This window comes from Telopea speciosissima, chromosome 6 (genome assembly GCF_018873765.1).
Source record: "Telopea speciosissima isolate NSW1024214 ecotype Mountain lineage chromosome 6, Tspe_v1, whole genome shotgun sequence".
Classification (NCBI taxonomy): domain Eukaryota; kingdom Viridiplantae; phylum Streptophyta; class Magnoliopsida; order Proteales; family Proteaceae; genus Telopea; species Telopea speciosissima.
In genome coordinates, this window is record NC_057921.1 from 65,173,360 (window position 1) to 65,235,021 (window position 61,662).

Below are 61,662 nucleotides of genomic sequence, written 5' to 3' on the forward strand. Positions count from 1 at the left end.
CAGGGGGCATCCAAGGGCTGGACTGTGCTGCACACATTTTGGCATGTGCCCAATCAGCCATTGGGATGTGTGCAGTACAACCCAACGGTTGGTGGCTTGGTGCCCCCTAGGCACTCCCTGGGCGCTGGCCTCCCTAGAGAGGAGCTCAATCCATGAATTAAAAAAAAAAATAATGGGAAGGCGATATTTCTTGGGCAAGAGTTCTCTTTGGATTGCATGGCCCCTGTGTGGAAACTCGTGTGACGACATCAATAGGGTGGTCATTTCACCCCCCCTCTTTACAGGGGTATTGTTACAGTAATAGAGTGGGGGTGTGTAGTTTGGGTTTTAAACTGGTCAGATTCGGTATGAGTTCTATTTCAAATTCCAATTGATTTCATGAAAATAGTCAACAAATAGATTTTTGGTCAAGAAATTGAAATTGTTTTAGTTGCATCAATCTGAAATAGTTCAGAGTAAGAAATTCATTTGGTATTTCAAATTCTCTATATTTCTTTGGAGAAGGTTGCAACATTGGCATAGTCGTGATGAGACCATCAATAGAAAAGAATGGATAATGTTTTATTTTTAATTGGCAAGACACCAACCAACCGACTAAGCGATTGTTTGCAACATAACATTTGTACACGCGGCAAAAATCGTGATTATATTGAGACTAACTATTTGTGGATGGAATAAGACTAAAAAAAATCAGCTATATGATAGTGGTATGATACTAGGGAATCAATTTTCTATCCAGGAGTGCTGGCATAGATCCGGGAGTGTGGCCTATGCCAACACTCCCATGTGTCTAACTCTCTCCTCCTTAAAACAAGGAGGCAGAGCTGTCTTTTCATATGGGGAGGAGAGAGATAGACTCATGGGAGTGCTGACGTAGGCCACACTCCCGGACAGAGTTCTTGTTCCCATGATACTATTACACTTTTTAGTTATGATGTGTAATAACATTCTGCAACCTACAATGCAAAGAAATTGGCTCCTTACATATATGAAGTAGAGTAATTCTGTTTTGTTATTGTCCAATGTAAACGATCATGGTTAATTACACAAGATACTTCTTTTTAATAAATTTAAAAAGGGAAAAAGAATGCTACCTGGTCGCATGGCTAGCGTGGCTCTTGCACCTAGATACAATACCACTGTCCTCATGAAAAGTACCGCCCTGCCCCCATGGAAATGAGAATATCGATGCTTGCGCGTGCACTCTCATTGGCCAGTATACACGTGTAGGCTCTAGAGACCTCGTAAGCGAACTCTCGCCCATATAAAAATGATAAAACTTAAAGTTTTGATGAGGAGGGAAACAATAAACTTTACACAAATTTTACCATCTATACCTTAATCAAATCCTTCAAGCCAAATGAAAACATTTAGTGAACATTTATAAGTTTGAGTAAATGAATACAGCTTGCTCACTATCCTGATTTTATGCGACTTAAGGTCATGTGGGATGCTTTTGGAAAATCCTGATTTCGTTTTGAGTAATTTTGTAAGAAATCAATTATAATTTTTTTTTTAAAACTTGTTGGATATGTCTAAGCGTTAATTCTATAATCCTAATTTTATGTGATTTTTAATATTAAAAAAAAAAGTAAATGGTATATATTTACCATTTACAATATATATATATATTTTTGGTAGAATACCATTTACAATATTATGGTGATTGTTTACATCTAATTTGTTCCTTTAGTTATTTTTTTGAGCTCTGACTAGTTCATATGGTTAGGTCTTCAGGGGAAACACTCCAAGGTTTTATATAAATTGAAATTTCAAAATTATGATCTTGGGAGCCCAAATGCAAAAAAAAAAAGTTACCTGAAAATTTCATCATTTACTTTTTATATTTAATTTAAATGAAATTTCAATATAGAATTTTGGAATGTATATTGACAATTAGGTGCTTTATTTATTTATTTTTGTGCATTTTAATTTATTATCTCCACGTAACTTGATGCCATGACTATTAGTTTTTATTTTTATTTTTTATTCAATGGATATAAAAATAGATAAAAAAATATATAAAAATATTGTGATTTAATAAGGCTTATAATAAAACTTTGGGAGAGTGTTTTGTATTTAGAAGCATAGCCCACACCAATATATAGGAAACACTCAATACGTGCCCTCGGAAAGGAATCATTTCAAGAGACAAAGAGGCCATTTCAAGGGAAGGGAGGAGAGAGATAAATAAAGGATAAAAACATTTTCCTTTAAACTTTTTATGTTATATATTTTAAGTATTGGAATAGCTCTTAGATATGAAAGAGAGACTAAAAATCTTAGGAGCACTTTTCATCAAAACAATAAATCAGAAAGTTAAAGAGAAAAAGATCCCCGATAGTATGGGGATGCTTTCCCCGTCATCTCACATTCTATTCATGTGGATCCCTTTGTCTTCTCTCGTATTATGTGATCCCTTTATTGGATGAAATCATTTCTCACATCGTAAAAGATGGGCACGCCATTAGGCTACCCAACGTACATATATCATCTTCTCTCCTCTCTTTTGGAAAAGACTTCCTTGCCTTCTTGGGTCTAACTTATCGAAAGCTGATGACATACCCAACCTTCTCCCATATGTTAAATTCTATGATAAAAATAGGAAAAAGTTCTCTAAGCATTATGCTACCACACGCGTGGACAAGCAATATTCCCTTTTGGTCTCTCTCTCATCTCTTGGTATAAATGATTACATTATGGATCTTTTATGTATGGCATGAGCAGTACCATTTTACTCCTTCCATTTACTCTCGAGGACATATTTGGATACCTAAGCTTTAGAAGGAAAGTGATTATTAAACCCCTATAATGACCCTTTGTTAGTTGGTGGGCCAATGAATAAAAAAACCTTGAGCCCATGCCTTTCCCCATACCCTTTTAACTTTCCTTGGAAACATATTTGTAGATACAAAATCCATTCATTTTGGATGGATTATACAGCTTTCCCTATTCGTTGTCCCCATCACCATTGGTCAGATCTAACTAATCTAAGCACGGTTCTAAGTAGCAGTATTGGTATCGGCCGGAACCGTTATCGATACCTTACTGATATGGATCAGTGGTTATGGTACAAATATTGTTTGTTTGTTTTTTAATGAAAATGTGTTTTAATTTGATATGATCGATCTATATTGATATGAATACTGTTATCGATACCATGAACTAAAACCTTAGTTCACAATTAATATTTTCACATTGGGAGAAAGAATGTCAAGTGCAATCGCTGCGCTCTGACACAGGGGCATGCAAATTGATCATCATATCCCCCTCAAATCCCGAAAATAACTAAGGGTGCCGCAGCCCAGAGAGCGGGGGTTGCATGATTCATTTTATTGCATTATCTCCTTTATTCGTGTTTACACTTTACAGACAGAACCAATTTCACTCTGTTTTGAACCAAATCAGAAAATTTTGATAAATTATGAAAAAAAATAAATTACTGTTCATTATATATACAAAATTGAGACTAGATCAATCGATAACTATTTGTTTTGGTTCTCTTTTATGGACCGAACACCTTATGGGTCTGGTTTTGATTTGACTCGATATACATGAGAAAATGTTTTTTGTGGAGGCGCAGTCCATGTCTAAACATAATGTCGGGGCGGGGGGGGGGAGGGGAATGATCGTCCCACCCCCAAGATGCCAGTGCATCCACTCTCATTGACTGTTGTGTATGCATGGCCTCTGTGCTCCCCCACAGAGAACACTCCCCATATATATCCATGGGAACCCACAATATATCAATTGTTTGGATCATTGTTTCTCAATTGCACTCATCAGGGCCTTTTTTTAGCTAGAAGGTCAGCAAGTACGTATTAATTGAAGGAAAAAAGTACAAGAGATTACTCAAGCATAGGTACTGATACAATAGGCCCTAGCCTCACAAATCGTTAACTTTGAGAGTTCCTTTTCTATGAGAATCTCTTCGAAATTGTAAGTATGGTTTTTGTCATATGAGGCTTAATAAAAATTTTCCTCTCGTGAGTTTGCACATAAAGAAAAGCAAAAAAGAGAGGATGTGCTCATTGTTAGTATTCCCCTATTATCAAACTAGGGGTTTCAAGTGGTCAGGCTAATTGGTCCCCACCAATTTAAGGTTTCATGTCATTTTCACCCGTTTAGGTAATCAAGCCTTGTAGGTTAGGATACGAATAAATTTCTTTTCAGTTGGTTGGCTTTTGGTTCATAATCAAATTCAAGGTAATTTTTTTTCGGTAATAACTTCAAGGTAATCTGGATAATTGAAATTTAATGGACTAATGATTAATTAGACTATAAATGTTAAATAAATTATAATTGATCATTTAATTGGACTATAAACGGCTGGTTACCGGTTAATCACAAGTAGTCAGTGATCTTGGTTAGGTGAACATTGAGCTACCTCCTTGCACTGGGGTTGTCCAATTATTAATCGATCAGTGTTTGAGCCTGACATGTTTAGTAATCGATTGAGCCATTCTCCGACTTCAACAGGTTTGTTCAAGTCGGGCCCACCATCGCAGGCCAACATTCCAAAGTCCAAACCCGTCTGACCCGAAGAGACCTGGTTTGGTAATGTCCAACTTGATGACTTGGCCATGAGCCATATGCGTAAGCCGTAAACCATCGGCTTCAGGATTTCGGCGCATTTTGACGGTTTTTGCAGTTTCATAATGAGTCTTATCTTATTATGTACAAGGAAAAACATTTATTTTTTTTTTATTTCAAAAAAGAAAAAATAAAAAAAAAGCCGTCAATAAGAAACGTCAAAGTGTCAAATACCGTCAACGTCATGACACGTAGCCACTGCAAAATTTGCCCATAGATCCTCAGAAAACTCCGATATTTTTTTTGGTAGAGAAAACTCCAATATTGAAGGCCTGGAAAAGCGGGAAAACCGACTGCACTGCACCTCATATCTCAGGCCCTATAAGGCTATAACAGCCCCTCCTCCTCCTATGTTCTAACACGAAATGTGATTTTCCCGGTCGCCGGAAAGTCAAAAGAGAAAAAGCTCCCGAAAATTTCTCTTTTCTGCAGCGTTTCTTTTCTTTTCTCTTTTCTTGGAGACTTTGAGATCCCCTTACCTCGGTGGTTATAAATAGGTCGGGAGAGCGATCATAGGAGAACACAGGAGATTTAACAGACAAATATAGCGAGAGAGGGAGGAGAAACGGTCAGCGCAAGGTTTTCTTGTCCGAATTTCGAAGAAACTAACCTGTTCGGTCAGAACTTAAAATTAGATTTCTTTTTCTTTCATGTTTTTTTAGAAAATTTCGATAGTTGAAGAGATCGACTTTCTGATTCTGTCTTCGAATATTCAATTTCTGATTCGAGTCATCTCTGTAGTATAAACCTTTTGAGATGATTCATGAATTTAAACTGGATCACGTCGCCTTTTCACTTGTTAACTTCAGGAATTGGATTCTGAAGGTTCTGAATATCTATTACAAACATTTTAATATAGAAAAAGCAATTGAAGTTTTCGGTGTATCTTATATGTTTCGGGCTCTTAAGTTTGGCTGGTTTTTCGATTTTTTTAGATTATGATTTCTGGATGCTTTAAATTCGTAACTTTAGAAATTTGTCGTAAATCTCTTGTGTGTGACTGGATCTCTTGTTTTTCTGTCTAAACAGGGGCTTGATTGCAGAGAACTGAAGAATGATTGAGATTTGAGAGTTGAAAGTTTTGCTCGCGCTTCTGCTTAAGAAGAGGTTATTGCTTTCTGTTACTATTTCAGGCGTGCTCTTTCTATTTGAAGGTTTGGACGAGGGAAGGTGAAGTTCCGACGAAGTGGCCTGGAGAGTTTATAGGAGTGCGAAGGCAATGGAGCAAAAACATTTTCTCATGTCCGCATTGGGCGTGGGAGTAGGTGTCGGAGTCGGGCTTGGTTTGGCTTCTGGGCAGACTGTGGGTAGATGGACGGGAGCCAATTATTCTTCAAATGTCATTACAGGAGAGCGGATCGAGCAGGAGTTGCTGCGACAAGTTGTCGACGGCAAACTAAGCAACGTCACCTTCGATGAGTTTCCTTATTACCTCAGGTAAGGGACGACATACATTTTATCCTGCGCACCCTTCTCTCTCTTACTAATCTTTTTAGGAAAATAATATCGTAAACCCTGCGTAATTGTGTAATTTATGGAATACACCATCTCTTTTTTTAATTATTCTATCGTTCGTTGGATTTTGGACATGTTAATAAATATCGTTTTCAAGGCCTGCGGAAGTTCAGATTACATCATCATTTTGCAGAGGTGCAGAGTGCATTATGGTTGGGTGATATTCCTCTGTCAATTCCTTCACGGATTTCGAAATTATTGGGTTTCTCACCCGCTTGTGATCTCTTCCTGTTATTACCAAATTTTGATCGACAGAGGAGTTCTAGTGTTACCCGGCTCAGTAAGTCGGGGCGCACTCCTTGACAACATTGAATCCACTGTATCAGACGGTGGAACCGACAGTCGTAAATTACAGAGTCATGGTGCTAGCAATTTTGGGATCTTTTTAGGTTTACTTTCAATAATTTGTAGTTTGACTCTACTATACCCCGAATATGAAAGCTTCATATAGGTACCAAGTTCCAAATTTATTAATTTTAACAAAGAATTTCACTGTGCTACGTTATACCAATAATTACTGATATTCCGCTGTACAATACTTTTGCTCACTTGTACCAAATTCCCAAACACAACACTTTTCCCTGCTCTTTTTAATATTTCAACCTTGTCCTTAAAATCATAAAAAATGATCTGTCATTTTTTTATGATTTTGTTTTAATAGTTTAATGTAATAACAAATTTCAAAAAATACATTGATGATCATGGTGAAATTTGAATTGTGGGTCCCCCACAATAATAATAATAATATCATTGTGTTAGATATGGAAATTAATTCTTCCCAAGTAATAACCGTAAGTGCCTATTGATTTGAGTGGTAGTTACTTGCTGCCCTAATTTTAAAGAAATTTGACCAGGTCAATGTGCACTTGGTGGGGTAAGAGTATGAGTGGATGGGTAGATCCCATCTTGGGTTGTCTTTAAATTAGTTCATTTTAGCCCATTGCTTGAAGAGGGGCAATGTTGAAATTTTAAATAAAGGGGGAGAAAATTGTTTTGTAAGTATTTAGGTTCAATGTGCAAAATTATTTCATAGGGGAGTATCAGTAATTAATTAATTATAGAAATACTTTAAGGGAGATACTGAAAATTTCCGTTAATTTAATATGCTAAAACCAGTAATATCTTATCCTAATAAACTAACTCTTCCATGGCTTCAGAACCTCATGATATATCTAAAAAAGAAAAACGAAGAAACAAAAACAAAAAATCTAATAAACTAGACATATTTTTTTTCAAAACCAGAAAAAGCTACTATGCCTATCTTATAAATTGCCCAAAAAACTTGCTCTTTAAAACCCCCTTGTGAGGATCAAGTTGGCAAAAACCACCATCTGCATGGTCCTAAGCACACATCTATCATTTTAGCCAAAATAAAGATGCTCATGATTTTGTATTATTCTACACCAATTCAAGGTTCTACAGAGCTACCAAATGATTTAGCATTCTTCTTTTGGATGTCAGTTCCGCACTCATTCAATGTTCTAAGCAACCACATGATTGTACAATGTAGAAGAATACCTTTACAAATATAAATACAGACCAGCTTTCTTCTTTTTCCTCCTCGTCTCGGCTTATTGTCCTTTTGCAAATTTGAATTTATTATTAAGAAAGCAAGCAAATGAATCGGCAATTCAGGAACATGGTCAAGAATTGTTATTTTGCTGATCACTAATAAGGTGCTGTTGCATCCCTAATGAGTTTTGTCCCCCCCCCCCCCCCACCAAAAAAAAAAGGAGAGTTGAACTCATGACCTCTTAATGAGGTTTTGTTGATCTTTAAAATGGTTGCGCCTACTCTGTTTTCCAAAATAAAATGGAAATTTTATTTAACTCCATGTTAGTACATGGTATTCCAAGATCAGTCTACGTATTTGTCCATGCTGCCCTTTTCCATGTGGCTTTAGCCTAGTAGCTCACTGCTGCATGGTGGAAAGGATAGTTGTTCTTCACCTCTTAATGAGTTGACTCACACCTGTGTGTGTGTGCAGACACTTAGTTATTTGCATATGTGTCCGTGTCGTGTGATGTACACTGGTGGTGAATCTGCATAACTGTCTCGAAATTATTGTCCAAAGGTCTGGACAACTTAATTGTAGTGTTCTCAGATTTTGTAAAAAATAGTTCTAAATTGCTTTGAGTGTTATTCAGGTACTTTTTCTGACCAACTTATCCATGTTTTTTGTAGAGCTGTCTTTTTTGCATTTTGTAGGAGAAACTCTGCATAACTCTTATTACTAAAATACTCTTTATGGGGGATTTGATCCAATAAAGTAGTAGTTGGGAATAATGTAGACCGAAGGATGAACAAATTCATGTTCTTCCTGCTGTCTTCCTGTTGAGAATATAAGCTCCAGATTATTAGTTTATATGTCAGGTTAATATGAGGATAGGCTCAGACTGCTTGACATATGGGCTACTAGGAATAGGTTGATATTTTTCATTACCGGGATGACAGGATATGAAGTGCTTATTTTACTCATGGATACTAGACAGTTTCCATGGTTTATTTATGGTTGTCTATCTAAATTTGCCTTAGACAGTTTCCTTGGTTTATTTACAGTTGTATATCTTAATTTGCCTTTTTGCTTTTATGTATGCCTCTTTCATTGGTTTATTCGAGTCTAATGTCATTTTATTGTTGATCTTCTCAATTACAGTGAGCAAACACGGGTGTTACTGACAAGTGCTGCCTATGTCCATCTGAAGCAAGCAGAATTTTCTAAGCATACTCGGAACCTCTCCCCTGCAAGTCGGGCCATTTTGCTGTCTGGACCTGCTGGTAATTTAATTGTGTCTATCCTTTCCTGTTTGGCCTAAAGATATTTATGATTCCATTTGCATTTACAATGAAGTCTGATTACAATTTTTTTATATTCTGAAGAGCTTTACCAGCAAATGCTTGCCAAGGCATTGGCCCATTACTTCGAAGCCAAGTTGCTCTTGTTAGATGTAACAGATTTTTCTCTAAAGGTAAGTAGTTATTTGCAACTTTTATTTCCTTTCTATTTTCCTTGTCGTTTTTCCAAGGGGAGTGGGGGAGCTGGGTGGTACCAGATTATCAGATATGAGAGAAAAGATGGGTCTTGTCCCAGGTCGGCATCTCTTTGGTTTTCATAGTTCCTAATGTTTTTTTCTTATCAATCAATGGACAAAGATGATGATAATGACATTAGTCATTGTGTCCTGGTACAGATGCTGAGCAAATATGGCAGTAATAGCAACAAAGAACCCGTAAGTAGAAAGACTCAGCTGTTTCTCTTACATTAGATCAATTGGGTCATTCAGTTTCCAAGTGTTGTCAATCAAATATAGCAGAATTTTTGAGAATGTTGATAACTAATTTTGGTTGTGCTGGGTTCGTGTAACCTTTATTTCATTTATTTCCAGTACATGTATAAGTCATCATATTTTGTGATGCTTCAATTGGAGAGATAAGTTAGCCAATTATGTTATGCTTCTATGAGATAGATGAATTAGGCAACTATTTTCCAATTATCTCCTCATATACTTGTAATTTTTTTTTCTGTAGTCCTTCAAGAGATCCATTTCAGAGATGACAATGGAGCGGATGTCCAATTTACTTGGTTCCTTTTCAATGCTTCCTCCTAGAGAGGAAACCAAAGGTAATAAAGACCATTTTGCATTTTATTCTTTTTGCAGCAGATGTACTTAGTTTTGAGTGTGATTTAAAAGGTTTCTAACATGTTTCAATTGTTGCTCTTCGAACACTTTCTGCTTTGATGTTTCCACATTACACAACTTACCTGTTTCTGTGTCCATGTCTATGCCATATCTGGAGAATCACCATAGTGCAACAACAAGAAGAATGTAATTCTTAATGAAATGAACGATTGACTGCAAATCTGTGTTATAGAATGAGAGGGTGCTATTGTTTTAACCTTCCATTTTTAGCTAGAGCCATCATTTATTTATTTAGTTGTGATTATGTACTATTTTCTTGATAGTCATTATTAGGCTGGCAATGCTGATCACTAGGAGCTATATAATAAGGACAGAGGCGTTACTGTTCGACATGGATATGGGGTGTCTGCTTGACAGAATTTTGAAAAATGAAATATCCATCTATGTAAACTGGGGATGAGATCCAGACACCCACTTGTTTATTAATCAGGTTGGAAAATCCGACCTTAATTCAATCCAGTGAGAAAGAACGCCACCCAGTTGCGCAGCACACGCTGCCCCTGCTCCCAGACACGGGTGTGCGCGTAATGACCACCGCACCCCCCTGGAAAGATGGAAATGACCAGGGTTGCGGCGGTCATTTCGCGCAACCCTGTGGGCGCAGGGGCGGCGTGCACTGCGTGACCGGGTGGCATTCTCTTTCCCTTCAATCCATTACAGAACCTTCCTGTCTATATAAAACTGGGTTTTGAAGTTAATATCATGCCTTTATGTTTTTTTGGCTAATAAAAGTTTTGCAAATTTAGCCATGACTATGATATGTTAAAATTTATTTTCAAAATTCTATGTTTTGAGGACATCTTTGAGTTTATATTATTTGACATAGCAACAACATAGTATCTCCAACCCCATCCCACCCCCACCCCCCACCCCACCCCACCCAAAAAAAGAGAGAGAGAGAGAGAGAGAAACAACCTTCTGTATTGAGTGGTTGCACCGTACCACCAAAAAGTGTGCAACTTAAGACTTTGTGTATACATGTAGAGGGAAATTTACAGTTGAGGCACTTATGAGCAATGTGCAGAATGTAAAAGTGAGGCACTTGAGAGGTATACATTCAACTTCATACTGCTGTCTGGGTTTTACAGTACCTTTTCCCAGTTGTATTGTAAATGACAATGAGCAGAGCTTGGCTGTGCTAAATCAGAAAGGCCTGTGAGTCTTATCTGGAAGACACTGAATCAAAAGTAAAAAAAAAATGAAGAAAAAGGTGATATCAGTTGGCAGAACCAAACAAGGTACAGAAACTAAAAGTATGTCATTTAGCCGCTCTTTGCAGCTACATGCCTCAGAACTAACACTGAACACTCCTTCCTATGTGGGAAACTAGAGTAAACATGCCAACACAAACCCTGATTTGGTGTAGGTTAATATGCTATTTTAACAAGTTCTTATCTATGTTGCTGTTCAGCCAGCAATTTTAATTGCCAGATTAAGGAAGATTATATTTTCTGAACTTTGAAATTTATTAAACTTCTGCAAGAAAATTTTCTTGCTTTTATAGTATTTTGCATCTATGATTGCATGACCAGCTTCAGATTTTTTAAATAACTGATTAACTTTATAGTTTAGTAATTGTCCTCCCATGTCCTGTTCTTGGCTTTTATGGTGTTCTACTTTTCTCCTTGCTTTCTTCACTGCAGGTACATTGCGGAGGCACAGCAGCGGTGTAGATATCAGGCCAAGGTATGCACATTAGGAGTTCTTGAGAGATCACAGTAAAGAAATTTCAGTTACCTGTCCCATGTTGCATCTAAGTCTGTATCTTCTTTCTCTGTCAGGGAAATTGAATGTTCTAATATTCCTCAGAAGCTTCGTAGAAATGCCTCTGCTGCAGCTGACATCAGTAGCCTTGCTTCACAATCCGCTACCGTTAATTCAGGTTGTTACTCAGCAACTTTTATACTTCAAAAAGACTATATTTTCTTTTGGTGCTACTCTTTAAAACACTATCTGAGCCTATAATCTAGTTTTTCATGAGGAGCAGAACCCATTAGCATTTGTGGATTTAACTTTTTATACTATTTTGTGGCTTTTAACTAATATTAATTATATACATACAGATTGTCACAACATTAGGTTGTTTGTTCCTTTGGATTACTATACTGATGAATGGGAAAAAGGTGGTTGTAACTTTGATGTAATATCAGGGGTTTTTTTTTTTTTTTGGTTTTTGGGTTTTGGGGGCGTGGGGTGTGCAGAAGTCTATCCATATTATATGGTAGGATTCAATTTCTTTACCTTCCTGTTTAGGTCAAGTAAAATGGATACATTCAGTTAATGAACTAGTCTGCGGTTTCAGTATTGCTCAATTTTAGTATCGCCTGAAATATTCTGCGGTTTCATCTTGCGGATGGTACTTTATTCGTACATTCTTTCAGAGTTAAAGAGTACTAAACTCTTTCCTGTTTGTCTTATTGTTACCCTTTTCAAGTTTTCATTTGTCAAAGAATATCTGAAGGTTTTTCCCCCCTTTTTCGACATTACACACCATACTGTATAATATGTAGAAAGCTCCTATGTGCATTGCTCATATGATTTGCTCATCAACTAATTCCCAATAAACAACATAATTCTTACTCTTACAATCTCGTATACTTTCTTCAATTCTTTAGCTCCTCTGAAGCGCACCAGCAGCTGGGCTTTTGAAGAAAAACTTCTTATACAATCACTGTACAAGGTAATGTTGTTATGAACAAGTTGCAATTATTGAAATGTAAAAAAGGTTTCTAAAAGATCCTTCTCCCTGGTTTTCTATTTCAATTTTAATTTTATAAAAAATGATACTTTCACCTCATTTAATAATTAGCTATTCATGTGGCTTCTACAAACCAATTTTGACCTCTCTCTGCAGGTTCTAGTTTCATTGTCAAAAACCAGTCCACTTGTCCTCTATGTCAGGGATGTTGAAAACCTTATCTTCCGATCACAAAGGATATACACATTGTTCCAGAAAATGTTGAATAAACTATCAGGATCTGTTTTGATACTTGGTTCACGGATGTTGGATCCGGGTAATGACTATGGAGAAGTGGATGAGAGGCTTACCCTTCTATTCCCTTATAACATTGTTATTAGGCCACCTGAAGATGAGACACACCTTGTGAACTGGAAATCACAACTGGAAGAGGACATGAAGATGATCCAGTTTCAGGATAACAGAAACCACATTATTGAGGTTCTTGCTTCAAATGATCTTGACTGTGATGATCTGGGCTCAATCTGCCTTGCAGACACAATGGTTCTCGGTAAATACATAGAAGAAATTGTGGTATCAGCAATTTCTTACCATTTGATGAATAACAAGGATCCTGAATACAGAAACGGCAAGCTTGTTATTTCATCCAAGAGGTCAGCCTAGCAGTTTATATGATATAATGTGAGATTTGGTTAGCTTAATCCCAATTCTATCTCTAACTGGTTGGTTGGTTTAACAATGTAACAGTTTGTCCCATGGGCTGAGCATATTCCAGGAAGGTAATTCTGTTGGTGAAGACACTCTAAAACTGGAAGCAAATGCTGAAGCTGCGAAGGTCCATTCTATGTGTCATATTTTCAGTTAAATATTATGAAATTGATGTTGCAAGCCCTAGTATGATTTGATTATGAAATTGATGTTGCAAGCCCTAGTATGATTTGATTATGCTTCTTAATTTTATTGGTTACAGGAACCAGAAGGGGAAGAGACTGCTGGAGTGAAACCTGAATCAAAGGTTGAAGGTCAGACCCCTGAAAGCAAAACTGAAGCAGCAGTTCTTGTGGTGAAGAAGGATGGTGAGAATCAAGCCCCTCCATCAAAAGCGCCTGTAAGTGCAGTGCAGTCAATATCATAATGGATTTCTCTTATGACTAACTTTTGCTTCTGTCGGCAGTCTTTGTGCAAGTTTTATGATTTGTATTGTAAGGACTTCAGCTTTGTAGATGACATAGGTCAACTGTTTCCTCAGGACTTGGTTCTTTCCGGTTCTTAAGTTTCCCTTGACTATGTGTTGGAAGTAATCTAGAATTTTAATTATTTTCCTGACAGGAAGTTCCTCCAGACAATGAATTTGAGAAGCGCATAAGGCCTGAAGTCATCCCTGCAAGTGAGATTGGAGTGACATTTGCAGATATTGGTGCACTAGATGAGATTAAAGAATCTCTTCAGGAGCTGGTCATGCTCCCCCTTCGAAGGCCAGATCTTTTCCAAGGAGGGCTTCTAAAACCTTGCAGAGGAATATTGCTATTTGGGCCTCCTGGTACTGGGAAGACAATGCTGGCCAAGGCCATTGCCAATGAGGCTGGAGCAAGCTTTATTAATGTCTCCATGTCTACCATCACTTCAAAATGGTTCGGGGAAGATGAAAAGAATGTCCGAGCCCTTTTCACCCTTGCAGCAAAGGTCTCTCCTACAATTATTTTTGTGGATGAAGTTGACAGTATGCTTGGGCAAAGGACCAGAGTTGGGGAACATGAGGCCATGAGGAAGATTAAGAATGAGTTTATGGCACATTGGGATGGGCTGTTGACGAAACCCGGTGAACGAATCCTTGTTCTGGCTGCTACAAATAGACCATTTGATCTCGATGAAGCAATTATTAGGCGGTTTGAGCGCCGGTATGTCTGCGTAAAATTTACAATTTCCATTAGTGAAATATGTGTTCACTGGTCTGACTACCCAACATCATTTACATAAAATACAGTGTTGGTGTTCCAAGTTATTTCTAGGAATTGCATGCCATATAGTAATGATTCCAAAAGATAATTGTGTCTATGGGTGAGATGTTTACTCATCTTACATGCTTTGCTGTAATGAACAGAATTATGGTTAGCCTGCCATCTGTGGAGAACAGGGAATCAATCTTGAAAACACTATTGGCAAAAGAGAAGGTTGAAGAAAGACTAGACTTTAAGGAGCTTGCAACCATGACAGAGGGGTACAGTGGGAGTGATCTTAAGGTTTGTATCTTCCTCAAAATCATTCATGAATTGATTTGTGATAAGCTGCAGTTAACAAGGGCAGTAAATGTTGAAAACAGAACTTGTGCACGACAGCTGCTTATCGGCCTGTCAGAGAGCTAATCCAACAAGAGAGACTGAAGGATTTGGTAATACTCTTATTTTTTAAGGTTTCCATCTGTTGTCTCTATTGGTGTTGGTGGTGGCATTATTGGTATATTTTCTTCAGGGCCTTTCAGGCACCCTTTTTGCACCATGGGATGTACGATTTATGATTTTCTAATCGTTTGCTTAACTTCTTGTTGCAGGAGAGAAAGCGGAGAGCTGAGGAAGGACAAAACTCGGAAGACGGTCCAGATACAATAGAAGAACCTAAAGAAGAGAGAGTAATTACCCTCAGACCATTGAATATGGAAGACATGAGACAGGCAAAGAATCAGGTAATATCCAAGTGAAATTTCTTTTTGCCTGTTTTCTTCAACAGCAATGTTGTTCTCATTTATACATGGCCAACTTGTCAATGAACAGTGTTCCATTTTCCATCTGAATGTCCACATCTGCTTGCTATTAAATTTAATGCAGGTAGCAGCCAGTTTTGCAGCCGAGGGATCTATAATGAGTGAGCTGAAGCAGTGGAATGACTTGTATGGGGAAGGAGGTTCAAGGAAGAAGGAGCAATTATCATACTTCCTTTAGAGAGGGAAAAAGAAGGCAATTATATACACCAATTGAACAGATACATTCTCTTCGAAAGAGAGAGAGAAAGCTTTTGAGGAAGGTGTCACTTGAAACTTAAGTGTCTGGACACCTGAATTGCTGAAGAATCAATCAAAACCACTGGCAGCAAAGGTGAATGTAAATCCACTGCAAATGTAGTTTGCTCGAGTTGGCATTTGATGTTCTTCACCTTCAATATATTAGGTTATTGGTGTGGAATTGTAGAGCAAGTTCCTGGTTTCCTTTCTAACATGCTTCACCTGAGAATGCATCGAGGGGACAAAATTAGAGGGACTTGTCTACATCTCTGAGGTTATGGTGATCCATAGGTTATGCTGGCAACCAACTGCCTCCAATTGCTGCTGTGTTGATTGTGGTGTTGTGTTGTGTTGTGTTGTTGTTGTAGTATTTGGAAGTGTTTTATGTTTTTCATATTGTAGGAGAAAGAACAACTAATTCTATTGAGATTATTTAAAATATTTGTGTAAGCAATGAGGAAGTAGCTTGTTTTTATTCTTAACTTGTGATTTCCCTTTGCCATAAATTCAATGAATATGATTCCCTTTTACTTTCTCGCTCAAGCTCACTGAACTGATTGAAGGACTAGTTGTCAGGTGTAATGTGATGGTGTGACATGACTGTCCTGGACTGATGACTAAGAACCTGCTATCATGTGACAATTATAAAGCCTTTTTCCCTTGGGATCCCAACTGGGACAGTAGTCTTTTCCTGGGCTGATCCCCTGGACCTGTAAAAGGGTCAATTTCCTTGGGCTAGGGTAAGGCGGGTTATGTCCCGTTGTAATTTAATCTCATTTTTTATTATCTAATAAAGTTTTGGGGGCTTCTCGGTCTCAGATAATATTCTGGATTTAAAATATAAAAAAAAAACACCCACGACTTACCCCTATGATGAGAAGAATCTACCTTGAAAGCTCCATTAAAGCTTCTCTCAGATGATTTGGTGAACAAGAATCTTTTGGTCCCTTACTCACAAGTCACCAAGCGGCAAATTAAAGTTTTGAAAATCTAGGGTTGCATTTGGTATACATTTTAGGTCGATTTTGCATTCTCGGATGATAAAAAATAGTTCTTTTATGCATTTGAGAATGCAAAATCAACCTAAAATGTATGTCACACACATCATAAGAATGTGGGAGAATGCATGTTACTCATGAGAGTACATGTGTGGTTGAATGTGAGTCTTAAATTGACCAATTATCCTAAATAGTCAGAATCATGACCTCATTTTGCCATGTAGCTGAACTAAAAGTGGTAGTATCGCCGCTGCATAATTTCTTGGGGCCACCCGCCTGAGACTCACTAGGGTCCAAAAGCTCCCGGTTCGTGCGTGGCGCGGGGGTCATGTATGAGCCCGGGGGGATTTAGTCGGCCTAAAATCGGATACCCCTCATGTCTCAAATTAAAAAATAAAAAAATGTGGTAGTATCCCCTCATCTTATATGGCCATACCCACTTTCCCCATCAATATATAGCTTCGATGACTGGAGACCTACCACCAAGCCAAGAGTTGTTGGTTCATGTGGCAATTCAAAAAGGGGTGCATTGGATTATACGGAATGATATGACAATTTAAAAAAGTTTTATCCAAAATAAAGATATGAATGCAATATTGTAAGGAAATTTAAAACACAACTGAGATAATAGAGAAAGAGACAATACGATTTATAATGGTTCATCAAGTTTGCTTACATCCAATTGAAAGTTTTTTTTTCACACTTCGGCTTTTCCACTAAGTGGTCAATTTCCCAATAATATTAATTGAACTTTCTCGCAATTGTTTTTGGGATCACAATAAATCCTTGCAATATAGTTTCTACATGACTCATTACATACCATCGGTTGTTTCTCAGCTCACAACTAACCATGGATATACTCTATTTCCCACAACAACTCTTTGAGAAGTGTTTGATCAAGGACATGATCTGGTCTCCTCCGCTAGTAGCTCAAAAATATTTTCCCCTTATTATTGTTATGGAAAAAAGTTAAATGAGAAAGCGGCATAGGATAAAAATTAATTATAAAATATAAGTTTGACTTTTTTACATTTACTTGGATTGAGCTCTCTCTAGAGAGCCCAGCGCCCAGGGACTGCCCAGGGGGTATTCAGCGGTTGGGCTGTGCCGCACACATCCCACTGGTTGATTGGGTATGCATCAGGATGTGTGCAGCACAACCCACTCCTTGGATGCCCCTTGGGCACTCCCTGGGTGCTGGCTTCCCTGGAAAGGAGCCGAATCCCATTTATTTGTCTTGATTTCTTATTTTTTTTGGGCAAAGGGTTGGGTCGCCAACTTTCGATAAACTAATGGCAAAAGAATGGGGTGGGGGAGAGGGGAGCGGAGGGGAGAAGAAGACATATATGATAGGCAGCCTGGCTGCATGCCCAACCTTTGTGGAGACTCGCTCAGGTTCTCGTACGGGCCTGAGTCACACAGATGGAATCGAAGAGTGGGACCCACCTCTCTTGGATTCTATCTGTGCGGCCCAGGCTGTACAAGAACGAGAACTTGAGTTGCACTCGCCTCACCCCGCCGTCCTTGACTCCCTTCTAAACTAACGGATCTTTATCCTCTCAGGTTTCCTGTCCGGTACAGTTCGTATGGTTCCTCTCATAGGGGTCGAAAATGACCACATTATCGCCTGCCAACAGATCCTTATTGCGCCAGATGCGGCCAAGCTGAAACAGTGGATCACATCCTACTGGATTGCCCTTTCGCAAGGGCAGTTTGGTTCGCTTCTCGCCCCTCTTTTGTTCCTCCATCGGACTCCCCATCAATTGCCAAAGTCAATCAGCACTGGAGTGCCATATCGGTGTCGGACAAGGAAATGGCAACGAGATTTGCGGTTTCAGTGCTTTTCTCTGTTGGAGCATCTGGAAGGCCCGTAATGAGCTGCTTTTCAAAACGAAGACCTGGAGCCCCATTGAGGTGTGTGCCCATGCTGAAGTGAACTTTGAGGAATTCAGTAAGGCCTAAGCACAACAATGTTCCCCCTGCACAAAAATCCCACTCATGGCATTTAGACTAATAGCACGCCAAGCCCATGGCCCCCCCGCCTCACCCTTACTTTGAAGTCAACTCTCATGCAGCCTTGTTGGGGGGGGGGGGGAGGGGAGGAAGATGGGCCTGGGCTGTATCATTATAAATTCTAAGGGCGACGAGCCTATCACAACGTTCTTTGAGCCTTCCCACTTCTCCTCGGTGCTCCAAGGGGAAGCTTTGGCTCTCCGTGCTGGGCTACAACAGTGCAATGCTGAGGGTGTCCAGTTGGTCATGGCGGAATCAAACAGCTTGGACCTAGTGGTGCACCTAATTGGTCGTATCCAAACACCCCCCCCACTGAAGTTTTTTCCATTGGGCAAGACATTAAGGACCTGAGTGCATCCTTTTCCTCTTGTACTTTTTCCTATATTCCAAGAGAGATTAACAGCTTGGCTGACTCCTTGGTTCGGAGGGCCTTGTCCGTTGCGTGGAGGACTCAATGTCCTTACTCCACTCCGTGGTTATCAGATCTTTGTAATTCAGATACCATGTGTCAGTCACATAGACCTCTTTCTACCAAAACACCCCCGCTTTTTTTTTTTTGGGAGCTTTTGGGCCCTAGTGAACTTCAGGCGGGTGCTTCCTGAGGCGGAGTCTCATGTCCCGTCCAAACCAGCTGCGCTAACCCCTTGGGTTCCCCACCTTTTAATAGAACCACTAGGAAACTGTACCTGGCAGGAACTCACAGGAGGGTAATTTTCCTAAACTAACTCTCATAGATTTAAGGGAATCCTAGATTTAGGAAATTGTCCTTTATTATAATTGGCCTCTCATGATTACACGTGGCATGGCACGAACTGACGGTCGATCCGCTTCCCGAACTCACGAATCATGATTCATGATCCTTCTGCTTTTGCAGGAGCGTAAGAAGGAAAGGCGGTGGAACCGTGGAAGGTGGATTTCTGGGGCATTACGTAGAGAAGCTCAGAAGAAAATCAATGAACCTTGAGCATGGAGGTTAACTGACCACCTTTGCCTTGTCGATTGATCTCTAAAAATGGCGGGAGCAATAGAGAGATACCAGAAATTGGGGCTGCGTGAATTGTTATCTCGACTATACGATTACCCTGCTGCCTGTCACGAACTCAGCTTCATCTTGAGAGGAGCTTACAGTAAGGTTCCCAAAAATCTACAGGCCCTTATCTTTCAGGACACCCTTGTCGCCTTCCGCTTTCTTCCTCAGTGAGTTTTCTCCCAACTTCCTCTCTGTTGTTTTGGTCGTATTTTCGATTTATGTTCATCCATGCAATGGAATCTGGAGTTTGAGTTTTGATCACCGGGAAGATCGCATGCACAATTAACTTAGTTTGATTAGGTGGATATCTGCTCTCTCTTTAATGTATTCATTTTTCATTGGGGTGGTTGGGGGGGGGGGGGGGGGTGAGGAATTAGGTTACATTGGAATTGAACTTTGTTTGAACTGCTTACGAAAAAAAAAGAACATTGTTGAAATCGGTAGTCTGTAGTCATCACCATTGAAGCATTCTAGAAGTTCTTTTTTTCTTTTTTCCCATCCAATCCTCACCCAAGAACCTTATGTTGGGGGTGGGAGGGATTTTCCCAAAACTCTTAGAAGGAGAAAGAAGGTATTAGTTTGGGGCACAAGGCTATGCAGAAAGAGTAAATGAGTAATCGTCATCTTCTCTTTTGGCAACAACAAATTGGAAGATTTTTTAAATTAACCCAGGTGTTGGCAGATTCCAACAGTCCGCCATTAAAATCGATCTCTCTTCAAAGAATATTTTTTTTTGGCGGGTTGGGGTGGGTGGGGATAATTCGCCATCACTACATTCGGGGAAGAGGTTTTCCCATGTTTTACTACTGCTTGCCAGTCTACTTATCTACCCACCAAATTTGTTCCTCATAAGCTTTTTAGATTTTGACATTGTTGAACCAGCTTCTGACAATGTCCCCAATATCCTCCACAAGCATCCGACTTGTCCAAGATGGTGAAATCAAACTATTGACAATATTGAGTTATTAGCGGTGATTGAAAAACTCCTCCCAGATATCTGACCAGTCTATCAACACCACTCTTAACGGCTAACATGAAACCATCCCTTGCTGCCTTAGCTTTGCAGCATGCACGATGACTAATTTAAATGGCTTGCTGCACTTGTTATCATTTTCCACGGTCTCCTCTCTCCAAGAGCATCTTAATCCAGCCTCACCTGTTTGAGCCACTGATGGATCAAAGTTTGCTTTGACAATACCTCCATCTTGAGGAACCCAATTAATTATAACCATGGTTCAAAATCTCGCGATATTTCGCCGAAATATCGCTTAATTTCGTATATCTCGAGCTTACCGAGATGCGAAATCAGGTCGAAATGAAAAATACCATATTTCATCGATATCTCGTGAGATATCGTGAGATATCGCGATATCTCGTGAGATATCGACAATATCTCGATATCTCGTGAGATATCGATAAATATGGTATTTTGGCTTAAAGTGTCACGTGAAGGGGGCTTTAATACAATATTTCGCAAATTTCGGTCCATATTTCGACCGAGAGCTGCATTTGCTAAGGAATTTCAGTCTTTTGCCTATTCTTCCACTCTTCCAAGCTCTCATCCAACACTCTAGCCATTGTTCAAGCACATTGTTGTCGAATTTTCGCGGTAAACTCATCGGAGGGTCATCTAAGCTCATCATCCAAGCTTTTTTCCACTATTTAAGGTAAATTCTATTCCTCTAAAACTATTTTTTTGAAAAGACTATGTACAAATTTTGTTGGATGGTGATGATATTAATATATGTTAGACACGGAGGCCGATCTATAGCCTCACAAAGTGTCGAAATTTTTTTCCATATGTATTTTTTTTTTTTTCTGGTTTTAAAAATTCATTTTCCTACAATTAAAATAGGAAATAATTAGGGGTAATATGACTTAGATGGTAATGAATTAAATATATGTTAGACACCAATGGCCGATCTACGGCTTCACGGTGTCGGATTTATTTTTCTCGCTCTTAAATAATTATTTTAATTTTCGCACATACCACTCCATTGGCATCGGATTATGGTGCATCACAACTTTACGATGGATATAGATATGGATCATCATCATCTTTTGTAAATAACATCTTTGCATACCCTAGCGGACCTAACTACCAACCTTACGACCATCACATGCGGCAATGCCATCGCCTCTCTTGGGCGCCAACATCATATCACATGGATCATCTTCTTCACGGATGGATCGATTGGTAACCCTAGTTTATATCCTAGGATAGGTTACCTACAGTATGTTGATGATTCCATTTACGTGACACTTGTGGATGACTACACTCGTTTCTTCTCCGATTCTATACCGTGGTCCACATATGTCCTTCAAACAGAGAGCAATGGACGTCGACTCGGCGAGGCATGAGTGGGATTGATCCAGGAGGCACAAGAACTACTATTAGCGAGTTTAGCACTTGTAATTTGTAACTTAAGTTGTGATTTCATTGATCTATGAACTTGTGAGTTGTGACTTAGTCGAGTCTTGTGACTTACTAACTTTGACACTTAGTGTATTGCCTTTAAGGCTTTAAGCGAGTTATTGAATATTATGGAGTTTATGAGAATCATGGCACTCATCAATGTGTATTGGCTTTAACTTGATATGTGATGAAGTTAAATACTATTATTAAATATTAATGCCTAATCTATGGTATTTAACTATTTATACATTAGGTCGACGTATGTCAATCAAGGGTGCAAGCCCAAAACACCAATTTGAATTCACATTTTTACAATTTTATGGTTTAAATGTGTTTATTAAGTTTAAATAAGGCTGTCCATGAAGTTTTGCCTAGATATGGCCAAAACCCCGAGCAAATATTGCGAAAAATGCAATATTCGTCATATTCGATATCTCGGATATTGATATCTCGTAGGCCGAGATACCGATATATCGCGAGATATAGTACTATGATTATACGAGTCCTTTAGTCATCCATTCCCTAACGAGTCCTTTAGTCATCCATTCCCAACATAGTTGTCAGGCGTCCGGCGCCTTTCTCTCACCTTGTTCGCCTTGTTGGTGTCGCCTTGGTTTTTAGTCCCCTCACTCGCCTTGGTTCACCTAGGCGCCGTAACAAACTAACAACTATGTTTCCCAAGGAAGCATTAGCTTCTTTCATTTATTGTGCTGGAGCCTGGGGGTTTTATTTTCTATTTTTTTCTTTTTTCTTTTTTCTTTTTGGGGTATTAGAAAAATATATTAGTGTATATTAATATAACCCCTCAAGAGGGATGACATCTAAAGAACTACCTGAAAACAATTACAATAGAGCTTGTTGCTGTCGAGCTCTTCCTTCCTCGGTCTGGTCCGATCCTGCACACAATAACCAGAAGGTGGAGAGGGTGAGAGCCACGGATTGGGTTCCGGGGGAGGACTCTCCAATACCTAAGTTAGATCTTAGAGCAATACAGCAGTTAACGGGCTGGAGACGGAAAGTTTGGTTTTAGAGTCTCTGGGTCTCAACCAATAGAACAGTCATAAGGATCGTCCATTCCTCTTTCCTCCACCTCCTTTTATATGATGTTGTCCCTCTCCTCCTTCCTTGAGGTTGCGTATTCTTCAAGTTAGGAGGGGGATCCGAGCGTTAACCGAATTTGTCAGTGTTGTCAATGATTGTGCCTTTGGCCGGCCACGTGTAAAGTTCCTTGTGCATACTTCAGGCGTGAGGCTATGGCTGGGAGTTCGACCGGATTATGGGTCCTTATTCCCTGGACCATTCCTTGTTTAACCCTATAACACGTGTTCTCATGGCATTGGAGGTCAGATTCCATATGTATCAAAACTCATAACTAATGCAGATCAAAGGAGTATCATCTCCAAGACAAAGTCTAGGCCACACCACCCTTTGCGTTGCCAACTCATCAGCGATTTCATTTGCACTTATTGGCAGCTGAATTAGTATATTCAGCTGAGGATCAAGGTTGTCAGATGGGCTTGATTAGATGAGCTCAGTGCCATGGTTTCTGAATGGATTCCTCATTCATCCAATAACAAAGGGGTTTACTCTTATGAGCAACAGTGTAACAAAAGGACAAAAAGAATAACCATTATCGTTGTCGTGTTTTTTTTTTCCCTTCCCCCCTTTATTCACATCTTGGCACAAGGTTGTTTCCTCAACTCAATGCGCTGATGCATGCTTGGATGCGTGGATCCTTCTGTGAACTTGTTCATAATCCATCATCAGTCTGTCAGTTGTTTCTATTCAAGAGAATGCAAAAACACCTTGATGTATATCGAAGCATGAAGAAGAAAAGGATCAAAACACTGTCCACGCTACTGTTCACTTGAACAGTGGTGTGGGCCCCAATGCCAGCTGGCGTTGAAAGAAAGATGCTGCCAAGATCTTTTAAAGTTTGCTTTTTAGTTAGTTTCTATTTTTCTGTTAGCTTAGATTTTATTTGTCTTTAATACTTTTTATTTTGATTAATAGCTAAGTCTCAATGCTTTGTAAGAGAGTTTCTTATTTGCTTTATTTCCTTTCTTGTAATAGCAACTATCATTATATATGTAATGGACCACTGAGAGTCCTCCAGAAAGATTTGAATGAATGAGAAAAACTGGTTTGTTGACCATGAGTGTTGTGAGAGGCAGTAGAGTAGGAGAGAGTCCTATGTGATGTGAGAGACCTTGAGGCAAGACGCCTAGGTTTTAATGAGAGGCTCATACCATTGCTCCTCTTCTTCTCTATTTTCCGTTTTATTGCTTATTTACTGTTAAGAGTTACTGGTATTTATATTGCTGGGAATTGAGGGTATTAAGTGCTGTTGTTAGCATTGAATGGTCCTACTGTGGAATTAGTTCTTAATGATCTAGTTGAGGACTGGTCCTACATTACAACTTGTGCACTGTATTTATCAATACAGGTAGAGCACGTAACCAATATTTTGGCTTCAACATCTTTTAAATTTTTTATTGAATGCCAGGCATGATTAGTATTTCAAATAGCTTTGTATTAGGGGGGAATTTGCCGAAGTGTTCTCTCTCTTTTTGATCTTATTTTCTTCACAAGCTGTTGTACCTTCCCAAATTAAAAGGAACTCAGTTCTATGGACCACATTCGTGGACCCGCTGTACCGATCGTCGATGATGAACCATGCTCCAGCCTAACTGAAACAGTACTTCTTTTATATTGTGTTTATGCTTTATTTGGTTTAAAAAAAAATTATTACATCATTATGAACTGCTTGAACATTACAGGGGGCAAACTCGTCGTGGTATTTCAGCAGCTAATCTCCTCCACCAAGCTGCAGAGGTGGCCCTGCCCAAGCAGAAGAGAGTGTTGGCTGTTGCAGAGTTCAAGCATGCAGTAGTTGCACATAAGAGGCGTTGTAAACCTCAGAAAGTTGAAGGTAGTAATTTTACCTATTACAAAAAAAGGTGGCTGTGTGCAGATCAAGCGTCTTTTAGACTTTAGATTGGGGCCCACAATATACTTGCAATTGTTGAAAAATCCTGCTGGGTGAACCATACCAGTGATGGGGTACTTATTTCACATAAGTAAAAAATTACTGGATACTGGATAGTCGGTCAGCCCAATCAATTGCTTTCTTTTGGCTCAAGAATGAAAATATGCGTAGAGTCCACAAAATATTTTATATGAGCTTGCTTCTCAACATGATATGGGCTTATACGGCAACAAGGAGGTAATCATTCAATGGGTTTATCCTGAATAATGTGCTGTCTTAACTTGTGAGCTAAGACCCTAGAACTGTGACTGCACTGTCCATTTTGTCATCCGCAGAGTTGGAGGCTACAGTTGATTAAATATGTTTGGCTGTTGGCCATTAAGATAAGCATCACATGAGCACACTCCTTAGCGTGTATGCTACAATTACAAGATTCTGGGAGAAAAGCTCTTCTAGTATTCTTGATTGAGGACATCTAATTATATAATACCCGAAAAGGGCCTATAGTAGCAAATGCATTTAGTGTTTTGTTTGACCCTTTGTGCACAATTTTCATATTTTCAGGTTCATCCAAGCTGCCCCAAGATCTGGTTGTTCAAATCTTCAGTTTCCTAGATATGCGCTCATTAGTTGCTGCAGGATTGATTTGCTGGTAATCTTTCTTTCTTTTTGGCCCTGAATGGAATCCATAACGTGTCTGCTGCCAGTTTGGGGCTTATGGGGCCTAGCACCATATCCAGTATGGCCTGCTTGTTGATTCATCCATCTGGATTTTTAATTGATGGGCCACTTGTTTGATATTCCCAATGTATTCCAGCCAGAGGATGGTAACCTAGATATGAAATATGGATAGGAATTTAAAAAATTATGTTAATGGTTGGAGAAAAGTTCCACTAGGAGGGTGGTTAGATAAGATCATTAATGCACCTTATTGGTACAGTTTTTGGTACATGCCCTATGACTTTCCTGGATCAATTCTTTGGCGAACAATAAGTAGACTATTGTGAAAAGTGTGTCTGCATGCCACCTTTGCTATGTGGCAAACATGGGGTGGTCTATGTTATAGATATCCACAGACCCTTCTCCATGGTCAAGTTTCAGCCCCAATCAAATCAGGAAGTGCCTCAAAGAGTTCAGAGTGACAAAAACTACGAAAGTGCCATTAGATTCCATTATAGTGAATGGAATTCTGGTAATCTTGAACTTTTCTTTTAACCACTTTCCATGCTTGTTTCAGCCTGAAATTTGACCAGTGATATTGGCATGGAATCCTTTATCGCATGGGTTCACACATGTCCATTCATATATTCCATGTGGCAAGGAGGCGCAAAAAGTGGTGGCATTTAGATTTCCCATAAAATATTTTAGAATATTTTCAGACATTTGTTCTCATTTTATTCTTGATTTATTTATATCTTATTTTCTCTGATAAAGGTCATGGAATTTAGCAGCAAATGATAACGAGCTATGGCGGTCACAGTATGTTGTCTACTTTGGAAATGAGAATTGTTGTGAACTTAAGGGGCAGATTGGTGAACCAATCCAGGAGAAGATGAATACAGTTCTACATCAGAAGGAAAAGGTCATGGATTCAATGGTCTTCCTTGACTGGAAGGAGGCTTTTAAAGGAGCATATATAGGTATTTTGATCAGCTCTTGTGAAAGATTTTATTATTTGATAGGCTGTATCATATGTAATTGTGCTGCACCACCTTGTCAGTATGATCTTAATTGTTGAGTTGGGTATGGATGATCAGACAAGAACTTGCATCATTTCAACAATCTTAACCATTAAATCTACGGTGACATATGGAGTGGCATTCATCCCCCAATTTTATGAATGTGACATCAGAGCCAATTGATCCTCAGACTGCTATGACCCTTGAACTCATGTTTGGGTGATTATCTTTGAGAATAATATTTTTTTGTAGCGAGATATCATCATGATGATGAGATTTACATTATAATATAGGGTGATGGGTTGCATTACCTGAAGTACTCTACTTGTTGTAGGAGAGCCGTTTACAAATGAGGTTCTCTTTTTGCTTAGTCTCACCAAGATGGTAACAAAAGCAGGGATCTCTTAAGACAACACTGGGTCTGGGTCTTCTCTTACATTTGCGAATATGGTGAACAAAATAAAATTTACCTCCTGTTTCTGTTCTACTAATTGTCTACCATTCATATGATGCACAAACTTTGAATACATTTGCATCATATGATGGGTGTACTCGATCTTTAACGCCCCAAAACAACTATTCAATAACGGAATTCCCTTGCTTCTTCTCCCTGTTTGTCAATCCTCAACAGGATGTAGTGAAGTACTCAGTTTAATGGTCCGGATCAATTCAGGCTGGTTTTGGGCCAAAGGACTATAATGCCTAAATTTGTGATTGTGGTAAAAAACCAGCACATGGATATATGATCATGTGATGTTGGATTTGTGATATTTTCTGTAAGGGAAATATGGCCAATTTTTCTTGTTTCCTTTCATCAATCCTGTGTTCCCTAGCCTCTCTCTATATTTGGTTTTGACACCATATTGGATGTATGAACTTTTTAGGGAATTCATCACGGAGATCTACATCTAACAGGGGACACTGTTGGCATTGCAAATCAATTGTTTGGCTCAATAATATGAGGTGTTCTAATGTACAAAATGAGTTACAACCTGAAAATCATAAAATCAAGCCCATATCACTCCAACAGGTAAAGTCACTTCCTGTGGCATTCCATAATCATGCTTCTTTAATCTGTTTTCAATAATTTATTCAGCAAATCATTGATTGGTGATTTTTAAGGAAAGTTCAAATGATATTAGTTCATGATAAAAAAAAATAATTCCTCTTGGTTGTATCCATTTAATGCTGCTCCCAACCTTTTGCCATGTGTGCTTTCATTTACTGCTACTCCCACTCGTCTATAGAATCGTGGGAGTTTCTGCTTTCAATTTCAGTTATGAGCCCTTTTTGTTCTGTTCCGAGTCTTCTGACCTGCAAAGAAAGTTGATTAAATCCATTAGTTTTTACCTCAAAATAGTCCTTCAAGATGACTGTATTATCATGCTCTCTTTTGTTCGCAGGTTGTTGAGTATCTAGTGGAAGACTCTTCATCAACTCTCTCTTATTTGGACAGTGACACTGATTCAGATGAAGAATCAGCTTCCAGGCTGTGGGCGGTGCCGAAACACATCACTGGCAACCATAAGTAACATTTCATGTAAGTAAATCCATGGGTATTTTCTTATGTAATACACAATCGTAGACTTCGAGCACTGAAGGATCTGCCTTAGTGGAAACCGTCGCCTCTATTACTGTTGTTGGCATCATGATCATGTTAGCAAGAGAGTTTCCCAGAATGATTGGCCCAGTTGTACATTTCCTTAGGAAGAGAATATATTGCTCATGCCCTTGTATATCATCTGTATACTGAGTTCTGTTTGGAATTCGAACAGAATTAAACTTAATTTTATTGAATAATGGTCTCTTGTTCTTTGTTATGTTAATCTCTTGTATGTTTGATGTTTAAATTAAACTCGGAACTCCATTGGGGAGGACCTTGAAGCAGGCTCTGAGGGAGCATGTTTAGGAGATCATCTGATCATATGATTAGATCATCAGATCTCTAACCTCTTAATTTTGTGCCTGTTTACTTGATTGCCCTTCATAAAGGAAAGAGTGAGAAGTTGACATTTTTGACACCTCGTGTGGGATTTGGGAAAATACACATTCGGTAAGATGCCCTCCGAATTGGAAAGGACAAGAGGGTACAGCAAGGGTATTTTCTGTCTTGTTACTCGGGTCACTTTAAACAGTTAAAAATAAAAAAAAACTAGAACAACATTATTGTGACATGAAGTTTTGGACTATTTTGGACTAGAGAAAATGGTGATGTGGCAATGTGATCAGATTCTGATGTCATCATAAATTTTATACAGTCGAAAAGACCTTTTACAGGAAGCGCCAATGGTGGCTGTCACTCTGTCAGTGCAATAGAGCGGTGCGGTCGGTGGTCCCCCCCCAATGGTATGTCGGTACAATTGTCGAGTTCCTACCATTGGGAGGCGGAAATGACAATTTAACCTCACTCGGGCAGTATGTTCGGATAGGGGGTTAGATTGTCATTTCTAACACCCTATGAGAAAAACTGGACAATTGTACCGGGGCAATGAATCGAAGAGGATAATGATCCGGTTGCTAGTGTTGCAGAGCATTGGAGGTGAGGTCGCATGTTCGACTCTCCCTCCATTGAATGTGTATATCCTAATATTCCCACATCCCTCTCACCATAATAAACCTTTTAATACAAAGGATTAGATGTCCTTAAATATGGAGATTCCCTCTTCACCATAGATGTAGAGAAACTTGGCCCTTGAATGCGCCTAGCCATATGTATGGCATGTAAGATCCTCGGTCCTTTGGTATGGTTTTAAAAATTGGATTGGATCGGCCGATTACTAATATTATATGAAAAAAAAATCCTAGATGCCTGAAACATATCGATTTGAGGGATGATTCCAATCCAATCCTCTCTAATCTAGATCCCGATTTTTGGGTTTTAAACCTTGCCCTATGGGCTTGGGCAGAGCAATAAGGGTGTCAATGGTTCAACTTGGTTTTGATACGTTAAATTGACGATTTCAATTCATATAATTCTGTTTTTCTTTTTCGTTTGGTTTTTTTCTTCTTTTGTCGAGCACACACCAACTCAAAAGAATTAATTGACCTTTCAAGTCGCACAATACAAATAAACACAAACACACATACCCCACCCACCCGATGTGGGACTAAACCCCTCCAAGGGCAAGCCATATCTTTTTTTGATCAGTGAAAAGAAAAAAAAAACACCATTTATGTACTAAACCCTAAATCCAACCTAATCAAATCATTTAAATCAAACCCTCACCGTTTCTTAACAACATCCCCCAAAAAAAAAAAAAAAAAAAACCTCACCGTTTAAGAGTCCAACAGTGCCTCGCCAAAGTTCATATTTCTTCCCCAGGGCCCAGGGGTCCAGGGCCCACAGCCCTTAATTGTCCGAAATGGCGGATAAAAATGTCCAGGTTTGCAACTAGCAAAAACGTAGGATTTTGTACTTGTACCCAAAAAAACGGAGGATGTGTTTAATGTTCTTAAACGCGTTTGCCATGTTAAAATTGCATAGGAAGCTTTTCTCCCCCACTTTCAGATCTACCAAAATTTGAAGACTAGAACCCCAAAAATATCCAATCTCCTCTCCAGGTTCGCACTTCATTCTGTTTATAAATTTGTTCAGTTAATTCTATGGATCTCTGGTAGATTTAGAGGGATTCATTTTAGCGGGATTAATTGCTGAAGAACTGCTGTTTCCTCTGAAGTTTGGATTGGAAAAGGATTTTATCGATGTGGAGTTCGATTGCCAATTTGAAAGAAAACCTCAATCAGATGGCACTAGATGTCCAGGATGCAGCAGAAGAGCTCGAGATCTATCGAACCAGTACTGGAGAAGATCCGTCTCTCTCCGACCGACGTATTTCTCATCGATTCGCTCAATCCAAATCACCCATGCGCTCGCCGATCCCTAATGGAGTTGATTCTGGCTTTCAGGACGAGGTATTCTTATGTTTACATTGCTGAATTTATTCGCTTTCTCTGTAGTTGTTAGTGCTGTTGCTACAACTCTTTGGTCGGTTAGAGAATTTTACATTTTCATGCCTTTATGTCCAATTTTTTTTGCCAATCGTCTCAATCATTATCGAAGATTCATTGAAATTAAATTCGTAAACCTTAGTAATATGCCAACATTCTTGCATAGCGCGCACCTTCATTATCACTATAGTACGATAAGTCGTCCTATCAACAAAAACTTGGAAGTTGTTGTTTCAGTGCTGGTATTTTCTGAAACCTATTCAAGAATTACGTCAAAGTGCATCTAACCTTTTAAAAACATGTGTTTCCGTGTTTAAATGGGGAAGCACCGGATCACATTCAACATTTTGAGCCCATCGCCCCTGTACTAGACATATTGCTAGTGGTTATTAGGGACCTCTTTTTGAGCTGAGTTGCTCTCTCTCTGAGTTACATGAGCTGTCTCAGGGTTTCGGCGGACCTGTTGTGGGGGTGATTCATTTGTGTCATTGGCCAGATGTAGACAAGTTCAAGCCATGCTTCATCCATGAATGTCTTGATCCAGTGGAAGCAATGTGGCTAACAGTCTAAAAACGTTGTCAACTGAACTTGCCATGAAGTGTGGAGGAATACAGTTTGACATTTGTTTTGACTGGTGTTAGCTCACTATGGCAGCTCCTTTCGCACGTTATCCATACCCCTTTGAATAAATTTGGTTATTCATGGAGAGCATGCGTCACAGTATTGCTGCTTTATATTCTCTTTCATACTTACATTATTGTCCTTTATTTTTCCAAACCTCGGCTTCAATTCAATTTTCATGTAGACTTTGTGGCCAGCATTTTTTTCTGAGTAAATAATTTCTTCGTCATTTTGTTCTCAGTCCTATTTTATTTGATGTTTTCAAAACCCTAAAACAAATCGATTTTCAAGAGTCCTTTAAGTCTACTTCTTCCAAATCTCTGTTTTCTGGTTTTGATTTCAGATTAACGTTTTAGGTTCAGACTACTGTTAATCACTAAATCAGTTCATTATTTGGTTACTGTTTGGACCCTTAAAGATTCTGCCATTCAATTTTGTTTTCTGTCTGAATTTCAGTTTCCCAATTCTAGTTAGAGTCTTCCATAACTTGAAATCCGTCCGTTAAACTTAAATCCTCTTTTTCAGTCTTGTTTGTCTAATTGATTTGACCATTCAATCCGAGTTTTCTGCACATATGATCTGGTTTTATTCCTTACCATGATCCTGCTGCAAGCTGATCTTCTACTGGATCTCACTGGTTTGGGTTTAGTTCTGCCTTATATTGTTACTCCTTCGAAGTCCTAATAATCATTGAGGTTCAATTCAATTGCTTTCAACGATTTAAGAGATGCTTCAAAGTAGGTTGGATATCCAGTCTACCTATTAACATGTGGTGTTTTATGTCTCATTGTCTTAAATAGTAGATGATAGTTTATATTGATGTAAAGGTATCACTTGATGTTTTAACTCAAGTGGTTTAAGATATGCTTGATTGGACTGCAAAGTGTATTTTCTTGTCCATGCTGGTTGAATTATTTTTCATTTGAAATGCTCTGGTGATTGACATGGGCCTCATAGCTTTTTCTCTAATCAATGGTTCTTGCAGATTGAAAAATTCAGAGTGGAAATTCAGAGGCTTCAGGCATCTGAGGCTGAAATTAAGGCATTGTCTGTCAACTATGCGGCTTTGTTGAAGGAGAAAGAGGTATTGTAGTAGCTCTGTGGTAGTTTTCCTTTTTGACTCTTAATCGCTTTGCTGGAATTCATTGTTAATTCTTTCTCAGAATCCCAAGGTGGTATATTACATAATTTGGTTGTCTTGGTCACTTTTGACATTCATTTTGAGTCGTCTTTCAGGGAGCTCTAAAGTTTATACAATGCTTTAAGTTCGTTTTCTGTTATCAAGTTGCAATTGGCTGTCAATGCACAACACATGTACTTTTATTGCAAGCCTTGATAACTGATTTGTATTTTCCTCAATATTCTTTAATACATATAGGAATTATGCTGCAAAAGAAATGATCAAACTGTACGCTGCCTTGATACGCCTAACAACATGGTTCAGAGTTTCGATTTCGAGCCAGGTTTCATCTTGGCTCAAAACCAAAATATTTCACGAAATTGCAAAATTTTGACCTAAACTTGGTAAGTTTTGGCTGCAGATTTCAAGGCCCAAATGATCAAATTAGGTCCCGAAATGTCTGGGGAACCCTATTGTAGGTTCTCTAAACATAGTGGAATCTTTATATTGTAAAAAAAAAAAAGAATGCTATTTTGGCTTTGGGTCCTAGGTTGATAGTGTAATTGTACATTGCTGTATATACAAAATTAAGTATTAGAAACTAGGTTCGAAATAATCAGTGCCAAACCTGGTTTGATACCATTTCGAGCCCAGGTTTCATCAAGTTTCGATGGGGATAAAAGTGAATTTATATTGGTGGTTCAGCCAGGTTCAGGTCAAAACTTGTGAAATGTCCGAAATTAAGTTGAAACATGTTGAAACCAGGTACAAAGTCGTATCGCATTTGGGTTTCATCTTGGTCGAAACATGGAGACTTAGAACCATGACTAGAACACACATAATTCAATTAAAACGACTAACATATGCATCATAGTTGTCATGGCGACGCCATGGCGTCCTGGCGCTGGAGAGGGTTGCATGGCGACCTATGCCATGGCGTCCCTCTTTGATTTCTTCTTCCTGTCTCTCTTTCCCTCTTCGATTTCTTCTTCCTGTCTTCGATTTCTTCTTCCCTCTTCGATTTCTTCTTTCCCTGTTCAATTTCTTTTGATTTCTTGTTTCCCTCTTCGATTTCTTCTTCGATTTCTTCTTCCTGTCTTCTTTCCCTCTTCGATTTCTTTCGATTTCTTCTTTCCCTCTTCGATTTCTTCTTCGATTTCTGAATTTTCTTCTTAAAACTTGAGAAACAATAGAGAAAAAATAAAACATGGCTTGAGTATACATCTATTAACACATTAAAAATAGAGAAAATAAAAAATAAAACATGGTCAACATGCTTGCCATGGTAACGCCATGGCGGGCGACATGTCGATATATCGACGTGACACCCTTCCACCGACTTGGATCGCTGTGACGCCGTGACAACTATGATATGCATTAGAAATGATAAACATAAAATTAAATATCAATTCATTATTATCAAATGTTATACAAGGTTCATTAAAAAGATATGAGTGATTTGGGCAAAAATCATAAAAACCGAGGTTTTTTAAGAAGTTTACTTCTTTGGAGTCAAAACTGTTGAAACTAGCGAAACGATACCGAAGCCCAAAACATGGTCGAAATATTTTTGAAACTGCATTCAATTGAAACCATGCATTTATACGGAGGATTTGGTCGAAACAATACCGAAACCCGAAACATGGACAAAATTTCGACCGGAACTTGGTAAGACCTAGGTATTGCACCTGGTTTCGTTTCGACCTTTATCGAAACCGAAAATGTTCATATAATTTCGATCAGTTCGACTGAGATTTCAAATATTGCCTAACAAGCCATGGCAATCAATTTGATACTCATTCAATTAAATTTATCAGTTGTTGCTATAATCATAGCAGCCGGGGATTGGTATGCAGTACTGGTATGGGTAGCTGTTCGTACTGGTCCCTCCACTTAAAGTTTCAGCTACAGTTTATTTGGTCAGTTTGATGATACCTTATTGCTATCATATTGGTACTCTACTTGGTACGCTATTGGCATTTGTTAAGGTTTACTGGTGTAAGATTAAGAGATAAAGAATAAAAATAATTCTACCATCCAAATTCTGAAATCTGCAAGTAGTTAAATGCGAGTATAAGATACAACCCAAATTAAAATAGTAAAATTTCCTTTTGAGTAAAATAAATAACCAATAGTTTTAACTTGACCCCTATTTATATTGATTCAATCCCATGCAACACATTATATTTCTACTTATTTAACCACCATTGTACATGTTTCCGGGAAGTTTTGGAAATGTTACCTTACGAGTACCGGGTACATATATGATTGGTACTGGGATGATGGGTCAAATAAGGTACCAATGCAACTATGTGTATAATGCATATCATTTGTGAAAGAAATCAAATGCAATGATCCCTTTGAGCTCTTTGATATTGTAAGTCCAATGGTCTAAAAGAATCTTAACCCCATCTATGGAGCATGGACATGAAAACACATTGGTGTTGAAGACATACAAGGTGTCTGCACTCTGAACTGAACAAATTAGAGAAGCCCATGTGTCCTATACATATTGAGTTAATGTGACTGTGGATATAAAAGACTCAGTGAAACTGAGTGTAGAACGCTTTGAATTTCCGAAAAATGGAGTATCCTTGTGTCATGGAATGGTGTTCATCATCATTCTATGAGCTGTAATACCTCTTTCTTATTTTTCTTTTTCTTTTCTCATATTTCATTTGGTGCAAATGTTTGGGGATTTTCTGGTTGGGAGCAAGTCATGGTATGAGTGTGTCTGCTCTGCTTACTGTTGGAGCAGTGATGAAGTCACCAATAAACTTGTTTGTGGGGCTGGAGGTGTTAGTGGGTACTTGAGAGTTGAGATTAACAAAATAAAATTGATATAATTTTACTCGAAAAACAACTAAATGAAAGAAAATGCTATGAATGAACAATTACATATTTTTTTACAACTGTAAATTTTTAATTTCCCTGTACTCAAATTTGTGACGTATCATGTATTGGACATCCTCCTCTGAATGTGTCAATGAGTTTGTCACCTTTCCTTACCCTTATGCTATTAAGGGCATCAACCTCTGTGAGGGTTATATTCAGTTATTTGACATTAATGGTTGGAATCCTGCCCAAACAAGTCAATCCATAGAAAAAAAGGTTATAAATGTAAACTTCCATGAAATCAACTCCTACTTTCCTATCAATCTCTCTCTGAGTTTCTGTTGGCAAAGAGTTGCTCTCTTGAATGAGCGAATTAATTGCAAATTTGTTGTCACTGATTGTTGTCTTTGTTTGGTGGAACTTGGAAGGCAAAGGATGTGAATTTTGACCCTTGTGCCTGAACTGTGCAATATTAGAATAGATCCGCTTTTGGGAGTGAGGTGCTTTGTGTTGATATTTGGAGCTAAAGTTTTAAACAGGGGTTTGATGTTTTTTTTTCTTTGTAGAAAATCAGGGTTTTACAAGGAAATGATTACAGCTAGACTGCCATGGAACAGGAGATAAATAGGTGACCCCAATACCTATGTCTCCCTCTTCCATCCCTAGTCCCATCTTTCTCTTCTATACAGCTGAAATTTTTAAAGATTAAACCCGATATGCTCATAAAACATAAGATTGCTGGGGAGTCCCAATCTCTCCTGCTTTCATTTTTCTTATGCCTCTTGGGTGATACACTCCCTCTTACAGCCGTGGAATGCTCTGCTGACATTGTTGCTATCAAACCCAGCCTCACGATCCGATGTCAGTGTGATGATTAAGAAGGCTGGAGGATGGTTTTTGTAGAAAACCTAAGACCTGTAACCAGTAACTTGAGAGAGAAGAGAAGAGAGAAATAGAGAAAATAATAGCTTAGAATAATATCATTGATAGGTAAGCCCCTCTATTTATAATAGAGGGGAAATTACAACGAGACTAAACTAGGCGATGTGGGACTAAAACCCATATAGCCGACTGTACCTAATAACATAATAAATAAACTAACCCCAAAGGGACCAGAATACCCCCACGATATTCTGGATTACATATTCCAACACTCCCCCTCAAGCTGGATTATACAAATAAGTAAAGAAAGAAGATCCAGCTTGAACTAAAGAAAAAAGAACTCCTAATAATGCTAACACTCCCCCTCAAGTTGGCGCATACAAGGTACTAATGACCAACTTGAACAAAATGGGAAAAAAACTAAGGTGCATCAGAATCCAGCTTGACATATGAATGCAGCTCCCAAATAAACCTTCAAGAACTTGAAAAAATAGATCTTCAAAACTTGGATAAACATGATCAGTAAACCGGTACTGGAATGTCTTCCAAAAAAGGCAGCTTTCAACGATCTTCAATAGCTATCCAGTGATGAATCTCAGATTGTCATATTGACATAAAATCTTTTTAAATAACTAGAGCAGCAAGCAGTGAAAACAAACTGAATCAGGCGGCAGAAAAAATACTGTATCAACCCAACTGAAAACATACAGAGGGTCGATCCTTAGAGAAGGTATCGAAATGGAGATAGAATGAGAAGAACAAGATCAGAGAGAGGGGTGAGAAGCGAAACTCGAGAGCTGGCGGAGCTAGGTCTGCTTTCTCTGAAGAAATGAGCTGCCTTATATAGAGGGAGAGGTCGGCTACGGATTCCAAAATTTTATTTCAATTCCGGAATAGTAACTGCTGACGTGTGCTGACGTAGGGCGGCTGGTACTATTCAGCACTGTTCATGGGTCGAGATAGCGTCATAGGTGACGTAGAGGCGAGTGGTACTATTCAGCACTTTGTTCATGGGTCGGATAGCGTCATGGGTGGCGTAGAAGCGGTGGCGACTGTTCATGTGGGACCATGCTGATGTCAAGGATGACGTTAGTCTGATCCGAGGTTGACATCTGAATCGTCATTGGCGGGGTTGAAGAAGGCGGCTGCTGCGGCTTCTTCGGCGGCGTCTTCAGCGGCTTGAGCTGCTGCTAAAGTTTCGGCTGCTTCGGATGGTGAAGAGAAGTCCACCAGAGAATCTCCAAGAAGAGACGGCACGAGAAACCATCGTTCGGATCATCATGGGTAGTTGGTCGAGGATGGTGGTATTGTCAGAAGAGAAGACAAGTTGATTAACCATTCCCCATTCAACAGCAGAGATACTCCCAGGTTTGGAGTCGGGGTAGAAGACGAGCCTGTACTGGTTGTGAGTTACAGTCCGTAATATATTTTTGGGAAATTCCAGCAAGAAATTTTTATAGCGCTGGTATTGTTCTTCTTCGCAATGACGTTGTATCATTGGAAATATTTCCCGGGGCAGAATTTCTTTAGCTTTAAGATAGAGGCAGATTTTAAAAGTTTTATAGAAGAAAGCATCCTTAAGATGATCTTCGATACAATCGGCGACCTGAAGAAAGCTGTGTACTCTTTCAGGGGAGGTGACATCGTCCCAATTAGTTTGTCTAAAAGAGTCGAGCACAAAAGACTGAAGGCTGAGCTGCTTGGAATAGAATGTACCAAGAGCCTTTGAGAAGGCGGTAAGAGCAGTACGAAACGGCTTTTTCTGGCCGGCAACCTGCGTCTTCCACAAGGTGTTCAACTGATGGTACCATTTGGTAGGTATGCCATCGTGAAGAAAGAAGTCAGTGATGTTTGTCATCGTCTGACCAAAGGATGAAGGCGGAATATTTGCCGCTGATTGTTGTTGTACAATCTGGGAATAGCTGGCTGGGGTTATATTCCATAAATAAAAAGGATCCTGACTGTCCTGTTCTTGACTATTCCCGGGGAGGAAATAGGGACTAAAAGGCTGAGAAAGAGAAGGAGAGAATTCCGCTGTTGTGGCAGGAACTCGAATGAAACCAGAAGGCGATCCTTGGGTGGGTATCGCAACTGTTTCCTGGGGTTCTCTTATGAGAATACCACCTCTGGGGGTAGGGAGTAAGCCAAGAGAAGAGGCTTTTTTCTTGCTCTTGCGATGTGGTGTCGCGTGAGCTTTACCTTTGCCTTTATCAGGCAGATGCCGAGGATTCATGGTGGTGGCCTGCTAAGATAATCAGCCAAAAAATTGTCAGTACCTTTTACATGTACAATTTCATACTGATATTGGTTAATAAAATTGGCCCAATTAATTCGGCGAGAATTAGTTTCTTTGACTTTGGTTGTAAGAAAATCATGAACCGCTTGATTATCAGTTCTAATAAGAAACTTCTCAGGTAAAAGATAAATTCTAAACCGTTGAATGGCATTTACAATGGCAAGAATCTCTTTCTCATAAATATTATAATTTTGCTGAGCAGGGGTGAATTTGCCAGAATTGTATCCGCAAATTTGCTCGTCAGAAGGGTTTTTGAGGGGTCGTGCTTTCAGAACACATCCCCAATGTTCATTGCTAGCATCAGTTTCGAGAATTAAGAGATCACCAGCAAGAGAGAAATAAACCGAGGGATAAGATTTAGTAATCTCGGTTTGAATTTCAATGACCGTCTGTGTGTCAGACTGAGTCCAAGAGAAGTCAACATCTTTTTTCAATTTTAATAAAAGACTTTGTTCTTTCGAAGAGAGGTCTTTTATGTAATTGCGTCCATAATTAAGAATTCCGAGGAACTGTTGTAGATGTTGTTTGTCTCGCAAGACGGAGGGAAAATCTTTGATTTTGATCAAGATGTGATCTTGGAGTTGGAGTCCATGATCGGTGAGGATAAGACCAAGAAATTCGATTCGAGTTTTTTCGAGTTCAATTTTCGTGGGGGAGAGGATTATTCCATGTTGGAGGAATAAATTACTGATTATACGAAGATGTTTCGTATGTTCAATCGGAGAATCGGAGAAGACAAGAAGGTCGTCTATATACGCCACGCAAAAAGAGAGAGAACCAAAGATGGAGTCAATCCAACGTTGGAAAATTTGAGGGGCAGTACATAATCCGAAGGGCATAACCGTCCATTGAAAATGGCGATTAAAAGGAGTGGAGAAAGCTGTTAGAGGTTTGGATTCCTCAGTGAGCTTGATCTGCTAGAAGCCAGATTTTAGGTCAAATTTACTATAAATCTTAGCCTGTTTAGCACGGTGGATGAGAGTATCTTTACGAGGGATAAAATATCCGTCGAAGACAATGTGCTGGTTTAAACGTTTGTAGTTTATAACCATACGGGCTTTGCCACGTTTTATTTCCGCATGATTGCGAACCATAAACGCTGGGCAAGAGTGGGGACTTGTTGAAGGTTCAATAAGTCGGAGTGCCAATAAGTCGGTAATTTGAGTGTCAAATTCGTCTATATCGGCTTTGATGTAGAGGATGGGTTTAACCCGAATAATCGTGTTAGGATTAGTCAGTTGGATGGAGCACCAACGAGGGCTTTTGTCCCACCAAAGAAGGGGTTGGTTACTAAAATTGGGTTTTAATTTGTCAAGGAGCCAATGAGAGATGGCGGTGTTGACAGAACTAGGCCAATTATCGGAGGTAATCTGTTGAAGGACAGAAGAGGAAATCCATTGTGGAGTGAAGGCTGAATCATCACAAACAGATTTGTGAGAAGTCAACAAGGGAAGATTCACATCACCAGAGGGATGGTGAAGCTGAATAGAGGAAGAATGCAAGATGAAGGGTAGATACTTATGCATAAAGTTCGTACCAAGGATAAAATCACCATGCATGTTGGGAAAACAAGTAATTTTGGGAGTCATAAGGCAACAACCAAATATCTTCAATACTTTTCAATACTTCAATCTCCCCCTTACGGCAAACTCAACCCAATAACGAAGGATACCCAATGGCTGCAATGGTGGAGAAAATTGATCTTCTATGTTTTGCACCAATGTTCCTGCAAGTTCTGCGTTCTGCAATGTCTGCAGGTGTATTGTACATTATCCCCCCCTCACGTGTAGTACACGTGGACATAACAGAGATGATGTAAGAGATAGGGCAAAAACATAATATTCCAGAATTTTCCAAGAGGTGATAAGTGTAATGGAAAAGGAAGAAATGGCAAATTAGAGAATACCATTATCGTCCAAAGTGGTTATGGGTCTATGCCAAAGGTATAGGATATGAAGGGAATTAGAATTATTGAAAGGGAACGGTGTTGGAAAAAAGGATGGCATGGTTGTAATTTGGTGGAAATCCACTTTTAAATACAATCCAAGCCAAAGGGCAAACTGGTAATAAATCAGAAATTTCAAGGGTCAATTGGGTAGTCAAATAGGGGAATGTATGAAAAAATAATGGCAGTTCCATAAATAACCAGAATTATGCAAGGGGCCAATGGTAAATAAAGATGTAATGGGACATGAAGAATTAGTATTGTTGTATGGGGACAAATTAGGCAATGACATGAAATATGGATATGAGCTAAATTAAGCATAAAACCAAGGGTTTTTATGGAAAATAATAAATTATGGGATTGGCATGGATATGGTGACATAAGTGACATAGGGACATGGATGACATAGGGAACATGGGAGACATGGGGTAATAAAGGACAAAAGAAAAAAATACTTAAAATAGGTAATGTGACTGTCCTTTTTTTTCTTGACAGTCACGTAACCAGCAAAAGAACCCAAACCTCACGTTAACTATAGAAATCATGTTCTACCTCCAGCCGAAAAACGAAAGCAACACTTTTGACGAAAATCAAGGAACAAGAGCTGCAACGACATTGTTTACAACAGACACCATGGTCGTCTTCAATCTTTGTAAAACCAATACAATCGAAACACAACCAACAACCAGAGGCGGAAACCCAGTCGTCGTTAGTACCAGGATTCAAATAGAGATTCGGATTCAACAGTATGCCATCGTCACCTTTGAAGGACCTGCAACTAACGAAACCAGTGGGGAAAAGAGTGCGACCCATCGACCAAGAGATCATGCCGAGAAACAAGCAAATCAAGAAGAACCAGCAACAAACCCATCAAGAACCTAGGGCTCGAGTAACGGTTCACCAACCTCCAGCATGAATCAGAGGGAAAGACAATGAATCAAAACAGAAGACTGGCGGTAACCAAGCACATATCACAGGTGCAATCGAGGCAGAAAACCAATAGCGTGAACCAGAAACCGAGAAATCTAGAAAAAAAACGTCTTCAACCTTGCAACCAAGAAACCTGGTAAAGGAGGCGGCAAAGCAAACAGAATAGCAGATTCAACAATTCAGTATGATTAATATACATCAATCTTCAATGAAACTTATAGGAAACCCTAGTTCTTCTTCGTTTATGAACAAGGGTTTCTCCATAAATCGGAGAACTTTGAAACGATTCTCAAAACTGCAAATCTTGGAGAGAATCAGTCACTGGTTGCCTAGCTCTGATACCATGTAGAAAACCTAAGACCTGTAACTAGTAACTTGAGAGAGAAGAGAAGAGAGAAATAGAGAAAATAATAGCTTAGAATAATATCATTGATAGGTAAGCCCCTCTATTATAAATAGAGGGGAAATTACAACGAGACTAAACTAGGCAATGTGGGACTAAAACCCACATAACCGACTGTACCTAATAACATAATAAATAAACTAACCCCAAAGGGACCAGAATACCCCCACGGTATTCTGGATTACATATTCCAACATGTTTGTATATATATATATTGATAGGTTATGCTATTCTTGGGGTAGTTTGTCTTTGCTCAACTATGAGATTCATTTGATTAGGCTTCACCTTTAAGCATCTTTTGGAAATATTCTTATCTTATGTGGCAGGAGCAACTTTCCAGATTACAGGAAGAAAATGGTTCATTGAGACAGACTGTGGAAGCAACAAATACTGGGCAGTATGTATCTAGAAATGGAAGTCCCAAGATGCTGACTAGTAATCCAAATGTACTCAAGGTAGTCTTCGAAAATTTCTCTCTCTCTCTCTCTGAATGGTAATGGTATGTTTTATTGATAATGCAATACCTTACATACAAGAAGTACAAGAAGAAGAAGAAAATGAGAGGTGTAGCCAATAAAGACCACAAATGGACACTACATGATAGGATAGAAGCCCAAATAGATAGAATCCTTTTACTTTCCCACCCCAACTTATTGGCTGAAGAATAAGCCAATCTTGACCTAGCTCTCATAATAATGTATGAATTTCTCCAAGGACCAATAATTTGAGCCTTCTTCTCTCTTTTTTTTTTTCCTCTAAAATTTTTGGTCTTCATAGTCTGAAATTACTGAATCTATGCTTATCAAGGATAAGGAGAAACTAAATTTATGCTTTGAGGTTGATTCCCTTGACCATTCCCTGAATGCAAATTGTTGTATGACAAGTACGGATCTCCATATTGCCACAAGCCAGACATTGGTTTTTCAGCCTCTCAGAACTCCTTCAGATTGCCAGCTTAACCGAGTGAGCAATTCCTGTGGTTTAGAAAATCTTCAGAACAAGTCGTTCCTTTTCTTCAAATTTTTCTTTCTTCTAAAAAGACCCAACCATAACAAAACGAACCATCTTCTGAAGGAAAATAAGAGGGGGGGGGGGGAGGGAGGGAAGGGGGAAGAGGGTCTTGAGGACTATATAGCTTCCCTATTAGGTTAGTCTCCCACGGCAAACACATATATTTGTATATAATTAGATTAATAAGATAAAGAATAGAAGCTAAATATGCCAGCTCTTTAGAGCAAGCAGTCTCAAGACTCTCAACATTAACGGGATCAGTAATCATGAATTACTTTGAAGAAGTTTATGCATTTGATGTCCATCAAAATGGAGTTAATTTTGACAACTTGCTGTAGTTCCTTACACACCCCCCACCAAAAAAAAAAGAGCTTTAATTCCTAGGCCATGCTATTAAAAATTTACACATGTATTTAGGTAATTTCTCTTTCTGTTATCCATATTTATCTGTTTCTCACTATGACGGTCCTGTTGTTATATGTAAACGTTTAGACATGTTTTCTAGACATCCGTTTTCCCTGCCCCTAAAATGAACCTTTACATTTTTCTTAGCATTTATCTCTCTATGTTTTGGCTCTACTAGTCCACAGAAATATTTGCTTTGTGTCTGTTCTTGTCTGATTTCTGTTTGGAATCTCCTTTAGGGGATCGACGACCAATCACCCGGCAGGCAGTACAGGATTACAACTCAAGCAAACAGTCGTTCTACTGGTAACCGGACACACAAAGGCACTGCCTTTACACAGGAATCTGTAAGCAATGGGAGTGCGCAGGTTCTTCAGTCCAATGGAATCGAATATGAAAAGGTAAATGCACCTTCTCTTAATAAAAGAGTGTCCCAGTGCTCAACTACAGGGTCTGGGGAGTACAAATGTATGCAGCCTTCCCCCCGGCTTCGCAGGAGAGGCTGTTTCCAAGTTTCGAACCTGCAACCCACAGGTTGCAATACCGCAACTTAACCTTTACTCCTGTGGCTTATGATTCACTTCCAAACTTTGCAGTTAACATATGTTTGTAAGATATTATTATTGTTGCATGTCAGACTTCCCAAATTGCTACGCTAAACTCATTATTAAGTGGTTTATTTCTACGTTTTTTCATGGTGAACACATGATAATATATGTATACGAATACCCTGTAGGAGCTTGCAGATTTGCTGGAAGAGAAGAGCAGATCCTTGACAATAATGCAAGCCAATCATGAGTCAGAGATTAAACAATTGCGGATGGAACTTGGTAAAGAACATGATAATCTAGCAAAGATACAATTAAAATTAGAAGGTATTCATGCACTTTCAACATCCAAATATGGTGCATTACTTTGCCATTTCTATTTTTATGCCCCCCACCCTTCCATTTTTAATTTCTTTCCTGAGCCTCCTTTTTTTTTTTTCCCAGAGGAGCACAAGCTGAATGAATCTTTTCAGAAGGAAGTCCAAAATTTTAAGATGGACAAGGACAAAGTAAGTTCTAACCTGGATATCTGGAATTTGACATGCACTAAAATGAGCAATGCTACTTGTTATGGTCATTGTTAGTAGTTTTGTTCAAGTTAGTTAAGCTATTATGTGTGTCTTATTCTTTAAGCATTTCTTAATTTCCTAATTGTCTTTGTTTTTATTATGTCATTAACTGTTTGAGAGGCTATATCAGCATTTTTTATCCTGTGGGGTATTTAGTGGAGCCTCCCTTCATTCTTTGAGGTTTCTAGGATTTCTTGTTGGCAGGAATATAAAGGGAAAGAGCTGAGTGTCTGTTAAGATCAATCAGACCTGATCATGTAAATGTTCCTGGTGGAAATGACCTCTCAGTTGCTATTGATGAAATATCACATTGAGTGCTAATAATTTAGTTGAGTTGCCCAGTCAGTTTGGCATTGAATTTTCTCAGGTCCTTAACTTGAATCTTGATGATGTTTCAAGCTTATGCTAAGGGTTTGTTCTTTAACAGGAAGTAGGGCCATAGAATAGCAGAACATGATTGCCTAAAATATTAATTGACTAATTGAGTTGAGTCTTGGATGATGGCGACAATGACTGTTGGCTTAATGAGGCCTTGGATTCTACCTGGTGCTATTGGAGTGTGTGGCCCTTGGTGTAGGAATTGCTTGCAGTAGAGGCCATATGTGTCTTCCTCTGCAAGTTCATGCACTTTAATCATGTGTTCTCATGATTATATTGAGAATTTTCTATTCCTCATGCTTCTCAAATTTTCTGTTCTTATATTTCCCTTTTTGACTTGCAGAATTCTATGGAGATGAAAGAGCTCCGCAATGAATTGAGTGCAAAAATTTCAGAAATAAGACGACTGCAACTGGAGCTGAACAGAAGTGACAAAGAAGTGGATGAAACTGCTGAGAGTTTGAAAAGAGAAATAGCAGCCCTGCAGAAGGAAAACATCAATCTTAAGGTTAATGTTTTTTTGAGTTGATTGTTTTGTTTTTAATGCATTCAACCATTTTACTTCAAGTTGTTTTATTCACTTTCGGCTTCTTGTTCTGTTATACAGTCCATCACAATTTAAAATTCAGTGTTTTTGGCTTCTCACTCTTCTCCTGTATCATCTCATCTGTTGTAGCTAAAGAAGGATGAACTTGAGGCTGCCCTGAAAACGAGTGGAAAGTCTTCACCTGATAAAAAATTTACAGATGATCCAGACTCTTCAAACAAGCATTCAAATAATTTGGATCAGGTGGTTCTTTTGTTACTTAGTCAGTGATGGTTGTATTAGAAACATTAATTTATTTTGTTGGGATTTAGTAAAATATGATTATCAAAAGTGAAGCTTTAAATCTTTATCCACTAAATGTATCAGGAAAAAAAATTCCCAAAATGGATGTTCCTACTTCTAAACTTAAAGGAAGTACTTGAGGGAAAGTTTTAATACAGCCGAGCTTGAGGTCTGGCCCGACATAGTTCAAATTTGAACCCCAATTTCATATGGACCGGCTGAGTTGCATCCCTGATTGATACACCCTTCTTGTTTCTGTTTTGATAATTTGTATATTCGTATCTTGAAGCTACAGTCATCTGGACATTTTCCTGGAAAAGAAGAAATGGAGCTGTCCTTACAGAAGTTTGAGACAGATTTGAAGGAAGTCCGCCGAGAAAGGGATAAAGCATTGCAAGAATTGACCAGACTGAAGCAGCACTTGTTAGATAAGGTCACCTTTCCTTAGACTTGTCAACATTTGTGGCTGAATCTATTTTTGATTTTCTGCCCTGTTTTAGTATTTTCTTTCATTTTTTTATGATGTGATGTTGGCTTATGCGAGCATTTAGAATTGAAGATGGCTGCATCTATTCTGATAATTCCCAGGAACTTGAAGAGTCGGAGAAAATGGACGAGGATAGTAAAATCATTGAAGAGCTTCGAGCAAATTCTGAATATCAAAGAGCTCAAATTTTGCATTTGGAGAACACTCTGAAGCAAGCAATGACAAGTCAGGAGGAGGGTAAGAAGATAAACAATAATGAACATCAAAAGGCGAAGGAAACAATAAGTGACCTGAAACAAAAACTTGCAAGCTATATGAACACTATTGATGCCAAAAATGTTGAACTTTCGAATCTTCAGACAGCTCTTGGCCAATACTATGCTGAAAGTGAGGCTAAGGTGAACTTGATATTTATTTGATTACATCAATTGTTTTCCAAATAATATGGTAGAGACCTGAGATCCAGAACATGCCATAATCCTGAGATCATAATTTTTGACATTGGTTTTACTTGTGTATGGATAGGATCGTCTAGAAAGAGATTTAGCCCTAGCAAGAGAAGAATCTGCCAAACGTTCTGAATTGTTGAAGGTCTGACACTCACTTCCGTTCTTGAGCCACTTTGGATCTCACTTTCAGCACATCTTTTGATTTTATGAATAGATATGCATGCATTATGGGTGCCCCTTGATGTTTCATCTGACAAAAAAAATTTATTTTTTTCTGCCTTCTGATTGTCAAAGGTATCTAATATCTCATTATAAATTGTTCATGGCACTTTCTGGGTACAATGCTACTCCCATTTTGGGATGTGGGGGTTATAGTCGAAGAGAGAACCATTCTGAGCACTGAAAGGATGAACATATCTCAAATGCCTTCCATTTTTTTTTAAGCTAAGGAAATTTAAACAAATGGGTTGATCTTTACGAATGGTTTGTGAGGGTATATGTGATTGCAAGGAAGGAGAGAATGAAAATAAGCCTAAAAGGAATGGCGTTAAACTTGTCCTCTGTTCTGCTATTTCATAGGTGACACAATCATGCAATATATTAAAATAATTGGCAATGATGCCAAACTTTCAAGGTATTTTTGGTGGTAGTATAAATACTGATGCTACATTGTTTTAGAACATATTTGAACATAAAAGGTCAATATAATATGTCATAAAGACAATGAAAAATTTTCTAGAACAAACTAGGCTGGTCATCCAGTTAGTCTGCATCGCTCAGAGGACTTAAACTCAACCACAATATGAAATTAGTGGTTACTGCTCATCAATACAGCTCGCAAGTTGTGTTGAAGTCCTCTGGGCTGTGAGGATCCAGATAGTCTGCACCACTCAGAGGACTTAAACTCAACCACAACTTGAAATTTGTGGTTACTGGTTACTGTTCATCAATACAGCTCGTAAGCTTCTGCAGGCTGTGTTGAAGTCCTCTGGGCTGTGAGGATCCAGATATCATTCAGGATTAAATGTTACTGAGTGTTCAGTTGCACATCTGATTATCATACTTGTTAATTGCTATGTTCAACGGTGTAGTTCCCATCTCTTGAATGTTTCCACAGCCCACCTTTCTTTCTTTCTTCCTTTAGCTTTAAATCAAATATATAGTTATAGCACTCAGTTGCTATGTTGGACACTGTTGTTCGCATCGCTAGATGAACCTTAGAAGTAAACTGCTAAACTTATTAAGCCTATTCACTTGTAATTTGTGCATGCTGTCAAGCTTCACCTTCTAGGGTACCCAATGTTAGGTAAATACTAAGTCTGATTTAGTTCAAAAGATGATTACTTACACATACTCTATTTGAATTGTGCTAATAAAGCCCAGCTACCTTTTCACTGGGATTACACATGCTTTTGTGTGGTCTGATGATTGTATGATGTGTATGTGAGCATAACTAGGGCTTTGTGTAGCTTATTTGTTCTTTTTAGTTCACTAGATTTTGATTTGGGGAATCTGCATATTAAGGCTCCTGATGTTGGGAAACAATATAACAAATTTAAAGTTTTAAATTTTCTTGAGCAGCTAATTATATTTTGAAGTTCTATATTGAGTATAAAACTTGGGTTAATCTGTTTGTAACCGACCTGGTTAGAACTTACTACAGACTTTTGAAACCTTTTTTTTTGGCCCCTTGACTATACATTACTTGTAACCTCTTTATATGAGGTGATTTATGTAATCTCTCTCTTTCCCTTCCTCTCCATCTCCCTTCCCTCTCTCCCTCTCCTTACAACTGGGGTTTCAACCAGACAAACTCACAATTAAAGGCACCATCTCCACATTTACACAGTCGCCGACCTCACCTCCCATCTCTGAGCGCCAGACCCACCTTCATTTTGATCCTGATCCTATCATTTGTTCTATATGGATTACAACCCCATAATGAATACTAATGCTCAGGGTGTGCCTATGGGTACTTTGGGACCATATGCTCCTTCCAAGTTGGCACCCCATGCTACTACAACCTGCAATATAATTCTCTCTCCTGCAATGTCATGTAACAACGTCATTAAATGACACCCATGTTGCGTCGTCATCATCAAGGGTCCCAATAATAAGAAGCAGCTTGCTTGGTCTTACTCTGAACAACACTCGGCCCTGTATTCACAAGCAGAGGACTAATTGACCTTGGCTATGGATACAGAGTACTGACATCAAGAGAGAAAATTAGAGCTGGAGAAGAGGTAGAGCAGTTGCTTCTTGCGGCAGAGGACAACCTCAACTCCCACCTCGCTCACAACTCACTCCTCTTCTCCCCTTGATCACGTTCTTGTCGGCCCTTTGAAGTCCTGAAATCGTAAAATATTGCAAGGGTGCTACCACAGCAACCACATTTGAAGGAGACGAGCATAGCTCCAAAATCGACCTCTGATTCAACGACAATTATGAAGGTGCCACTGCCGGAAATACAGCAGAAGGAGAAAAGGAAAGAGGAGTTGAAGAGGGTGATCGGAGCTGATCACCTCACCAGATTCGTTGATTTAGAATTAAAAAAAAATACACATGTGGACGTCAATTCGATTACCCCCCCTGGTCTGTTGCCCCCACACCCTGCCCCAGCTACCACCCTACCTTGCCCTCCCGACCCCTCATCTCCCTCCCCCTGGTTGCTCCGCTGTGTTCTGCCCCTGTGAGCCCCCTCTCTGCCAGCTGCCCCCACCCCCTGCCCCATCATCTCTTTAACACCGTGAGAGATTGAATCCAACAGCGACAGAGTGATAGTCGGCAATGGAGATTCCGGTAGTGATGCCAAACATCAAGGAGAGGTCGACTCAAGAGAGAGATTCAGAGACAGACACACAGAGATAGAGAGAGGGACCATTTTGTGAAATTACATAATTGGGTCTTCTATAATTGTGCCGTATACGATGGGCAAACAAAGTAAGGTTACAAATAGATGCACCCATAAAACTTAGTTGCTTTGGTTCCAGGATTAATTGTACATATTTATGTATGTGCAAGTCAAGCTGTGCAATGGCCTAGCCTGGTGAGTGTCGATGCATAAAGTGAACTTGTAGTATTTAAATCGTCTATAGATGGACGCCTTAAAAACTGAGAGACAAATTGAGGGCTTTTAAAGAAGGTGATATAGAGGTTTGATGTTTCACAAAGAATTGAAATAGGATGGATGAAGTGGAGAGGTGCGTCTGAAGTGTTGTGTGATCGGCGTATTCCTTTAAAACTTATTGCTTCTCTCTAGTTGTCTTACTGGCTTTCTGCTTTCAGGTTAGCCTAGCTAGCTGCTTTACTAGCTGTTCTTCTAACTGGCTGCAACACCGCTTCCTAACTACCAGCTTTACTAGCAGCAAACAATGCAAATGGCTGCTTTAATAGGTGCCTTCTTACTCGACATCGCTTATGAGCTGCCTTACAAAACTTGTAGCATCCCTTACAAACGAATAGAGCTTACCTCCGTTTTCTCCGGCGCATATTAGCTTAGCTGCACTCAATAGGCCGGTTTGGCTTCCTCTCTGGAGGCTACTTTCCTTACCGCTCCGTGGGTTTCGAAACACTCCCACTCCAAGCTACGCCTGTTGAGCAAGATGCATTGCGATTTCCTCTTGTGTGGATGCACCGGAGTATGACCCGGGACGGGAAGAGATAAGACTTTTTTCTCCGGCGGGCTTTCTTTCGTAAAGCCAAAGACGCCCTAAGACAAAAGGAAAATTATAGGACAGTCATATAACCCGCTATGATGTATGCAGAATGTTGGACAGTTAAAAAACATCATATAGATAAACTCAGTGTAGCGGAGATGAGGATGTTGAGATTGATGAGTGGAAAAACTAGGAAGGATAAAATAAAGAATGATCATATTTGAGCTGGTTTGGGAGTAGCTCCGATACATGATAAGTTACAAGAAAGTCATTTGAGGTGGCATGGCCATGTTCAACAGGGGCCTTTGGATGCTCCAGTACGGAGGAGTGATTTGATTCAAGTTGAAGGAACTAAAAGAGCCAGAAGCAGACCTAAATTGACAGACCTAAATTGACCTTAGGAGAAGTGGTGAGGAAAGACATGCATTGTTAGGCCTTGTATCAAGTATGACCTCGAATAGGGCTGATTGAAGGCCAAGGATTCATGTAGCTGACTCCATTTAGTTGGGATAAGGCTGAGGTGGTGGTGGTGTTGTATCCCCCCCCCCCCCCCACACACACACAAAAAAAACAATAATAACAATAATATATATGGAACGTACATTCTCATGTGGGAAAAGAATTATGAAACATACATTAATTGACAGTCAAATGAACTATGAATTTATAAGTTTGGATGCATTTGTATATGGGATAAAGTAAGGAATGATCATATTTGAGCTGGTTTGGGAGTAGCTCCGATACATGATAAGCTATGAGAAAGTCGTTTGAGGTGGCATGGCCATGTTCAACGGAGGCCTTTGGATGCTCCAGTACGGAGGAGTGATTTGATTCAGATTGAAGGAACTAAAAGAGCCAGGGGCAGACCTAAAATGACCTTAGGAGAAGTGGTTGAGGAAAGAAATCATAGGTTAGGCCTTTTATCAAGTATGACCTCAAATAGAGCTGATTGGAGGGCAAGGATCCATGTAGCTGACCCCATTTAATTGGGATAAGGCTGAACTGTTGTTGTAATCCCACACACCCCTCCCCCCCAAAAAAAAAAATAAAAAAATTGGGACTTACATTCTCATGTGGCAAAAAAATTATGAAACATACATTAATTGAGAGTCGAATGAACTATGAATTGATTAGTTTTGATGTATTTGTAGATGGGAAAAACGAAAAAGGTTCCCAATCAACTCTCCAGTCTTCTATCGGTACAAGTTCTTTTGAGAAACTATTGGTTTTACTTTTCTGAATACAAGAAAGAAAAGGGATGGCATTGTCTCAATACATGATAAGATGGGTTAACCAAGCATCATGTTGTTGGTTTGCCTTGAGCTACAACAAATGCATGTCCCTTGTTGCACTGTCTTATTCTCTCTTTCTAGATAGCAAGGACTGGACTGTCTGAGGTGATGATTTTTTTGTCCAGTATTTGTTGATTCTGTCTTTTGTGACTATACCCATCTTATTTATTTTTACTCATTACACTTCAATTTTGTTCTTGAGTTTCTTTATTATCAGAAGATATTCTGTTTCTCACTTTTAGCCCTTCAACTTCATCGATGTTCTTTTGAGTTGAAGATTGTTTATCAATTTCGTGTTATATGTGAATATTACACTAGTATATTTGCACAAATATGATCTTTATAAGCATTTTGATTTTCAGAAGAATCACATATTCATGATTGCTGAAAAATACATTATATCAGGAAATGTCCTGTTATGTCTGGGAGTACTAATCCCTCTTTTACCTATTATCAACGCCATTGTCTTATTGCAATACTCAGATTTCTGTAAGTACCTTTGGATGAACTTCACATGTAAGCTTGAACACTAGAACATTATTGACTTTTTCCTCCAACTGTGAATTGATTGTTTGGAAATTTGTGCTTTTCTCAATGATGGAAGCCATGTTCTGGAAATCTTACTGATGATACTTTCACTAGGATGCAAATCAACGGGTGGAGATATCAAGGCAGGAAAAGGAAGATATAGTGGCTAAGCTTTCACAAGCAGAAAGGATGATATCTGAAGGTAAACGGACAGTACAAAAGCTTGAGGAAGACAATATAAAATTACGCCGTGCTCTTGAGCAGAGCATGACTAGACTTAACAGGATGTCGTTGGATTCAGATTACTTTGTTGACAGGTTAGCTTTTTCGACTTGTGAGTTGACTGTTCCCCCTGTTTCCTTGCCTTTTGCTTGTGAATATAAATAAGGTTTGTAGCTAATGTGAAAGAATTATCTGGAAAAAGAAAAGGTGGTATATTCTGTCAAATTGTAACCAAAACGAAATATTGAACTTTGTTGAAATAAGGAGAAAAATGCCCCTCTTTATTTTTTTGGATAATATTTGTGCACCAAACCCCAGCTTTTGGCAAATTTGGCCGGAATCTAGCTGCAAACTGATGCTGTCTCTATTATTGTTGTCCCTCTTTTTATTTTGGATAAGATATGAATGCCATGGAGTTCTAGTGATGGATATTTGCACTATTGGCAGGCGTATTGTGATCAAATTACTTGTGACCTACTTCCAGAGAAACCACAGCAAAGAGGTATTGTTTGTGTATATGTTTTCATATCCGAAGTGGAATTGTTGCTTCAGGTTGTGAGGATTGGAAAACCCATCTCTTCATCTTCTGTACCCTGGTTAACATGCAGGCCTAAAGTATCATTTAGGTGTATCCTAACTGGGAGATTTTATTGGGCAACCCTTGTCCATGAATATAGTTCTGTGCTATACCATCTATTTGCACACTTTATGGTGTGAATTGAGAGGAAAACGGATTGGCCACATTGTAAGACCTCAAGCTAGATTATTGGATCATCCAGTCTGGTCAATAAGTGTAGACCAGCCTTGTTGTACCCTCCTCTTTGCTTCCAATCCCTTGGCATCATGCATAACAGATGCGAAAGGAATGGCTTTTCCCATTCATAGTGTAGGTGTTCCATTTGACAGGCTTGCTAACCATATGTTGAATTTTGGACTACCAGGTTCTTGATCTTATGGTTAGAATGTTGGGATTCTCTGAGGAAGACAAACAGAGAATAGGTGTTGCTCATCAAGGTGCAGGGAAAGGTGTTGTTCGAGGAGTCTTGGGCCTACCTGGGCGTCTAGTTGGTGGCTTCTTGGGAGGAGGCTCACCTGAATTACATAGTCATGTGCCATCGGAAAACCAGGTAAGCAGTTCTCATTTGTTGGTTGCTCCTCCATTCATTGGATATATTTTCCCTGTTTTTAAGGGTCTGTGGTCACTAAAGGAACAGTTCATTTAAGTCACAGGCAAGGGGCAGATGATGAACTGATTCCTAGCCAACTAGTTCACAAGTTGCTCCCCTTTTGGGTTCATGAATGCAGAAATTATAGAATTTTTTTCTTTTTATTTAGCTACAGAACTTGGAGGATTTTTGGCTTGCTTCTCAAAAGGACTCCTTGTTAAAATGTAGATCTAGTTCATGAAAAGGGTCCTTTTAACAAATTAAACAAAATTAAAATTAAGAAAGACTTTCGAATATTTCAAGAGTAATCAAAAACATGCCTACCCTTATATACAGCTGGATTGTCATGAGTTTTGCCTTACGGACTGCAATTACTTCCTTGTATCAAAAGAAACCAGGAAAGGGACTTGAGAACTCTTCTTCTGGCCTGCTAGTGCCTCGTATTCTTTTCGACTGCCAGGTCATGACACCCAATAAGCAAATCGAGTGTCAAAATGGACATGGTGATGAATTTTGAGAACTTCCCATTTAGCGATGCTAATGTGGGCAAGATTCTCCAACATCAACTTCTCCGGTTGAAGGGTTCTACATGAGAATGATCTCATTGTGATACCCATCTTCTTGCCAAAATGAGAAGACTTGAAAACTTCCACATTTTGAAGAACATAAAAACAAGGACCAAGTTTCCCTCCACCCATAGAGGACAGTTCACCCACCATCTTAAGGTTCACAAACCCCTCCTAGGGTTTTAGTATGTTCCAAAATACCCTCCTGATACCTTTCCCTCCCTCTCTCCCGCCCCTCGGTGAATGGGATCCCATTCACTGTGAGTGGAGGGAAACTCGGTTCTAGAAACAATAGTAAGCCTACATTATGAAGTCCTTCAACCACATGGACCTGATAGTCTTCACTTAATGTAACATATCATGAATGAATTGTAGTGCTTGGACTGTTAAGAGCAATGCATGCGATCCATTGTTAGGGTCAAGGCATCTTTTTCAAAATGAATTTATAGATGTATCATGTATCTGAAATTCTTCCGTTGCTTATACTTTTTATTATTCTTCCAAATTTTGTGTAATTTTGGAAATGTAGATTCTTTTTCTGCTTGATTTTTCTCTCCTTCCGAATAAAACATTAAGCCTCCTGTCCTGATGTATCACTTAAACAATTAGATTTCCTGGTCTTCATAATTTCTTTTTGTTTTTGAAAATTGCTACTTTAGCAAGGTAGTTTGGCAAATGTTCAGTCTCTGATACGTTTTATTCCCCAGTCCTTTGCAGATCTGTGGGTTGATTTTCTTCTCAAAGAGACTGAAGAAAGAGAGAGAAGGGAAGCTGCAGAAGCCACTGCGGTATCCAAGGATAGTCCATGGGGTAGAAGCCCAAGCAGCACGGGGTCAACTGGTGCAGTGCCTGATCATAGAACAAGCACAGCTAGTGCTGCTTCTGGTTTCTCTAGTACATCTCGGTTAAACATGCTGCAACATGAACACTCCGAGACAGAGTTCTCAACAGTTCCCCTTACATCATCGGTTTCATTACCTTTAGAAAAAGGTTTCTGAATCTCAAGGTTTCTTCCAAGGTACTGAAATGATGTGGAGGCTTGTAATTAGGTAAAGGTATAGATTCTTTTTGTATTTTCTGTAGTTTTCTCAATCAATTCTTTAATCCATTTGTTCAAATGCAGAGGTTGTTCAGCGTCACTGTATAGACCATTCTCCAAAGGAATGCAATACTGAATATCACCTTATGTGACGATTTGCGTAAATTATCTCATTGTTGTGCAGATACATTATCAATTCATTGTATGCTATGGTGTAAGTCCAGTTTGAATTCTATTGAGAGGAGAGGCGAGGAGAGAAATTTCTGTCCAGTATAGTTGGAGCATCAAAAAGCTAGGGCAATATTTCCAGAGCAGAGAAAAGGTTGGTATTTTATCCATTCTCAACAACCACCATTGTGAGAGTCCACGGGACATCTTCTGCGTACTTGGTCACATGATTTACACTATTTTGCATCTTAAATAAGAGATCTGCTGCTTAGTCGTAGCTGTTCCAGGCATGGGTTTTAAAACAGGACCAACTGACGGTTCAACCAAAAGACTAGAACTGTTCTTTTTCATTTTAAAATAAGTAATAAAGGGAAATACTGGACCAGGGCCTTTTTTTTGGTTTGACTTCTGGTCTGGTTTAAAGAACTATGATTCTTGGGAAAAGTTGGCTGTAGGTTCTTGATCTATGGAAAGCCGTATTTTATTCCCAACTGAGACTTTGGCCTCGTTGTTGAGGCAATGTGAATCCTTTAGACTGCTGTGTTTGGTTGTCGAGAAAATTATAAGAGCTTTTTTTAATGCTTTCTTACACTTTTCAAGTGTTGGGTTGTATCATTGTATGAGGATGACTTTGGGAAATAGTGACACTTTTTCGTACAAGGATAATAATGTTAAACAATCCAATGGTCTTTTTAGCGAAAGTTTTTGGGCCGAGTTTTCCTAAAGCCATGGTCAAACTGAAAGGCCTTCGATGTAGGGGTTATGCTTGAGGTTGATTTTTATGATCATTGATGGAGGTGGGTGTGAAAGAAAACTTCCAAAGTAAAAAACTTAAAACACAATCATATTGGCTTGGTGTATCATTTTCCTCCACTTTCCCTACGCTTTCACTTTCACACACTCTCTTTTGACAATCATACAGAGACTTAGATAATTGGGTTGATGGTCAACAGTTGCATTTCTAATTGTTAGAAATGCTTTTGACTCCATCATTAATGGTGTACCTTGTTACCCAGAACGGTATTCGAATGCTCCCTAATTCACGTGGCGCCACTGAATCTACAATGAAACCCACATCCATACATGGTTGGTCCAGAAAACCTCACATCTGACATCCATAAATGTTTTTTTGTTAAGAAGGTTTTCCTCCAGTAGACGGTTCACCCATCATCCTAAGGGTTTAGTGTTCTAGGGTTTTTAGTATATTTTCAGAATACCCTCACGATGCCCACTCCAAAAATTTGCATGAGCTGAAGAAGCCAGAAGTCATTTGAGACTGCCAGAAATCAAAATGTGGCCAGAATCTTCATCATAGTTCAAACAAAATGAGCTACGACCTCCAATGTGTTCACTATTTCTTGTGCCTGACTGGGATCATTGAGGTCTGGTAAACAAATCCATGCTGACGTGATACGCAACCGTTACTACTCCATTATGCTGTTTGTGGCCAATTGCCATAAAACATGTACTCCAAGCCTGGATCACCGGAACGCCAACTCCTGTACAATCTTCGATGACTGGTTATGGGATGCATGGCCATGTTGAAGAAGCCCTCCAGGTCTTTGATAGCATGAACTCAGCAAGTCTTGTGCCTGATTGTGGAATGGTTGATCAGGGTAAGAATTACTTAATAGACTGGGTAGCGAGTTTGGCGTAGTGGGTAGAGGTGGAGAGCAACTCTAGAATTGGAATAGAACGATGGATCATCCCCACTGCTTTCAAATATATATGCCAATGATGGGCGCTGGAAAAAATGTGGCAAGGACTAGGTCTTTGATGAAGAAAAAGGATTACTAAGAGGCCAGGGTGCAGCTGGGTCCAGGTAAAGAATTGCACTGCAAACTTCTATGTAGGGACTATATCTTATCTTCAATCCCAGCATATATACCAAGTCCTTGGAAACTTGATTGGACGGTGTAAGGAGTGATCTTCTAGCTGAGCACAGTGAGAAGTTTTCCCTCGCTTATGGTATTATAATCTCAAATGCAGCTTAGCAATGGACTAAACCTTCTTGAATGCAATTTCAGGTGACATACTGAGCCTACCCAAATTGTTGGGCGTCAGTAGGATTTAAGGCGGAAGTTTTGCCAGAGATTAGAATCTCCCGTCTTTAAAATTGGCCGACATGATGATTTTGTTAACCTGCTCATGTAAAGTTAATGAACTAAAAAAGAACCAAAATTCCAAACCTAGTTTTTTTTTTCTTTTTTGAAAAAAAGAGGACAAAGAAAGATCCAAAAGTTTCATAACAAAATCAACTTAACTAGGACATCTGGCATTCAGAGAACGAAGCATATAAATGATTCTGATAGAAGATTAAAGATGTCTTCATCTTTTTAGCATTTCCGGAAGCCTTTTCCCACAAAGCTTTCGCTTTCGCTTTCGCTTTTGGGTAAGGATCTTTATCTATATACAGACGGTGACCTTGACACAAAACTTTCAAAGTACTGTAAATGCCAGACAAGTTTGTCATTCACTTGCTACGACAATCAAATCACCATACATCAGTCCCATATTTCCATGGGCAAAATTGATTACTGCAGTAAATGTTTAAAAATCCAACCTTTTTTTTCCTGGGTAGAACGTGAGTCTCAAGTAGAGTTGCCTTTAAGAAGAAATAAAGGGCAAAAAGTCGCCGTTGTAGAGGTAAATTCACCAAAGCTCTTCCCTTGGTCCATTATGACAATTTCTTTTCCTATGTTCTAGAGGGTGAGACTACTAGAAAACTTATATGAGATTTTGTCCATATTTCAGTTCAACCTATCTCTCTTCTTTTTTTTGGTAAATTCCAACCTCTTAAAATTTTAAATTCCTTTACCCCAAAAATTAAAAAAAAACCAAAAACAAAATTTAAATTCTTGTAAGACCAAGAGAAACCTTTTGATTAGATATATATTATTACCAAAGAAAGACAAATCCACTAACACAGTAGCACTGTTTGACAGGAGGAAGAATATACTATTGTCACAACATCGTAGGGAAAGAAAACCATGCAACGGCACCAAATGTGGAAATTGGTGAAAGCATGACAAGATCTGAAACTCGGAGCCATTTCCTACCAAAATAACATTTTCATCCAAATGGAGAACCCAACATATACCAAGAACACTTGATATAAAACATTGGGTTCTAGCCCATTATGGACAAGCCAAAAAGAAAAAAAACATAGCTATCCATATGACTGTTAAATCCTACAAAGGGAGGATACCTCAACATCACTAAGCCCTCTTTTCTTGTCTTTTGAGTTCAAACTTCTCTAAGCCCTCTTCTTGTCTTTGAATGGCCCCTTTGGTATCTTACTTAGAACCTTAGCATCAAATACTGCATATTGTTTCTTGATCTCAGCCATCGCCTTCTCCGCAAACTTGTCCACCTGGTCATCGTACTTCTCATAGAACACGGGCACCGTGTGCAACAATACAAACCCTGTTTACAAAAATTAAGTATTAGAAATTCACAAAAAAAAAAAAAAGAAAAAAAGAAAGGGGAAGGAGAAAGGGGGACCATCATAATTGATAATACCTATGAAGAACAAAGTCAAGAAGTTGCAACAGGACCCCATGATTGACAGCACCCACAAGCTAGTAATCACCTGATCAAGCAAAAAACCATTACCTTATATGCCCTATCAAATTCAAATGACACATCCCATACATGAACACATTCTTAGGATACCTGGATAGTGATGGTAGCACATCAGTATAGCGTCGCTAATGGGCTACAAACGCAAGTTTCAAATATGATAATGAAGTGAAGAACATATTACGAAACTATATACCTACATAATTAATCCTAAAAATTTTTAAGACCGTCAATGAGATTAGTTCATCCGTGAACCATGCACTTGGGAGGTATTACCGAGCTTCTTTGCAGTTTATTATATGAAGTTTAAAGTTTAAACTTCAATCGTGTTTCCCATCAGAACCCAACAAGAAGCTGAATTCCAAAACATTAAGTAAAGCAGGCATTTTACGCAGAATTTGTAAAGAGATCAACATACTGCAAGGAATTTCTTCAGATCTCTTCCCGTGGCGGCATCCCTTAGCACAGCTAATACTCGGTTAATCTCAAATCTCAAGGCAGTAGCAAACTGGATAACCGGTTCCTCCGGAATAGACACTTCTGGGATGCGCGGGGGAGACCTAAGGGGTGAAACAAAGTTAGTTTCTTTGTTTCTTTGGTCGTAAGTCAGCAATTGAATAAATATAGATCTGACAATTGGAAGTGGAGGATGAGAAGTCCCATTACTTGTTGATGAAGCTGCTAGCATTAGACCAGACGAACAAGATGGTCAAAGCTAGGATCAAGCAATGGCATAGTAAACTGAGGAGATGGTAATCAAGCAATTCGAAGAGAATCCATATCGAGGTGGCTCCACCAAGCAGAACGCTGGAATTCTTCTTGTTCCTCCATAATAACATATCAGCGCCTGCAGCAAAAATATCTCAAAGAAATTAGCAGCTGGCGAGAGGAAGAGAGACTTTAGTTTCTTTGCGAGCCAAAATTTTCAAATGGAACGGAACTAGAATACTTATTCCTAACCAACAAATAAAGGAAAAATGAAAATCGAAAGTTCTGTTTTCAACGCTATAAGATAAAGAGAACCCTACCTAGATTTGAGGAAACGACATCCCCTTCCCCAAGAACTTCAAAGAAATGAAATCAGAAAATCAACAATCTAATGAAACAGATATGAAACTCTTTGAATTTCGAAACAAAATACAATCGGAGGAAAACCCCGCCCCATCAGTCGAGATATAGATCGAAAAATGGAAAGAGAAAGAATCATCTTCTACCCCATCGAAACGGAATTTAAAAATAAAAATAAAAGGAGGTAGGGTTAGTAAAATCAGTATGTCGGCAATCACTAACTACAGAATTGAAAAAACCAAACGAAGAGAAGAATAAACTTTTCAAAGAATTTTCATACGTTTTCCACCGCCCAACACCTCGTGCAGAGTCTTCTGCCTTCCAAAGAGCCGATTAACCTCCGGTTTTTTCATGGGTGAAGGTGACGACTTCTCGTTGTCCGAATCGGACGAAGAAGATGACGAATCGTGACCATGAAGCTTCTCCGTTATCTTATCCATCATAGACTCTGTAACAGGACCCGAATCCTGGGTGTGCTCGGCCATTGTTTTCTTCTCCCTAACTAAACTTCGATCGAAACCCTAACAATCTCCGTCTGAAATTTCTGGAAAAGGTAAAAGGATCGTCAAAAACTCTAAACCCTCTCTACAGCAAACTCGGCTCTCTTTCTTTCTCAATAATCTCTAGTAACTTCTGATACCGTGCCATGTGCCCCCCTCGTTCGGACTAAATAACGGAGAGAAATCAGAGATGCAATCCCAGCCGTTGGAACGAGTGAAACCAAAGAAGAGCAGCTGTCCGCACTCCTGACTCCACAGAGAGAGAGAGAGAGAGAGAGAAATTCTCGCATTGCTTGCTCCCTCCAACGCCAAACGGGACGTTAGATTTGACTGCACTTACGAATACTCTACTCAACGCCGTCTGTCATCAGGTACTTTATACGGTGGCTATCGTGAATGACGTCCGATGTCCATATAAAGCCGAAACGTGGCATTAATCGGAATTTCTAATCCAGATGATACATAACGCCAAAAGTGGGCCCAGTACTAATAACAGGACACGTGGAACCAAACAGACCACGCAAGAAGGAAGCAGATCAGTTACATTTTGGTTGAGCAAAGACCTGTTTGGCGTCGGACACCGGAAACTGAAAGTAACACACGGGTTAATTTCCCCATTTTAAAGACGGTGAACTTCACATAAATAGAGTTAGCAGCTAGAAGTTAGAAGGGTAGATAGATGGGGAATAGTAGTTAGAGAGCATTAATTTAGAGGTTAATTAATTTAAGAAAGGTTAGTAAACTTCGAACTAAAGAAACCATTAACTCTAAGGACCGACCTCACAACGTGTCGCCCTGCCTGTGTGAGGTCGACGCCGGCGGCAAGACGGCCAGGCGGCACGGATCACGATCCGTTTTCAATTTTCTCATAAACAAATCTAATGGCATATCGATTGTTTTATGGGCCAAATCTAATGAAGATGCCTCTCCATCCAGTCACCAGTCACCGCTCACCGTAGGACAAGGATTTAATGCACCGTATCGGTACTGGTATCACCGCCGATATCGATATCAATATTGATAGAAGCTGTTATGTCCCGTTTTTAGTATCGGTTTTAGCTCGTCTCCAGGGACCAGGGTGCTGCCAAGGGGCATCCAGCGGTTGAGCTGTGTCGCACACATCTTGGTGCACGCCTAAAGATGTGTGCGACACAACCCAACGGCTGGCAGCACCCTAGGCGTTCCCTGCTCCCTGGAGACGATCTTGATCCTTGTTTTATTGGCCAAATTAAAAAAAAAAAATTCAAAAAATCTAATAAATAATAAAAATAAATTATGCAAGAGAAATTTTAAATTAAACTTTTAAGTGAAATATTACATAAAATGCATTCAAAATTACAAAAGGTTTGAAAAAATAATAAAAAAATCATATAATAACTAAAATTAGGAATAAAATACTGATTTGTTGTTAAATATTGCAGCAATATTTATTTAAACAAGTATGTGAAAAAATAAAATTTTTGTGAATATCCAGAAAAAAATCCATAAAATGTACATTTAGTTTATAAAAAAAAGTAAAAACAACAATAAAAATAAAAACAAATTTATAGAATAAAAAATTGAAAAGCAAGAACTAAATAATTAGGTTAATA

At 39.0% G+C, this 61,662-nt stretch overlaps 4 protein-coding genes across 7 annotated transcripts; 3 read left to right on the plus strand and 1 right to left on the minus strand.

The window, feature by feature from the left end:
* The first annotated feature begins 5,679 nt into the window (after positions 1 to 5,679).
* Positions 5,680 to 15,999, plus strand: LOC122664377. Of its 2 annotated transcripts, none has more exons than XM_043860171.1 (16): positions 5,680 to 6,030; positions 8,765 to 8,886; positions 8,989 to 9,077; positions 9,300 to 9,338; positions 9,637 to 9,730; positions 11,453 to 11,495; positions 11,591 to 11,691; positions 12,425 to 12,489; positions 12,664 to 13,160; positions 13,255 to 13,342; positions 13,478 to 13,609; positions 13,837 to 14,405; positions 14,609 to 14,747; positions 14,828 to 14,896; positions 15,056 to 15,187; positions 15,330 to 15,999. In XM_043860171.1, the coding sequence occupies exons 1-16, from the start codon at positions 5,813 to 5,815 to the stop codon at positions 15,441 to 15,443; spliced, it is 2,511 nt and encodes an 836-aa protein (XP_043716106.1). In that variant the 5' UTR covers positions 5,680 to 5,812; the 3' UTR covers positions 15,444 to 15,999. The 2 variants fall into 2 exon arrangements, with proteins under 2 accessions (XP_043716106.1, XP_043716105.1); XM_043860170.1 differs by having other exon boundaries at positions 5,681 to 6,030; positions 13,478 to 13,615.
* Positions 16,000 to 19,453: 3,454 nt separating this feature from the next.
* Positions 19,454 to 28,437, plus strand: LOC122664378 (F-box protein At5g52880). Its single transcript, XM_043860172.1, has 6 exons — positions 19,454 to 19,710; positions 24,740 to 24,891; positions 25,510 to 25,600; positions 26,383 to 26,588; positions 27,512 to 27,657; positions 28,031 to 28,437. Exons 1-6 carry the CDS (start codon positions 19,526 to 19,528, stop codon positions 28,157 to 28,159), a joined length of 909 nt encoding a protein of 302 aa, XP_043716107.1. The 5' UTR covers positions 19,454 to 19,525; the 3' UTR covers positions 28,160 to 28,437.
* Positions 28,438 to 30,105: 1,668 nt separating this feature from the next.
* Positions 30,106 to 54,905, plus strand: LOC122664384 (golgin candidate 3-like). Of its 2 annotated transcripts, none has more exons than XM_043860177.1 (15): positions 30,106 to 30,539; positions 32,182 to 32,280; positions 41,934 to 42,062; positions 43,263 to 43,424; positions 43,760 to 43,898; positions 44,016 to 44,080; positions 44,862 to 45,026; positions 45,195 to 45,308; positions 45,637 to 45,780; positions 45,936 to 46,232; positions 46,360 to 46,425; positions 51,874 to 52,076; positions 52,429 to 52,483; positions 52,923 to 53,108; positions 54,421 to 54,905. In XM_043860177.1, the coding sequence occupies exons 1-15, from the start codon at positions 30,330 to 30,332 to the stop codon at positions 54,709 to 54,711; spliced, it is 2,325 nt and encodes a 774-aa protein (XP_043716112.1). In that variant the 5' UTR covers positions 30,106 to 30,329; the 3' UTR covers positions 54,712 to 54,905. The 2 variants fall into 2 exon arrangements, with proteins under 2 accessions (XP_043716112.1, XP_043716113.1); XM_043860178.1 differs by having other exon boundaries at positions 45,643 to 45,780.
* Positions 38,139 to 60,144, minus strand: LOC122664385 (reticulon-like protein B2). 2 transcript variants are annotated; one of them, XM_043860180.1, is made up of 7 exons: positions 59,851 to 60,109; positions 59,169 to 59,349; positions 58,921 to 59,062; positions 58,443 to 58,512; positions 58,173 to 58,346; positions 52,781 to 52,784; positions 38,139 to 38,159 (listed from the first exon to the last, which is right to left on the minus strand). In XM_043860180.1, exons 1-5 carry the CDS (start codon positions 60,053 to 60,055, stop codon positions 58,177 to 58,179), a joined length of 768 nt encoding a protein of 255 aa, XP_043716115.1. In that variant the 5' UTR covers positions 60,056 to 60,109; the 3' UTR covers positions 38,139 to 38,159; positions 52,781 to 52,784; positions 58,173 to 58,176. The 2 variants fall into 2 exon arrangements, with proteins under 2 accessions (XP_043716115.1, XP_043716114.1); XM_043860179.1 differs by lacking the exons at positions 38,139 to 38,159; positions 52,781 to 52,784 and having other exon boundaries at positions 57,951 to 58,346; positions 59,851 to 60,144.
* Between the last annotated feature and the right edge of the window lie 1,518 nt (positions 60,145 to 61,662).

Bases quoted from the DNA above. Each gene is read 5' to 3' on its own strand.
- LOC122664377 (XM_043860170.1), top strand. From the start codon at position 5,813: ATGGAGCAAAAACATTTTCTCATGTCCGCATTGGGCGTGGGAGTAGGT. The intron at 9,078-9,299 runs GTAAGTAGTTAT...GTCCTGGTACAG, and splicing joins TAACAGATTTTTCTCTAAAG to ATGCTGAGCAAATATGGCAG. The intron at 14,748-14,827 runs GTTTGTATCTTC...TGTTGAAAACAG, and splicing joins ACAGTGGGAGTGATCTTAAG to AACTTGTGCACGACAGCTGC.
- LOC122664378 (XM_043860172.1), top strand. From the start codon at position 19,526: ATGGCGGGAGCAATAGAGAGATACCAGAAATTGGGGCTGCGTGAATTG. The intron at 24,892-25,509 runs GTAGTAATTTTA...TTTTCATATTTT, and splicing joins TAAACCTCAGAAAGTTGAAG to CAGGTTCATCCAAGCTGCCC. The intron at 25,601-26,382 runs GTAATCTTTCTT...TCTCTGATAAAG, and splicing joins GCTGCAGGATTGATTTGCTG to GTCATGGAATTTAGCAGCAA.
- LOC122664384 (XM_043860177.1), top strand. From the start codon at position 30,330: ATGTGGAGTTCGATTGCCAATTTGAAAGAAAACCTCAATCAGATGGCA. The intron at 43,425-43,759 runs GTAAATGCACCT...AATACCCTGTAG, and splicing joins ATGGAATCGAATATGAAAAG to GAGCTTGCAGATTTGCTGGA. The intron at 46,426-51,873 runs GTCTGACACTCA...TACTTTCACTAG, and splicing joins AACGTTCTGAATTGTTGAAG to GATGCAAATCAACGGGTGGA.
- LOC122664385 (XM_043860180.1), bottom strand. From the start codon at position 60,055: ATGGCCGAGCACACCCAGGATTCGGGTCCTGTTACAGAGTCTATGATG. The intron at 59,063-59,168 runs GTAATGGGACTT...TTCACCCCTTAG, and splicing joins GCTAGCAGCTTCATCAACAA to GTCTCCCCCGCGCATCCCAG. The intron at 58,347-58,442 runs GTATTATCAATT...TTTTGTAAACAG, and splicing joins CTTGACTTTGTTCTTCATAG to GGTTTGTATTGTTGCACACG.